At 42.7% G+C, this 72,089-nt stretch overlaps 1 protein-coding gene across 1 annotated transcript; it reads left to right on the plus strand.

The window, feature by feature from the left end:
* Positions 1-19,781: 19,781 nt before the first annotated feature.
* On the plus strand, positions 19,782-53,101 carry LOC117521613 (gastrula zinc finger protein XlCGF57.1-like). The gene is made up of 3 exons (XM_034182944.1): positions 19,782-19,910; positions 38,447-38,551; positions 50,117-53,101. Exons 1-3 carry the CDS (start codon positions 19,893-19,895, stop codon positions 51,953-51,955), a joined length of 1,962 nt encoding a protein of 653 aa, XP_034038835.1. The 5' UTR covers positions 19,782-19,892; the 3' UTR covers positions 51,956-53,101.
* Positions 53,102-72,089: the final 18,988 nt, after the last annotated feature.

Genomic DNA, 72,089 nt, shown 5'->3' on the forward strand with positions numbered 1-72,089 from the left:
TACTGAATAACCTTACCTCTGTTCCTCCTTCGCAGAGTACAGTCTTGGGAAAAGCCACCTGGGGGGGTGTCGGCGGAGCTCCTGAGTCCAGAACGTTCGAGCTCCGATCCGTTGAGGCGCTGGGAGAGCGCGCCACCTCTTCACCCCACCAGACTTATTTATTTTGTATTGCACAGTGGGAAAAAAATAAATTTGTTTCTTTTGGAACTGCTTCTGGTTATTTAGCGCTGGGTTCAGTCAGACGCTGGACCGCTCCTCAATCTGCGTCCAGAGCATAACAGAATTCTCCGGCCATTCCAGTATGGACCCAGCGGCAGAGGCAGTTCCTTTTCAGAAAAAATTCCAGAAACACCTGGAGATGAATTGGGAGGAAGTACAGCACCTATCGATTCAAATTAAGCAGACAGATGCCGCGGTTCAGCAATTGCTGGTCCTCCGACAGGGGCGACGAAGCGCAGCTGATTATTCTGTAGAAGTTCGAGTCTTTTCTGCGCAGACCGGGTGGAGTGTAGCCGCTGTGAGGGGAGTGTTCGTAGATGGGTTGAATCTTTCCCTGAAAGACGAGCTAGTCGTCCGGGACGAACCGAATGATGTAAAGGAGTTTATATCCTTGGTTGGTCGTCCAGACGATCGGATTAAGGAGCGTGGACGGAAGAGAGGGCGAGCGTCCGAGCGGGGTTTTGTGTCTCGAGGCGCTCCCCGACACAAGTCCGGACCGCCTCTTCTTCGCTCCACTGAGACTCCTCCGACGGGACCTCTAGCTCCTCTAGTGGACGAGCCAATTCAACTCGGAAGGGTTAGAACAGCCATATTGCTCCGGTCAAACAAGCATCAGGAGATGGGATAGTAACATGGCTCCAGGTGTTTTTGGGAAATATGTGGGATATATAGGGGTGGTTTTTGTAAACTTTTTTTTTTCGCACAGCACTTGAGGTAGTTCTGGTAGAGTGAACGGGTTGGCTGATCGGAGTTCGCTTGGACTCAGGTAAGCGTGAGTTTTTATTATTTATAGTTGTTTAATTTTTGTTAGTGGAGTGGGTCGTTTTGTTTTGTTTGTTTTTTTTTTATTTCCCTGTCCTCTAACCCCAACCTCACACACTTCTGTACCGTTCGTCTTTAGTGTTGTGGGGTGGTGCAGGTTGGTTACTGGGCATTCCCATGAGGACCTCTGCACCTGGGGGGGGGGGGGGGGGGGGTGTCCAGGGCTTTTTTTTTCCATTTAGTTAATTCCCAGTTCCACTCCAGCCTCGGTGAGCCTCTGACCGTTCGCCATTGGCGTCACTGAGGTGTAGGGCAGTGGGGATATACTCCAGTCGGAGCGGTGGGGCCGATCAGTGCCGTACGCCTTTTCTGCTGCCCACCCCTCCCGGTAGGCTGGAGTATAGTCGGGGGGTCGACACCGGCCATCTTGCCGGTTTTCCCCTGCCCTTGGGGGTGGAGCTGGGTTGCGTTTTTCCTGTTGTCTTCCCCGGCTCAGTGGTCCTGAGCCGATTGCCGCGACGTGTCTGCCGATGGACTCTGGGGGTGTTCCGGGGTCTTTCGGGGTGCTGGGGAGGTCAACGGGGCTTTCTGTTGATTTTGTTTGCTCCTGGGGTGGTTTTTGGGAATCCCTGGGGGTTTGGGGTTTTTGTTTCCTCCTGTTTCCCCCCGGGGTTTGATGGGACGGTCCTCTGGGGGGGAAGTTGGCTGTGGGGCCGACCGGACGTGTTAGGCTGGGGTGGGGTTCCTGGGTTGTGGGGATGTCTCCTGGGGTTTGATGGAACGGTCCTCTGGGGGACGTTAAGGATCCCGTGTATGCCTAGGGATTCCTGGATGGCTCCTGCCGTGGTTGTTGCTCCTGGGGTTGATGATGATGTCCCCTGGGGGAAGTCGGGCTCAACATGTAGTGGGAGGGCGTTGTTGTTTTTTTGTTTGACCTGTGTTCTGATGTGTTGGGGGGTTTTTGTTGGGGTTTTTGGGGGTTGTATGTTTTTCGTTTCTCCCCGGGGTTTGATGGGACGGTCCCCTGGGGAGGTGTTGGGGTGGGTGTTATGTTTTTCTTTTGTGTTTTTCCCCGGTGTGCTTCCCTGGGGTGTGTTAGTGGTTTTCTCTGGGGGGGATGCTGGGGGCTTTTTCTGTGTTTTTGTTTTTATGTATGGGTTGTGTTGGGACTCTTTTGGGGTTCTTTGGGGGTGTTTTTGTTTTGTTGCCGGCCGGCCTTCCAGCCGCATCTCCTGGCCCTGTTGCCTGCTGTGGACTCTCGAAGCATCGTCGCTGCCTGCCTCCTGTTTTTTGACCCCGATGAGAAGACCGGTTTTTGGGTCAGGTCTGTGTGGTCACCGGGAGGCTTCCCGTTGACGGGGGGGTACTGTTGTGTGTTGGGGGGCTTGGCTGGACACTGTTTTGTGGTTTTTGTGTTTGTTTTCCTTCTCAGGTGGTTTGGGGCTGATCTCTGGGGAGAATGTGCTGCAGAAGAGTCTCTCACCTCTGTCATGGTGATCTGCTGCACCTGTTGCACTCTCGTGCGATTCTCTAATCCTAAATGCCCTAATTTTAAAGTTGGAACTCCAAACAGACCCAGTTATGCCCTAGCTTAGCTACTGCTTTCAAAAAGGAAGAAAAAATGCTTCACATCCCACTATAGTTATGCAGATAAATTAAGTAAACATTTTTTATGGCTCACCAATTCCACTTGGCGCAGAAGACATGACGTAATATGATGAAACATTTTAGTTGCTAAAAATATTACTGGAAGCAAGACACGTGGCCAAGCAGTTAGTGCGCTTGATCTTGTGTGGAAGGTTCCTGGGTCAAACCCCACCCCCACCCATTCTTCATGTAGTCCATTTGATACAACGGATGGCAACCGCCATAAAACTTGTGACAAATAAACATGCTGTTCAGGCAGCCCTTCAGAGTGTGTTATTATTCTGTCTGGCTATATAGGAGCATGTCTAATGTTTTTGAACCTTGGAAATGCTTTAAAACTGTCCATTGGATGAAGCTGTTGAACTTTGTACACCAGCTTGTTTTAAATGCTGCCCATAAGGCTAATTTCAGTTTGAAGCTTCAAATACTCCAGAGTGCTTTGGCTGCAATCTTTTCTTCAAATTATGTGATATTGTGGGATGTTACTTTGATATCTAACGTTATCAATTGATAAATAAGTATAGCTCAGTTAGTTCAGAGTTAGCTTCTTGTTTTGAATTCAGGTGGTGTGAAACTTTGAGTCAAAGCTTTAAAGCTCACTTTAAGAATCCAAAGAGCGCTTCACACTGATTTTTTTTTTTTTTTTTTTTTAAATTGCAAATGCAAACACTTGGCAGCACCCTTGTGCCCTTTAGTGACCAGCCATCCCTAACAGGAAGACCCTGGCTGGAGGGAGCCAGCCAGCACTTGGTTTGAACAGATCATAAACACGTACAGTATCTCAAGTCTGCCAGCATGCTTAACTCTCACCAGGCAAGCTGGGCGTTACTTTTTACCCGATTTAATGTCTTCCTCTCATCTATGCTATCGTCCAGGTACCCAGAATAAGAAAGCTGATGCTCTTTCTCACCAGCTATAGTTATATAAAGCAAGTATATAAAACAAGGATTATTCATTGAAGAGGTCAGACATAGGTCAATGTACACAGAAAGAACAGTCTGTGGGGTGACAGTGTCAGTGCAGAAGAACCCGCCAGTCCAAAAACACAGGCAGAGAGTCCAAACATATGTGATTGTCATAACGGCAGTAAATTCAAAAGAACAGGCCAATTCAGTGAAACAACATAACAGCAGCTAAAGTCGGCAACATAGTGCAGCAGATAACAGAATATTTACAGAGGAAATGTGCAAATGGTGATACAATTCCAATAAAGTTATGACATTGTGTAAAATGTAAATAAAAACAAAATACAATGATTTGCAAATCCTCTTCAACCTATATTCAATTGAATAAACGACAGACAGTATATTTAATGTTCAAACTGATAAACTTTATTGTTTTTGCGCAAATATTTGCTCAATTTGAAATGGATGTCTGCAACAGAGTGTAAAAGTGTGCTGTGGTCCGATGAGTCCACATTTCAAATTGTTTTTGGAAATCATGGACATTGTGTCCTCTGGACAAAAGAGGAAAAAGACCATCCAGATTGTTACCAGCGCAATGTTAAAAAGCCAGTATCTGTGATGGCATGGGGGCATGTTAGTGCCCATGGCATGGGCAACTTACACATCTGTGATGACATTATTAATGCTGAAAGGTACATCCAGGTTTTGGAGCAACATATACTGCCATCCAAGCAACGTCTTTTTCAGCTTATTTCAGCAAGATGATGCCAAGCCAGATTCTGCATATGTTACAACAGCATGGCTTCGTAGTAAAAGAGTGCAGGTACTAGACTGGCCTGCCTGCAGTCCAGACGTGTCACCCATGGAGAATGTATGCCGCAAAATACAACAACGGAGACCACGGACTGTTGAACAACTAAAGTCATACATCAAGCAAGAATGGGAAAGAATTCCACCTACAAAGCTTCAACAATTAGTGTCCTCAGTTCCCAAATGCTTATTGAGTGTTGTTAGAAGGAAAGGTGATGTAACACAGTGGTAAACATACCACTGTCCCAGCTTTTTTGAAACATATTGCAGGCATCCATTTCAAAATGAGCAAACATTTGCACAAAAACAATAAAGTTTATTAGTTTGAACATTAAATATCTTGTCTTTGTGGTGTATTCAATTGAATATAGGTTAAAGAGGATTTGCAAATCATTGTATACCAAATGAGGTAACACCAAATTTTGGTGCCCTGGCTAATTATGTAAAACCAGCTGTCAAGAATTTGGGAGTGATATTTGACAGCTGTTTGAGGTTCGATCAACAGATAAACTCTGTTGTCAAAACAAGTTTTTTCCAGCGTCATCTTTTGGCTAAAATAAAGCACTTCCTTAGTTGACGTGATCTTGAGACGGCCATTCATGCTGTCATCAGCTCCAGACTTGATTATTGTAATGCACTTTATTCTGGCATTAATCAGTCTTCTCTTGCATGTTTCCAGTTGGTACAGAATGCTGCTGCTCATCTTTTAACAAACACTTGTAGACATGAGCATATTACACCCATCCTGTATTCACTCCACTGGCTTCCAGTTCGTTTTAAAATTGATTTTAAGATTTTAGTGTTTGTTCTTAAAACTATTTATAGCCTTGCACCGCCCTACTTGTCTGAAATTTTAACTTTGTGCACTTACAGTAGGACATTATGGGCATCTGGCCAGCTTTACTTAGATGTTCTGAGGTCAAGATACAAACGCTGGGGTGATCATGCTTTTGCGGTAGCGGGCCCCAGACTGTGGAACAAGCTACCGCTTGAATTATGTACTATTCCTGACCTAGCACTTTTTAAAGACTTATTTATTTAAACTGGCTTTTAACACCTGTTGGGTTTGCACCCTGTTTTTAAGAAATGAGAGGCACAGACACTGTAAAGAAACCAGTCAGAGAGAGACAAATATATATATTTTATACTCTGGGCAGAGGAGGAGAACAAGAAGCAGCTTGTAAGTGCTCAGCTCCAAAGCTCTCCTAAAATCCCCTCCTCTGGCCCAGCTTTTTATTTAGTTCATCAACATGAGAAAAAAACAAACAAGGACAGTCGGGGAGAGGTTACACATGAGTCATGTCTGCAAGAGGGAGATATCAAGGCAAGGTGATGGCTGGAACCTTCCATTCCTGCGACATGAGCCTTGTGGCTCGTCCAAAGCAGGATGAGGCACTTATGCAAAATGAAAAATAGTTTGCTCAATCATGAAGAATGCAGACAACAAGTCTTTCTTTTTAAAACCTCCTCTTCTCACAAAGAGGAAAAGTACACGTAGTCATATAAGGAAATAAATGATAATATAAGCATGAACTATATAAAATAAATGATAATATAAGCATGGACTATATAAAATAAATGATAATATAAGCATGAACTATATAAAATCATTGACATAATCCTCCCTGTTTATCGTTTATTTACATAAGTTTGTCATGTCCAAAACACACTTCAATAGAAAATTTGTCCACTTTAACCACTTGTCTTATTACATTTTCAGCTAAAGCTTCATAGGCTAAGAGTGTGTTAACTCATCACGTCAACAGTTCAAGCTTAAACTGGAGTTGTGGGCTTTTCAATATCATCATAATTCTCAATACAATCATTATAGTTTTCTCCACTAAGGTCTGACTGTTTCAATGCTTGATATTTTGGCATAGTTTGTTGGAAAGCCAGATTACACTGTACAAATGTATTTGAGACCATTTTGCCAACCATTGTTTTGATACAAGGGATCACACAACACATGCAAAGTCCAATCAGAATTAGGACTACAATAACTGGTGTCATTATTTTCAACAGTAACTGCCACCATGGTCCTGAAGTCAACCAGGACCAGGGATCCCACTGGCTCACGGCTAGGGTGTCTTTATGCATTGCATCACAAAGTTTATTCAGCTCTTCCAATGCATCCTGCACATCCACTGAATGAATGGAGTCTGGGATGAAAGTACAGCATGTTGTGTTCAGCAGAACACAAACTCCTCCTTGTGAACCAGTAAGCAAGTCTAAAACCATGCGATTTTGCATCACCATGGTACGTAAAGCATCTATTTCAGTATTTTGAGCTGCTACTATTTTCTCAGTTACATTCATGAACAGACCCAATCGATAATTCAGAGTTTCAATCATTAATGAATTTTTTACCACGCTTATCCAGGGGAACAGTGAATGTGCTATTTTATCTCCTACAGACCACAACTTTTGGTCCTCCGGTACATCCGAGCCCCACATGTGATCATGTGGTAACACATCTGGGTATATCGATCTCCTCCGTCTGGTGCTGCCATTCTTCTCTGTGGAGGTCCTTGGCACTACCACATATGTATGGTCAGTCGCCTGGGTAGGTGCACACACATGACCCCAATTTGGTGGGAGACTCATGTACAGCCTAGAACCACAAAGCCAATAGATGTCATCATACACCGGAGTACCATTTATAGGTGGTAGCAAAAACTTACTAACATAAGCACACGATTCATCCGTTCCCCATGGACAGGAGCCTGTATAATTACATCCATGTCCAATGTGATGAAGATAAGTACCATCCACATAATATGTTTTGGTTAGGCTTAAATTATTTGATAAAACATAAGTTTGGGTACACAGACATTTCCTAATTTTACCTACAGTTTTATTCCCTGTCCCGTAAAAGCAAATCGGGAATGGCCGTTGTGATGACAATTTAACGTGATGATATTTTTGCATTTCCCTTCAGTCTAGTCAATGGAGCAGCACTTGGGCACGCTTGTACATCTTCTGTTGAAGTCCCTATCATAAAAGTGGTTGCACTGAGACAAGTGGTATTACATCTTATCAGATTTGATGAGAACTGTTGTCCCCGAAATACAGTTTGATTATGCATCCGTATGATAAGACATTCTGTCACCTTAGCAGGGTACGGTTTAGCCGTCAGAGCTGGGTGTGTTGAGGATATAGGCATTTGCAAACAAACATAACAATTAGTAACATGTAATTCCATAGCCAATAAATGAACATATCTGTACCACAAATTAGTATGGTATATATGAGGGTGTCCATCTGTCTCATTCACATTATGAATAAACCTCTTCTGACGTTGCTTCCGTTGTTCTCTGGCTCGGTCCACAGTGAGCTTCAATTCTTGGGTCAACCACCAGGCCAGGAATCCGAGGAGCACGAAACACACTAAGGTCACAGCGCAACCGGCTGCCCTACCAACAGTCCGGCAACGGCGGCGCTGAGCACGCCGCTCCGGGGTCTGCTGTAGTTCAGTCATGATTGCTAGGATACAGTGCTGTTGACCAACCTCACCTGATAGTGCAAGGATCTCTCTGCTTCACTGGCGTTGAGACAATCTATTGCTAATTAAATAGACTCCCTTTGTAGCCAGACTTCCCCTTACACTGTGGAAGCAGCCAACACACGCTGTATCTTACAGTGACTTAGATGTATCCACGTTGATCTCTCCGCTATCTTTACTGCAGTTGGTGTTGTTAACAGCACTTGGTATGGACCTTCCCAACGAGGACTGGACCAGTTCTTCCTCTTAATCACTCTGATGAACACCCAGTCTCCTGGTTGGACTACTGGAAAGCCGTCCTGTGGAAGATCAGAATTATTCAGCAATAAATGTGTTTGAGTTATCTCTTTCTGTGTTAATGTCTTTTTCATAAAATCTGCTAATGTTTGTTCCTCATCTGCTGTTTTAGTATCCATGTCAAAAATTGGTAGACGATATGGTCGTCCATAAAGTATCTCAAATGGTGTTAAACCTGATGGTGTTGGTGTTATTCTCATATACAATTTTACTAGGTCCAAACATTCAATCCAGGTTCGTTTTGTCTCTTCCATACATTTCCTTAATCTTGTTTTTATTGTGCCATTTGTCCTTTCCACTAATCCTGCACTTTGTGGGTGGTAAGCACAATGATGTTTTAACTTAATTTTCTTGTGTTCTGCTACTCTTTGTACAACTTCATTTACAAAATGTGTTCCATTATCACTGTACAATGTCTCTGGTATTCCATAATACGGAATAATTGTCTTACACAGTGCTTTTGCTACTGTTAAAGCATCTGCTTTTTGTGATGGAACAATTTCTACCCATTTTGAAAAAGCATCAATTAATACTAGACAGTATTGATAAGGTCCACATCGATTTAGTTCAATAAAGTCCATATGAACAATTTGAAAAGGATACTGTGGTTTTGGGAATTGCCCTCTCCGGGGTCTTATATTTCCCTGTGGGTTGTGTTTCAATCAGGTAACACAGGCTTTACAAAAATTTTTTGAATATAAATTAAATCCATAGGTAGTAAAATGTTGGTCTACCATATATACCATCCCCCCTGTCGACACATGCGTTAACCCATGTGTCGCAATTGCAGCTGCTTTGAATAAGCTTTTGGGTAGGATGGGTTTGTTATGTACACAATAAAGTCCTTTGGGGTTTGGGGTTGCCCCATTTTTCAACCACAGATTTCGTTCCTGTGTTGGTGCTTGTTTTTGCATATCCAGTAAAAGGTCAGAATCTATTAATGGTTCATTGTCTGTCTGAGCTGTGTAAATAGAAGAAGTGCCATATCGACCAGCTGCTGCTTCTTTCGCTATTTTGTCTGCAAGACGGTTTCCTCTGGAGACAAAATCTGTGCCTCTGGTGTGGGCTGGGCATTTACATAATGCCAGGTGTGATGGTAATGTCACTGCTTCTAGCAAATTTATGAGTAAGCCTGCATGTGTCACTGGTTTCCCTGTAGAGGTTATCATACCTCTTTGTTGCCATTGTTTTGCAAAGAACCAAATTGTTGAAAATGCATATTGACTATCTGTATACACTGTCAGTTTCTGTCCTTTAGCCAAGATACAAGCTCTGGTTAATGCAATGAGTTCTGCAGCTTGGGCTGATTTAAAATGATCAATCTGTTTTGCTTCAATAACAGTATTTGGTAATTGAACAACAGCATAACCTGTTAATGTCTGTCCTTTCTGATCTTTGAAACATGAGCCATCCACAAAGTAATGTAGTCCATCTGTAAATGGTTCGTCTGTTAAGTCTGGTCGAGGTAATTGTTGTTTCTCTGTGTCTGCCAAACAATCATGCGGTTCACCATCTGTCTCAGTAGGTAGGAGCGTGGCGGGATTCAAGGTGTTGCATCTTTCAATGGTAATGTGTGGCTGAGACAATAGCATTGCTGTATATGCTATTTGTCTAGCAGGAGCCAACTGGTTTATTTTTATTACCATGTTGTTGTAGCAATACTGCACACATGAATCCCTGTTTTGTGTCCACCATGAGAGTGAATGGCTTAGCGTAATTGGGCAGAGATAATACTGTGGAACTCACAAGTTCTTGTTTAAGAACTGTAAACTGTTCTTCAGCTTCTTTATTCCACTGTATTTTGTCAGTCATAGCCATTGGTATAGAATGTATTAAATCCTGCAATTTCTGCACCTTCTCTGCATAACATGAAATCCAGGCTCTGCAATAATTACAGATACCTAAGAAAGTCATCATTTCCTTTTTTGTTGACGGTTTACGCACTTTGAGAATAGTGTGCTTTCGATCGTCTTGTATTCGTTTCCCCTCAGCTGATAGGACGTGGCCTAAATAAGTCACTTGTGGTTGCACGAACTGCAACTTTTGCTTTTTAATTTTACTTCCTGTTTCTGCCAAATGTTGCAAAAGCATCATGGTACATTTTGTACAGCTGTCTTTTGTCTTTCCTGCCACCAAAATGTCATCTACATACACCAAGATTTGTGAATCTTCTGGTGGAGTAAATGAAGATAAGCAACAATTTATTGCTTGCGTAAAAAAATGGTCGGACCGTCAGCAAAACCTTAAGGGAGTCTTGTATATGTGTATCTTTTCCCTTTGAATGTAAAAGCAAACCAAAATTGAGAATCTGGATGAACAGGTACTGAGAAAAATGCATTACTGATGTCTATGACAGAGAAGTACATGTTTCCAGGACTTAATCTATTTAGCAGCGTATGTGGGTCTGGGACCGGAGGGGCGCTAGTTTCTACTGCAGCATTTACTGCACGTAGGTCTTGTACCATTCGCCAATTCTGATTGTCTGCTTTTTTCACAGGATATATTGGAGTGTTACAGGATGCATCTAAACATTCCCTGATGACTCCTGCTTCCAATAATTCTGCAATAACCGGTTCAATTCCTTTTTCTGCTTCAGGTTTTAACGGATATTGTTTGATCTGTGGTCTCCAATCAGATCGTGGCTTAATTTTGAGTGGCGGAATATTTTTCAACAGTCCTACATCTGTGGGTGCATTCACCCAGAGATGAGGAGGCAGTTTGGCCAATAAAGTCTCATCTTCCTGTGTCAACAACACAGATGTTGTTAAATTTCAATCGTCCAGATCTACTTCATGTATCACCGGTGTCGTCCAAGCACTTACAAACATGTATTTCCGATACAAGCCTGTGGATGGACTGAAATCCCACACCGACATTGCATCTGCTTCGTGCCAATCGGTCGCTGCCTCACCTATTTTAGCAATTCCTCCAAGGTCCTTCCAGGACTGAGTGTCTGCCCTTGTCAGTGAAATATGCGGCACAGCCTCAGGTTTTCCTCTGTACCATTTGTCTGCACTTTGGGTCAGCACTACACTACACACAGAGGTGGTTTTTCTGTCTGTGTATAGGTGTGCTACTGTCTGTAATTCTGATGGAATTTGCAGAAATCCTGCTCCATACCTTTCATCCTTTTGTGGAGTGAATAGCATAGTTATGCGTAGATCTATTGGTGACATCATTACTACTGTTATGTGTCGGACGCAGCTCGGAGAACCGACCAGCGTTTGAAGGACCCAGTATGAAATAAGCAGAGCACGGTTCAAAGGCTAACTGAATTTAATACATAACAGTGATAATATAATAACAAAAAGGTGCGGTCTGGCGTGGTGCGCTCCCAGCAGCGCTAACGGTCCGGAGCCAGAAGCTGTTTCGGACCCAAGGACCCCGCCGACACCCCCCAGGTGGCCGCAACAACCGAGTCTGTGAAAGAAGGAACCATTATGTGAGTCCACACTCTACACACAGAACACTTAAAGGTGTACAAACAGCAAACACTTCCTGGCTTGATTACTGATCAGCTTCCCAACCTGCAGGCATGGAACATCCAGTTCACAAAACTCCACTGCAGTGGAAGCTGATACATGACTAACAAACAGCTCAATACAATAAAGTGTGAGGGTCACCACATTTACTGACTGTATAACTGTTAGTCACAAAATCTAACGTACCTCAGGAAGTGTGCTGACGAGCGTGAGACCTCACCCCCTCCTCTTTCACAGACTGTGCATCAAACCTGGACGTTCTCAGCATCCGCTGTTGATGAGATGGCTCCCGAGACAACGATCTCACCCGTCTGGTCACAAGGTCGAGTCCCCGGCAAATACACACTGTGCACTCCAGTCCCAAATGCCAACATGTTCCAATCCATCCAGATGCACCACAGCTGTGAGTCCTGACGAGTCGCAGGTGATCAGGGTGAGGTCCTGACAGCCACAGCAACACAGCCACTCAGTCCCAAACGCAAGCCACCTGGGAGGAAACCAAAAGACAAACAAACCGGCAGCCAGGCCCCCCAGCCATATAACAACTACGTGTTCTCTGTTTTCACAGGTTGTCAGACCTTCCTCCAATAATTGTTCAGTTTATCTCAACTCCGACAGATCCAAAGAGTACTGCCAGGCCTGGGCCAAATTTGTATATACAGTAGCGGGTTGTCTCACAGCTCTCATACCACCTACTGTTGATGTGACTCCTATAAATAAGGCAGTCATCAAATCTCGTCCCAGTAAATTTACTGGACAATGGGGCGAATAAACCACAGAGACACAAGCAGTTTGGTCCATTTCACGATCTTCAAAATTGACAAACTTCAATATTTTCTCTGATTTCACCTGTCCTACATGCTCCTGTGTCACAGAGAAAATCCATGTCCTGTCCATTTACCTATAGAGTCACCACAGGTTTTTCTTCCTTTTTATGGCCTCTACTCTCATCTGTGCTTCACTGAGCCATACTTTTGCACACTCTATTTCTCCTTCTTTTCTTGCTTTCCTGTTACCCTTTTTATTTGCTGCTGCTGCCATAAGTTTTAATACCAAACCTTCACAATCTGGCACAACCAATTTACCTGAAAAGCCATATTTCTTTTTCCATTTAGTTATGTACTTCAGATTTTCCAGATTGCGTTTATGCATGTATTTTTCGTCGCCCTGAAATAGGGGCTTATTTTCTGTGCATGTGTTTCCCATGTTGTTCACGTATTCCCCTTCACTCTGCAAAGTTCAGGTCAAGCTTCTACCCCGTGGGGCGGACCTTCCTTGCAATCCCCATCTTTGCAGACTCGTCGGGAATATGTGTGGTGCGTATGGACTTAAAATGACCTACTTTGCAGACGACAGTGTTGTGTGGGCTGCTGAAGAGAAGGTACTGCTGGCCCACCACCACCAGTCGGCGCCCTGCTTGGAGTGCAGGCTTCAAGCATGGGAGGGCGCCGAGACAGAGAGTGACAGCTGTCACTCGTTTACACCAGCTGTCACCAATCACCTGCAGCTCTACAAAAGCCGGATCATTACTCCACCTCCTCGCCGAGAAATCAACTACCTTTGAAGGTAATCTTCTCTGCTGTGATTATTGTTGTCTAACATTGTTCTGTGTGCAGCCGCATTCCTGTAGATTGAGTCTGAAGCTGGATTGGCGGATAGTGGGAGTGCGACGTTCTTCGCCTCTTACTCCATCCAGGGAGGAGACTAGCAGGAGCTGCACGGGTGAAATTGTGTCTGGAGGTGGAGGTTTTCCTCCTTGAAGACCTGCAGAAAAAGGATTACTGGGTGTGTGGATACACACTCACCATAACTGTTTTGTCATCTTCTGCCAGCAGTACCAGGGTCTGCAACCGAAGACGGTGACCACCTGGGGACTCAGGACTTGGCGGCTCCGGTGTTCTTCAGGCCGTTGGTGGTGGAAGCTGTGTGGGTCCCGGCTCTCCGATCGCCAGAGATCTCCTATCTTCGAGCCTGTCCGCACGTCACCTTGTGTACAATTGGCATTATCTGTGTCTGTATTTAGTTGTGCGATTCACAACATTAAATTGTTACTCTTTGTCTTATCCATTGTCCGTTCATTTGCACCCCCTGTTGCGGGTCCGTGTTACGACCCTCTCCCAACAGACAGCTTCACTTTTGTCACCTGATAAAATGGGATATCAAGCTGTCCGTGCTTCAGTCACTCACAGTCCCATTCTCTCACATTCATACCACAAACACACTTAGTTTCACTTTTGGAATATTCAATTAATTTGCGTCTCTCTAGCTGCTTCTCCTGAAATTTATTTTTACTACTCCTGTATTTCTTAGCCGGATGGGGACTCGAACCCCTCCGCCAAATGTGCCGGCAGGACCGGAGACTCTAACTCCTTCCCCCACACTTTATTACCCAGGTTAACGTATTTTATCCTCACAGGCAGGCAGTAGTTACTTACGTTAATTTGTTGTGCCTCTCATTTGGTTCGGAGGCGTCGTCAATCTACTGCGGCAAGCGGAGGCTGACAGCTATGGTCACCGGCCCGATGGAGAATTCACTCCTCAGGACTTTCTTCAGTGCGCGCTGTCAGCGGTGCATCTCCCTCCGTTCGCTCGAGAAGATCTGTCGACGCCCCACGTTGGGCGCCAGGAAAAAACTGTTGGGTTTGCACCCTGTTTTTAAGAAATGAGAGGCACAGACACTGTAAAGAAACCAGTCAGAGAGAGACAAATATATATATTTTATACTCTGCGCAGAGGAGGAGAACAAGAAGCAGCTTGTAAGTGCTCAGCTCCAAAGCTCTCCTAAAATCCCCTCCTCTGGCCCAGCTTTTTATTTAGTTCATCAACACCCTGCTTATTTCAGCAAGATGATGCCAAGCCAGATTCTGCATATGTTACAACAGCATGGCTTCGTAGTAAAAGAGTGCAGGTACTAGACTGGCCTGCCTGCAGTCCAGACGTGTCACCCATGGAGAATGTATGCCGCATTATGAAGTGCAAAATACAACAACGGAGACCACGGACTGTCGAACAACTAAAGTCATACATCAAGCAAGAATGGGAAAGAATTCCACCTACAAAGCTTCAACAATTAGTGTCCTCAGTTCCCAAATGCTTATTGAGTGTTGTTAGAAGGAAAGGTGATGTAACACAGTGGTAAACATACCACTGTCCCAGCTTTTTTGAAACATATTGCAGGCATCCATTTCAAAATGAGCAAACATTTGCACAAAACAATAAAGTTTATTAGTTTGAACATTAAATATCTTGTCTTTGTGGTGTATTCAATTGAATATAGGTTAAAGAGGATTTGCAAATCATTGTATACCAAATGAGGTAACACCAAATTTTGGTGCCCTGGCTAATTATGTAAAACCAGCTGTCAAGAATTTGGGAGTGATATTTGACAGCTGTTTGAGGTTCGATCAACAGATAAACTCTGTTGTCAAAACAAGTTTTTTCCAGCGTCATCTTTTGGCTAAAATAAAGCACTTCCTTAGTTGACGTGATCTTGAGACGGCCATTCATGCTTTCATCAGCTCCAGACTTGATTATTGTAATGCACTTTATTCTGGCATTAATCAGTCTTCTCTTGCATGTCTCCAGTTGGTACAGAATGCTGCTGCTCATCTTTTAACAAACTCTTGTAGACATGAGCATATTACACCCATCCTGTATTCACTCCACTGGCTTCCAGTTCGTTTTAGAATTGATTTTAAGATTTTAGTGTTTGTTCTTAAAGCTATTTATAGCCTTGCACCGACCTACTTGTCTGAAATTTTAACTTTGCGCACTTACAGTAGTAGTAGGACATTATGGGCATCTGGCCAGCTTTACTTAGATGTTCCGAGGTCAAGATACAAACGCTGGGGTGATCATGCTTTTGCGGTAGCGGGCCCCAGACTGTGGAACAAGCTACCTCTTGAATTATGTACTATTCCTGACCTAGCACTTTTTAAAGACTTATTTATTTAAACTGGCTTTTAACACCTAGTGAGGAGGTGACATGTTCTGTTTTTACGTGCTGCTTTAAAATTTTATTATCTATTGTATATGTGTTTTATTTTTGTGAATTTGTGTTTTTAATGTTAAGTGCTTTGGACACCAGTTGGTGCTGTAAAGCGCTCTATAAATAAATGTTGATTGATTGGTATTCTGTTTTTATTTACATTTTACACAATGTCCCAACTTCATTGGAATCGGGGTTGTACATAATGTTTATGATGCCAACTTAATATTGAATCTTTTTCATTGTGGTTGATTTTGGTTGTGTGTAATCCCACTAACTGTCCTTCATATTATTCCCTTTTTACCCAAGGCCAAAATATGGCCATTAGTATTGCGAACACATTATGACTGTCCATCCTGTCTGTGCTCAGCATAAGTCCATTCCTGTTACTACCAGGGTCTGAGCCCCATTTAGCGCCGGGCTGACTTCTCTTGTATCTAGGATGAGTACTGAAACTCAACTTTAAACAGTCGGTGCTAATTTACTGAGGACCAGAGCTCCGCCCCTTACTCCTTCCAATACTGGAGAAATTAAGGAATCAAATTTAGAGCTCTGTTTCTCCTTTCGAGCCTTGTGTGCAGAGCTGAAGGCAGCTCACTCACTCATGCTCTTTCTATCTTTCTGTTGCACACACCCACACAGAACTGATGATGGCGGAGAGAATTAAACACTCAAACGTGTGCTTGTACTTGACTATTTGTTAAAAGGGTAAGAGAAAATAAAGCATTGTTAATTTAATTCCTAATTTGATTCTTTTACACAACGTCCCAACTTCATTGGAATTGGGGTTGTAGAAGCACCATATTCATCACAAATACTCCATAGACATCACTCTTTTGAAAAAGGCAATTGGCCATTTGAATTTTCAGTAGGCAGCCAGGTAGGGGTCAACTGAAGAATTACACAGGGTTCCAAATTAAAAGAGGCTCCAATCATATTAAAAACTACACCATATTATTTGTCTGATCACAAAGATTCCAAGAAAGTATAGTTTGGACAATCTGTGACTGAATGTTATGGAGTTACTCAAACAAGCCTGCCAAAATGAAGGCATACGAGGTCTTTTAGAAAACTATCCTACCTTTTTATTTTTTTAAAAAACTACATGGCTTTGAATGACATGCGATTACACCAATCATGCTTGAACCCTTGTGCGCATGCGTGAGTTTTTTCACGCGTCGGTGATGTCATTTCCCTGTGGGCAGGCCTTGAATGAGATGTGGTCCAGCCCTCTCAGCTGAATTCCTTTGTTTCACACGCTGCTCGAGACGGCGCGCGTTGCTTTATCAAAATTTTTTCTGGACCTGTGAGGAATATCTGAGTGGACACTATTCGAGAAATTAAGCTGGTTTTCGGTGAAAAGTTTAACGGCTGATGAGAGATTATGGGATGTTTCTGTCGGTGTAAGGACTTCCCACGCAGCGGGACGTCGTGCAGCGCTTCCAGGCGCCGTCGTCAGCCTGTTTCAACCTGAAAACATCCTAATTTAAGGCTTAATTCACCCAGGACATCGTTAGAGAACAGAGAAGATTCAGAAGAGGCCGGCATGAGCACTTGATGCGGACATTCCACTGTTTAAGGACATTTTTTAATGAAAGACGTGCGGGCAAATTAGCAGAGTCGTTTCCGTGACGACTAGGCAAATCTGTGTGCGCCGTGACAGGAAAAACACCTCCGTGTTGAAAACCATTTGTAAAATACAAGCGGCTTTTGATGGCTTTCAACAAGTGAGTAACTGAGAAATTGTTTAACAGCTTGGGCATGTTCCAACTTGCCCGTTAAGTTGTCCAACGGAGGTGTTTTTCCTGTCGCGACCCCCCGTGGTCGGGTCTGGCCCAACATGCGACTCTGCCCGCACGTTCTTTCATTACAAAATGTCTGTTAACAATGGAATGTCCGAATAAACTCCTCATGCTGACTTCTTCTGAAAGTTCTCTGTTCTCTGACGAGTTACTGGATCAACAGAGCCTGAAATGTGGAAGTTTTCAACTTGAAACGGTGAGACGCTGCCGCCTCGAAGCACAGATCGCCGTCAGGCGCCGTTGGCCGTCCTTATGGCGACACTACCAGACCAAAATCTCTCATCAGCCGTTAAAATTTTTACCGAAAACCAGCTGAATTTATCGAATGGTGTCCACTCAGTTGTGCCTTACAGTTTTGAAAAAAGTTTGATCAAACAAAGCAGCAGTCTCTGAGCCATTCCTAAACAATGAAAAAATCGACGAGAGGGTGGGCGACTCCTCACTCAAAGACTGCCCACAGGCGAATGATGTAACCGACAGGCATGAAAAAAACTCTCGCATGCCCACGAGGGTTCAAACATGTCTGATGTAATCACACGTGATTCAAATCCATATGGTTTTTGAAAAAAATAATAAGGTCGGATACTTTTCTAATAGACCTCGTATATCCTCCTCAATCTTGCAGGAGCAGGGGCCATTGAACGGGAGCATTCATTCCTTTACGCAGCAGAAGTATGAGCACCAGGTGACAACAGAGCTGTCCTCAGTCTGGCTGAGTCCAGAAAGGGCCCGGAGTGCTTAAAACGTAAATTCTGTGAAATATGCAACCCTCAAAACAACAAAACTGTGGAGAGACACAAATTCCACTCATGAAACCAGAAGCAAGGTGAGACAATAGAATCTTTCATCAGTGACCTGAAGATTAAGGCAAAGACTTGTCATTTTGGAGACCTGAGAGATGAACTGGTTTGTGACAGCATAGCATGTGGGATCAGGCATGACAGTATAAGAAAGGCTCTGCTACGAGACAATGACTTAACCTTAGCTAAAGCTGTATCAATCTGCCGAATATATGAGATGACTGAGGAGAATACCAAGGCCCTAACCAAGCATCAGACCACTGTCACTACTGTTGATGCAGTACAACCAGGCTCCTATGGGGAATATAACAAGACAATACACAGACCCCAAGCAAGTAAATAAAATGCCAAGACTATTGGGAATTGCAGCAATTGTGAAAATAGCCATGTCACACAGAGAGATAAATGTCCTCCATTTATCCAGCAATGCCATAACTAAACAACAAATAGAATCATTGCAGGAAATGCTGCAAATCCACCCCACATGGTCAAGCTCATGAATTGAATAGATATGTAAAGAGGAACCAATACGTACAAGCAATCAGTGCACCAGTTCGAGGTAGCAGAGCCAGAATATAGTGCAGCTGTTGACACTTTCTATGTAGACGGCGTGGAGTCAATCCTCGGGTGGAGGAACGAGATGAAGGATTTGTTACATTGCTACTACACAACAAGCCAGTTAAGATGAAAGTAGACACAGGAGCAAAATGCAATGTAATATCAAAAGACACTTTCAAACAACTCTCAAAGGGGAAAATAGTGAAATGCAGCAAAACCACCAACCTACACTCAGAAATATTTAACCCTAACCTTTAAGATTTATGTAATTTTATTTATTACATGACAGATTCCCATTTACTTTTTTTTTTTAGATAATTTTAATACAAACCGACCACATGAACCTTACATGATGCATATTCATTACTGTAATAAATCCTATTCATTTGAAATGCATAATCCTCAGCTTTATGTATTTAGTATTAATAAAATGTAATTACTCTAAATCATGATTGGATTCACCTGTGTAAGGAGGTCAAGGGTCAATGAGCTTACCAAACCAATTTTGTGTTCCAGTAATTAGTGCTAAATGTATTCAAATGAATAAAATGACAAGGGTGCCAAAATTTATACACCTGCCTAATTTTGTTTAAATAATTATTACACACTTTCTGTAAATACTCAAAACTTCATTTCACTTCTCAAATATCAGTGTGTTTGTCTGGTATATGATATGTTTAACTGAAATTTCTGATCCAGACAACCAATGATTTATAAAGGAAAATCATGAAAAATGATCAAGGGTGCCAAAACCTTTGTATACAACTGTATATCAGAATTCAGTAATACGCCACTCCTAACCAGTTGATGGCGGTAACGCACCGTGTTGATTTGTAAACCGCCACCAAAATCCGAGGAAGAAGAAGCAGAAGAAGAAGCAGAAGAAGAAGAAGAAGAAGAAGAAGAAGAAGAAGAAGAAGAAGAAGAAAAAGAAAAGGAGGGGTGGGGGAATCCCGCTGCCTGTGGGTTTTACAGAATGACTCTGAATGCATCACAGGACATCTCGTGATATCAAACGAGAGCTAAAAACGGTGTTCACATGGTTCACGTAAGTAGCAGGTTAGCTTTTTGTTTGTTTTGCTAACAGACGGTTTTTGGAATTCCGGCTGAAAGAGAGCTGATGAGATTCAAGTTCAAGGTGAGACTATTACTGAAAGAACATTTGCACATCAACATTGTTGGCAGCTTATCTTATGTTACGTTAAAGTTCAGTATTTCAAAGAAAGAAGCTTAGCAGAACTTGGCTAGCTACAGTTTTACGCTAATAATCATGATGATTTTGTGGACGTTATCAGACGTTCAATCAGAACAGCGATCGTAGTTTTTAATGTTCACCACACTAGTTACACCTTTTGTTGTTAAATACCAAAATCGGGCTTAATAACGTCACTGTCAAAGAAAAAGTAGGAGTATCTGAATCGACTTGATGTTTACACTGCACATTTGATTTTTGCTGCAAACTACAGCGACAGAGACGCTGTGAACAAGAGAAAAGTAGCTTCCTACATGATGAAGTGGTATAGAGCAGTGGTGTCCAAAGTGTTCCAGAAAGGGCCAAGAGGGTGCAGGTTTTCTTTGCACCTACTGACTCCAGCGGGTGATTTTTACTGATGAACTCATCCCACCTGCTCAAAGTGATGTTAATCAGTGAAATCACCTGCTGAAGTCAGTGGCTTGCAAGGAAAACCTGCACCCTCTCGACCATTTCTGGAATAGTTTGGACACCACTGGTATAGAGGGTTTTCATGTGACGTATCGGTCACGTCATTTTGTGTCCAGCGGCCATTCTGGGTGGCCGCTGTGATACGCTACGTGAATTTGGCGAACAATTACAGAAGCTTCAACGTCTGTGTGAAGAAGCCTCACGGCACCGTGGCACTGAGAGAGATCCGCCACTATCAGAAATCCACTGCTACCAGAATTTTATTTTATTTTATTCGGCAGTAAAATTATATAAGAATACAGAAAAATACTGCCAAGGATAACACAAGAATGCTTCCTATACGAATGCTTATTTACATTGTGGTCCTCGAGCACTGAGCTGCTGATCCGCAAGCTGCCCTTCCAGCGCCTGGTGAGAGAAATCGTTCAGGACTTCAAGACGACCTCCTCTTTCAGAGCTCCGCTGTGATGCTCTGCAGGAGGCTGGCGAGGCTGACCTGGTCGGCAGCTTCCTAGTTCACAATATCGCAGTGTGACACTGTCGGCCAGTTTGTTACATCGCCATTAAATTCACTATCTGGTATAAGATACGGATCCACTGAACCAACTGCTACACATCTATCACGATAGATAGCTTTATCTCGAGGATTTAAAGCATCGTAATAACCGTACATTTGCTCCATTTTTCTATCACGCGCCAAGCTCCTTGTAATCCAGAATGGAGACGGCACCTGTCCTACAGCAAATTGGTCACGTGATTGAAAACCCTCTATAGAGGAGGATTTTCATACCAACACTTTATTGTGATTAAAAAAAGTTTGTACAAATGGTACATGAAAGCACAGATCAAAATTAAAATCTAAAATAATAATAATTAAATAGCAATACTAATGACACAATTAATACATAAAACATCCATCCAAAGTTGAAATAATAGAGACTCTGAAGATGTAACTTTTTCATTGCAACGTTGGTCTCTTTTTTTTGTGTTTTGTACCTTTTAATAAACTTTTTGCACAGACTTCGGTGTTGTACCGGCTGTTCTCCTTTTCTTGAAATAATAATAGTTTAAAAAAAAAACATAAAATGCAATTGATAAAAGCACACCACCTAATAAAAGACTTGAAACTTCAGCTACAATTTGCTAGAAGGTACGTCCGAGATGCAAGCTGAGATTTGATCTGTTTTGTTGAAAGAAACTCATTCTCTGTGCCACTCCGCTGTGAAGCTGAGTGTGATGATGCAAAATGCAAAACTTTCCACAATCACAGCCACAGAAGCCTATAACTTCTTCTGGGTTGTCTGGGTGTCTTGATGGCTTTCCTCACTCGTTTCCTTCTTGTACACTCACTCATTTTTTGAAAACTGCCTCCTCCGCACAGATTTCTCATACAGTACTATACTGTTTGTATTTCTTAGACATTACTCTTTTGAAAAAAAACTGATTGGCCACTTGAGTTTTCAGTAGGCAGCCAGGTAGGGGTCAGTTGAGGAATTACACAGGGATCAAAATTAAAGTTGCTCCACTCATATTAAAACTATACCATATTATTTGTGTGATCGTAAATCTTCCAAAAAGGTGTACTTTGGATGATCTATGACTGAATGTTATGGGGTTAAAACTGCAAGAATGGTGACAAAGTCCAATTTCAGTTTGTAAAGGGTTCAAAAGTTAAAAATGCTCCAATTTTGATGGAAAAGTGCTGCAAATTATTGGTTGAGCTCATAGGATTAATAAATGTAATAGTTTTGACTTTTGAATGCCTGGTCTGCAAAGTAAAGGTCAAATAATGTCAACGTCTATTGGATTCTATGATGTAACATATAACATATGTTATGACATGGTCATGTGTATTAGTTTGCATGTTCTTCCCGTGGGTTTCCTCCAGGTACTCTGGTTTCCTCCCACATTTACAGACATGCAGGTTAGGTGAATTGGAATCTTTATAATTGTCCAGGTCTCCCTTGCAAAAGAGATCTTGATTTCAATGGGACTAACCTGGTTAAATGAAATTTGTTAACATGATAACTAAGCATGACACATGGTGCAAACTATTCCTTTTTAATAACTGTATTAACTCATCCAATAATTTGCATTACCTTTTACCAAAATTAGAACCACTCTTGCTGTTTTTACCCCATAACTCCATAACATTCTGTCACAGATAGTCCAAACTATACCTTTTTGGAATCTCTGTGATCATACAAATGATGTGGTATAGTTTTAAAAATGACTGTGGAGTATCATCTATTTTTGACCCCTGTGTAATTCTTTATTGTCCCCTATCTGGCTGCTTATTGAAAATTCAAGTGGCCAATCATTGTTTTGTTTTTTCAAAAGACTGTCTTAATAAGTATGTGTACCAATTTTGGTGCTTGTTTCCAGAAATGAACAACTGTTACAGTGTTCTGTTCCACTAAGAGGCCTCCCCCCAGCACCAGTCAGTAACAGTGCTGTGTTGGCAGAGGAACTGAACAACTTTTTTGCCTGCTTTGGAGTAAAATACCACACAACCTTGCTGCCCTGTAATGCCAGCACCAACATGTTCTTCCTTCAGGAACATGAAGTGAGGTGGGTACTGAGGTCTGCGAACCCCAGGAAAACTGCTGGACCTGACAGTATCCCAGGGAGGGTACTGAAAGCATATGCTGACCAGTTGTCAGGAATCCTCATCACAGTTTTCAGCCTCTCCCTGGCGCACTCCTCCATACCACAGTGCCTGAAGGCTGCCACCATCATCCCCATCCCTAAAAAGACAAAAAAAAAAAAATAGACAGCCTAAATGACTACAGACCTATAGCCCTCACATCTCCAGTAATGAAGGACTGGGAGATGCTCGTCTCACAGCACATACTGCCTACCTGTGATCTTCGACACCCCCCCCAAAACAGATTGCCTACAGAGCAAACCGATCCACAGATAACACCATCACCATTGCACTCCACACAGTGCTGAACCATCTGGAATATGGAAAGTGTTACGTGAGGATGTTTTTTTTTTTTTTTTTGTCAACTACAGCTCAGCTTTCAATAGGGCTGGGCGATATGACTTAAAATTCAGATTGGGATATAAATTGAATCCCTTCACAGTAACAGTATATATCGCAATATAAACTTAAGTGTAAAAATTAGAATGGACGTGTTTCTGAATGGGTCATATAGCCTCTAAGCAAAGCTAAATGGATTAAAATAAACAAATAAAAAACAATAAACAAAAACTGCTATAATTGATTTTGAGCGCCTGACTCTCTGACTTGTTAGACATGTAATTTTGGGCATTGGAATGATCTCATTTTGTCATTCCTGCTTCTGTCCACCAGGGGCAGTGTCAGTTTGTCTGCTCTTGGTGTCATTTTGTCCAGAAAGTCCTCAGAGACCACCCCATGAGTTGATCCTGATTGGCTTAGGTCCACCAATGGAAAAAGGGGAAGGTGTGTTTTGTTCTCTCTCTCTGTCTCTCTCTCTTTACTGTGGCTTTCAGCAAATACGTGGACCAGATATGACAAGCATTATCGTGATTAGTCAGTGGAGTCTAAATCTCTACCATCGGCAAATTTATGTCATGAAGTGGTTAAACCAGATATATCGTCCAGCCCTAGTCTGCACTTACCTCCAGCCTGAGTATGTCTTACAAAGACTGCACAGCTAAAGACAAACAGGCACTACAGAGGGTAATAGGCACAGCATAAAAATGATTGGCTGCTCTCTGCCCTCCTTGGACAATATCTTCAGGTCCCGCTACCTTAGCATGGCCAAGTCCATAACTTTGGACCCCCTCACACCCAGCCAACCAATTGTTAGACCTGTTGCCCTCTAGACATTCTTATAGGTCGATCAAGTCCCACACTACCAGATTACCAGTGGTGGGCACAGATAACCAAAAAATTAACTTCGATAACAGATAATCAGATAACTGAAAAGTTATCTTTGATAAAGATAAACCGATGAACCACCCAAAAATGTATCGGAAGTTACAGATAACCGATAAATTCCAGTATTGTCTCTGGTACATTTGCAACTGTTAACAAGCTGAATATGAGTTTAAACACCACGATCGCTTTGGGAAGCATAAAAAGCAACGACAGACTCAAACGAGTCAGCACTTCTATGCTTGAACATGCTGCCCCCTTCTGGATGCTCCACGGCTACAGCACTGACATGCCCTGAAAGCAGCCACAAAGCCAGGTCTTCTACCAATCACAATGCTCCGGTCAGGCGGGGGTCTTGAAAAATAAAGGCATCCTGATTTATGGTTTTGTGTGAATACTGAGTAGAGTGGTTTCTCCTGAAACTAGCTCACTTCTGTTTGCAGAGGGTAGAAATACGCATCTCTTATGAAACTTACAACAGGTAGGTCTCAACTGATTTTAAATTTTAAAAATGTTTGCTGCTGTTCAGCTCTGTTTACTACGTTATCGGTCTAAAAGTTATCGGACAACAATTCATCGGAAGATAATTAGTCTGATAATGGTTTTTAAAGTTGTCAAAAAAGATAATCCGATAATGAAAATATTATCAATCAATCAATCAATCAACTTTTTTCTTATATAGCGCCAAATCACAACAAACAGTTGCCCCAAGGCGCTCCACATTGCAAGGCAAGGCCATACAATAATTATGAAAACCCCAACGGTCAAAACGACCCCCTATGAGCAAGCACTTGGCCACAGTGGGAAGGAAAAACTCCCTTTTAACAGGAAGAAACCTCCAGCAGAACCAGGCTCAGGGAGGGGCAGTCTTCTGCTGAGACTGGTTGGGGCTGAGGGAAAGAACCAGGAAAAAGAGATCGATCACTAATGATTAAATGCAGAGTGATGCATACGGAGCAAAAAGAGAAAGAAACAGTGCATCATGGGAACCCCCCCACAGTCTACGTCTAAAGCAACATAACCAAGGGATGGTCCAGGGTCACCCGATCCAGCCCTAACTATAAGCCTTAGCGAAAAGGAAAGTTTTAAGCCTAATCTTAAAAGTAGAGAGGGTATCTGTCTCCCTGATCTGAATTGGGAGCTGGTTCCACAGGAGAGGAGCCTGAAAGCTGAAGGCTCTGCCTCCCATTCTACTCTTACAAACCCTAGGAACTACAAGTAAGCCCGCAGTCTGAGAGCGAAGCGCTCTAATGGGGTAATATGGTACTACGAGGTCCCTAAGATAAGATGGGACCTGATTATTCAAACCTTATAAGTAAGAAGAAGAATTTTAAATTCTATTCTAGCATTAACAGGAAGCCAATGAAGGGAGGCCAACACGGGTGAGATATACTCTCTCCTGCTAGTCCCCGTCAGTACTCTAGCTGCAGCATTCTGAACCAACTGAAGGCTTTTTAGGGAACTTTTAGGACAACCTGATAATAATGAATTACAATAGTCCAGCCTAGAGGAAATAAATGCATGAATTAGTTTTTCAGCATCACTCTGAGACAAGACCTTTCTGATTTTAGAGATATTGCGTAAATGCAAAAAGGCAGTCCTACATATTTGTTTAATATGCGCTTTGAATGACATATCCTGATCAAAAATAACTCCAAGATTTCTCACAGTATTACTAGAGATCAGGGAAATGCCATCCAGAGTAACGATCTGGTTAGACACCATGCTTCTAAGATTTGTGGGGCCAAGTACAATAACTTCAGTTTTATCTGAGTTTAAAAGCAGGAAATTAGAGGTCATCCATGTCTTATGTCTGTAAGACAATCCTGCAGTTTAGCTAATTGGTGTGTATCCTCTGGCTTCATGGATAGATAAAGCTGGGTATCATCTGCGTAACAATGAAAATTTAAGCAATACCGTCTAATAATACTGCCCAAGGGAAGCATGTATAAAGTGAATAAAATTGGTCCTAGCACAGAACCTTGTGGAACTCCATAATTAACTTTAGTCTGTGAAGAAGATTCCCCATTTACATGAACAAACTGTAATCTATTAGACAAATATGATTCAAACCACCGCAGCGCAATGCCTTTAATACCTATGACATGCTCTAATCTCTGTAATAAAATTTTATGGTCAACAGTATCAAAAGCAGCACTGAGGTCCAACAGAACAAGCACAGAGATAAGTCCACTGTCCGAAGCCATAAGAAGATCATTTGTAACCTTCACTAATGCTGTTTCTGTACTATGATGAATTCTAAAACCTGACTGAAACTCTTCAAATAGACCATTCCTCTGCAGGTGATCAGTTAGCTGTTTTACAACTACCCTCTCAAGAATCTTTGAGAGAAAAGGAAGGTTGGAGATTGGCCTATAATTAGCTAAGATAGCTGGGTCAAGTGATGGCTTTTTAAGTAATGGTTTAATTACTGCCACCTTAAAGGCCTGTGGTACATAACCAACTAACAAAGATAGATTGATCATATTTAAGATTGAAGCATTAAATAATGGTAGGACTTCCTTGAGCAGCCTGGCAGGAATGGGGTCTAATAAGCATGTTGATGGTTTGGATGAAGTAACTAATGAAAATAACTCAGACAGAACAATCGGAGAGAAAGAGTCTAACCAAATACCGGCATCACTGAAAGCAGCCAAAGATAACGATACATCTTTGGGATGGTTATGAGTAATTGTTTCTCTAATAGTCAAAATTTTGTTAGCAAAGAAAGTCATGAAGTCATTACTAGTTAAACTTAATGGAATACTCAGCTCAATAGAGCTCTGACTCTTTGTCAGCCTGGCTACAGTGCTGAAAAGAAACCTGGGGTTGTTCTTATTTTCTTCAATTAGTGATGAGTAGAAAGATGTCCTAGCTTCACGAAGGGCTTTCTTATAGAGCAACAAACTCTTTTTCCAGGCTAAGTGAAGATCTTCTAAATTAGTGAGACGCCATTTCCTCTCCAACTTACTGGTTATCTGCTTTAAGCTATGAGTTTGTGAGTTATACCACGGAGTCAGACACTTCTGATTTAAAGCTCTCTTTTTCAGAGGAGCTACAGCATCCAAAGTTGTCTTCAATGAGGATGTAAAACTATTGACAAGATACTCTAACTCCCTTACAGAGTTTAGGTAGCTACTCTGCTCTGTGTTGGTATATGACATTAGAGAACATAAAGAAGGAATCATATCCTTAAACCTAGTTACAGCGCTTTCTGAAAGACTTCTAGTGTAATGAAACTTATTCCCCACTGCAGGGTAGTCCATCAGGGTAAATGTAAATGTTATTAAAAAATGATCAGACAAAAGGGAGTTTTCAGGGAATACTGTTAAGTCTTCTATTTCCATACCATAAGTCAGAACAAGATCTAAAATATGATTAAAGTGGTGGGTGGACTCATTTACTTTTTGAGCAAAGCCGATAGAGTCTAATAATAGATTAAATGCAGTGTTGAGGCTGTCATTCTCAGCATCTGTGTGGATGTTAAAATCGCCCACTATAATTATCTTATCTGAGCTAAGCACTAAGTCAGACAAAAGGTCTGAAAATTCACAGAGAAACTCACAGTAACGACCAGGTGGACGATAGATAATCACAAATAAAACTGTTTTTTGGGACTTCCAATTTGGATGGACAAGACTAAGAGACAAGCTTTCAAATGAATTAAAGCTCTGTCTAGGTTTTTGATTAATTAATAAGCTGGAATGGAAGATTGCTGCTAATCCTCCGCCCCGGCCCGTGCTACGAGCATTCTGACAGTTAGTGTGACTCGGGGGTGTTGACTCATTTAAACTAACATATTCATCCTGCTGTAACCAAGTTTCTGTTAGGCAGAATAAATCAATACGTTGATCAATTATTATATCATTTACCAACAGGGACTTAGAAGAAAGAGACCTAATGTTTAATAGACCACATTTAACTGTTTTAGTCTGTGGTGCAATTGAAGGTGCTATATTATTTTTTCTTTTTGAATTTTTATGCTTAAATAGATTTTTGCTAGTTATTGGTGGTCTGGGAGCAGGCACCGTCTCTACGGGGATGGGGTAATAAGGGGATGGCAGGGGGAGAGAAGCTGCAGAGAGGTGTATAAGACCACAGCTCTGCCTCCTGGTCCCAACGCTAGACAGTCACAGTTTGGAGGATCCCAAAAAATTGGCCAGATTTCTAGAAATGAGAGCTGCTCCCTCTAAAGTGGGATGGATGCCGTCTCTCCTAACAAGACCAGGTTTTCCCCAGAAGCTTTGCCAATTATCAATGAAGCCCACCTCATTTTTTGGACACCACTCAGACAGCCAGCAATTCAAGGAGAACATGCGGCTAAACATGTCACTCCCGGTCTGATTGGGGAGGGGCCCAGAGAAAACAACAGAGTCCGACATTGTTTTTGCAAAGTTACACACCGATTCAATGTTAATTTTAGTGACCTCCGATTGGCGTAACTGAGTGTCATTACTGCCGACGTGAATTACAATCTTACCAAATTTACGCTTAGCCTTAGCCAGCAATTTCAAATGTCCTTCGATGTCGCCTGCTCTGGCCCCCGGAAGACAATTGACAATGGTTGCTGGTGTCGCTAACTTCACATTTCTCAAAACAGAGTCGCCAATAACCAGAGTTTGATCCTCGGCGAGTGTATCGTCGAGTGGGGAAAAACGGTTAGAGATGTGAACGGGTTGATGGTGTACACGGGGCTTCTGTTTAGGGCTACGCTTCCTCCTCACAGTCACCCAGTCAGCCTGCCTTCCCGACTGCACGGGGTCTGCCAGGGGGGAACTAACGGCGGCTAAGCTACCTTGGTCCGCACCGACTACAGGGGCCTGGCTAGCTGTAGAATTTTCCACGGTGCGGAGCCGAGCCTCCAATTCACCCAGCCTGGCCTCCAAAGCTACGAATAAGCTGCACTTATTACAAGTACCGTTACTGCTAAAGAGGCCGAGGAATAACTAAACATTTCACACCCAGAGCAGAAAAGTACGGGAGAGACAGGAGAAGCCGCCATGCTAAAACGGCTAAGAGCTAGTAGCTACGCCAAGCTAGCGGATTCCCAAACAGGGAATCCGACACTAGACAGGCTGTGGAGCAGCACAGGTAACGCACGACAACAGTGCTAAAATAAAATAAAAATCCACTAGACAGGCTGTGGAGCAGCACAGGCAACGCACGACAACAGTGCTAAATAAAAATCCACTGGACAGGCTGTGGAGCAGCACAGGTAACGCACGACAACAGTGCTAAAAAAAATAAAATAAAAATAAAAATCCACTGGACAGGCTGTGGAGCAGCACAGGTAACGCACGACAACGGTGCCAAAACAAAACAAAAAACCACTAGACAGGCTGTGGAGCAGCACAGATAACACACGACAACAGTGCTAAAAAATAAAATAAAAATCCACTGGACAGGCTGTGGAGCAGCACAGGTAACACACGACAACAGTGGTAAAAAATAAAATAAAAATCCACTGGACAGGCTGTGGAACAGCACAGGTAACACACGACAACAGTGCTAAAAAAAATAAAATCAAAATCAAAATCCACTGGACAGGCTGTGGAGCAGCACAGGTAAAAATCCACTGAACAGGCTGTGGAGCAGCACAGGTAACACACGACAACAGTGCTAAAAAATAAAAATCCACTGGACAGGCTGTGGAGCAGCACAGGTAACACACGACAACAGTGCCAAAAAACAAAACAAAAATTATCTATTATCGGAAGTGTGCCCACCACTGCAGATTACAAACAACGTCTTCCTCTGGGCCATACGAACTCTGAGCATTTACAGTTCCAACCCTTGACCCCCTGATCACATACGTGTGTATGTGCATTGACTTATCACAGGCTCTAAGACTGCCCCCTTCTACCTCAGTATATGTAGCCTATGTGCACTTTAAGTTCACTGTGCAATTTTAATTTCACTGTACACATTAAATACTGCTACTTCACCATTACACTGCATTGGAAGACTTTTTTTTATCTTTTTCATTTAAATCTTCATACATATTCTCTTATGAGCACATCTGAATCAGTTTTTTCTTTTGTAACATCTTTTTTTTTAACAGTTTTTGAACACAGTTTTTAGTCTGTCTTGTACTTTTTTTTTTTTTTTATAGGACTGAGCACCTAAATTTCATTGTACCTCACTGTGCAATGAAAATAAAGCCTGGTTCTGAGTAATTTTGCAATGGCAAAATTACTGCTTAATTATTTCACTAACATGATTGAAAACCACCTTTCTTATTTATCGGACCGGGAGTGACATGTTTAGCCGCATGTTCTCCTTGAATTGCTGGCTGTCTGAGTGGTGTCCAAAAAATGAGGTGGGCTTCATAGATAATTGGCAAAGTTTCTGGGGAAAACCTGGTCTTGTTAGGAGAGACGGCATCCATCCCACTTTGGATGGAGCAGCTCTCATTTCTAGAAATCTGGCCAATTTTCTTAAATCCTCCAAACCGTGACTATCCAGGGTTGGGATCAGGAAGCAGAGTTGTAGTCTTACACACCTCTCTGCAGCTTCTCTCCCCCTGCCATCCCCTCATTACCCCATCCCCGTAGAGACGGTGTCTGCTCCCAGACCACCAATAACCAGCAAAAATCTATTTAAGCATAAAAATTCAAAAAGAAAAAATAATATAGCACCTTCAACTGCACCACAGACTAAAACAGTTAAATGTGGTCTATTAAACATTAGGTCTCTCTCTTCTAAGTCCCTGTTGGTAAATGATATAATAATTGATCAACATATTGATTTATTCTGCCTTACAGAAACCTGGTTACAGCAGGATGAATATGTTAGTTTAAATGAGTCAACACCCCCAAGTCACACTAACTGTCAGAATGCTCGTAGCACGGGCCGAGGCGGAGGATTAGCAGCAATCTTCCATTCCAGCTTATTAATTAATTAAAAACCCAGACAGAGCTTTAATTCATTTGAAAGCTTGACTCTTAGTCTTGTCCATCCAAATTGGAAGTCCCAAAAACCAGTTTTATTTGTTATTATCTATCGTCCACCTGGTCGTTACTGTGAGTTTCTCTGTGAATTTTCAGACCTTTTGTCTGACTTAGTGCTTAGCTCAGATAAGATAATTATAGTGGGCGATTTTAACATCCACACAGATGCTGAGAATGACAGCCTCAACACTGCATTTAATCTATTATTAGACTCTATTGGCTTTGCTCAAAATGTAAATGAGTCCACCCACCGCTTTAATCATATCTTAGATCTTGTTCTGACTTATGGTATGGAAATAGAAGACTTAACAGTATTCCCTGAAAACTCCCTTCTGTCTGATCATTTCTTAATAACATTTACATTTACTCTGATGGACTACCCAGCAGTGGGGAATAAGTTTCATTACACTAGAAGTCTTTCAGAAAGCGCTGTAACAAGGTTTAAGGATATGATTCCTTCTTTATGTTCTCTAATGCCATATACCAACACAGTGCAGAGTAGCTACCTAAACTCTGTAAGTGAGATAGAGTATCTCGTCAATAGTTTTACATCCTCATTGAAGACAACTTTGGATGCTGTAGCTCCTCTGAAAAAGAGAGCTTTAAATCAGAAGTGCCTGACTCCGTGGTATAACTCACAAACTCGTAGCTTAAAGCACATAACCCGTAAGTTGGAGAGGAAATGGCGTCTCACTAATTTAGAAGATCTTCACTTAGCCTGGAAAAAGTCTGTTGCTCTATAGAAAAGCCCTCCGTAAAGCTAGGACATCTTTCTACTCATCACTAATTGAAGAAAATAAGAACAACCCCAGGTTTCTTTTCAGCACTGTAGCCAGGCTGACAAAGAGTCAGAGCTCTATTGAACTTTAACTAGTAATGACTTCATGACTTTCTTTGCTAACAAAATTTTAACTATTAGAGAAAAAATTACTCATAACCATCCCAAAGACGTATCGTTATCTTTGGCTGCTTTCAGTGATGCTGGTATTTGGTTAGACTCTTTCTCTCCGATTGTCCTGTCTGAGTTATTTTCATTAGTTACTTCATCCAAACCATCAACATGTTTATTAGACCCCATTCCTACCAGGCTGCTCAAGGAAGCCCTACCATTATTTAATGCTTCGATCTTAAATATGATCAATCTATCTTTGTTAGTTGGCTATGTACCACAGGCTTTTAAGGTGGCAGTAATTAAACCATTACTTAAAAAGCCATCACTTGACCCAGCTATCTTAGCTAATTATAGGCCAATCTCCAACCTTCCTTTTCTCTCAAAAATTCTTGAAAGGGTAGTTGTAAAACAGCTAACTGATCATCTGCAGAGGAATGGTCTATTTGAAGAGTTTGTCAGGTTTTAGAATTCATCATAGTACAGAAACAGCAATGGCCTCGGACAGTGGACTCATCTCTGTGCTTGTTCTGTTAGACCTCAGTGCTGCTTTTGATACTGTTGACAATAAAATTTTATTATAGAGATTAGAGCATGCCATAGGTATTAAAGGCACTGCGCTGCGGTGGTTTGAATCATATTTGTCTAATAGATTACAATTTGTTCATGTAAATGGGGAATCTTCTTCACAGACTAAAGTTAATTATGGAGTTCCACAAGGTTCTGTGCTAGGACCAATTTTATTCACTTTATACATGCTTCCCTTAGGCAGTATTATTAGACGGTATTGCTTAAATTTTCATTGTTACGCAGATGATACCCAGCTTTATCTATCCATGAAGCCAGAGGACACACACCAATTAGCTAAACTGCAGGATTGTCTTACAGACATAGACATGGATGACCTCTAATTTCCTGCTTTTAAACTCAGATAAAACTGAAGTTATTGTACTTGGCCCCACAAATCTTAGAAACATGGTGTCTAACCAGATCCTTACTCTGGATGGCATTACCCTGACCTCTAGTAATACTGTGAGAAATCTTGGAGTCATTTTTGATCAGGATATGTCATTCAAAGCGCATATTAAACAAATATGTAGGACTGCTTTTTTGCATTTACGCAATATCTCTAAAATTAGAAAGGTCTTGTCTCAGAGTGATGCTGAAAAACTAATTCATGCATTTATTTCCTCTAGGCTGGACTATTGTAATTCATTATTATCAGGTTGTCCTAAAAGTTCCCTAAAAAGCCTTCAGTTAATTCAAAATGCTGCAGCTAGAGTACTAACGGGGACTAGGAGGAGAGAGCATATCTCACCCATATTGGCCTCTCTTCATTGGCTTCCTGTTAATTCTAGAATAGAATTTAAAATTCTTCTTCTTACTTATAAGGTTTTGAATAATCAGGTCCCATCTTATCTTAGGGACCTCGTAGTACCATATCACCCCAATAGAGCGCTTCGCTCTCAGACTGCAGGCTTACTTGTAGTTCCTAGGGTTTGTAAGAGTAGAATGGGAGGCAGAGCCTTCAGCTTTCAGGCTCCTCTCCTGTGGAACCAGCTCCCAATTCAGATCAGGGAGACAGACACCCTCTCTACTTCTAAGATTAGGCTTAAAACTTTCCTTTTGCTAAAGCTTATAGTTAGGGCTGGATCAGGTGACCCTGAACCATCCCTTAGTTATGCTGCTATAGACGTAGACTGCTGGGGGGTTCCCATGATGCACTGTTTCTTTCTCTTTTTGCTCTGTATGCACCACTCTGCATTTAATCATTAGTGATCGATCTCTGCTCCCTTCCACAGCATGTCTTTTTCCTGGTTCTCTCCCTCAGCCCCAACCAGTCCCAGCAGAAGACTGCCCCTCCCTGAGCCTGGTTCTGCTGGAGGTTTCTTCCTGTTAAAAGGGAGTTTTTCCTTCCCACTGTAGCCAAGTGCTTGCTCACAGGGGGTCGTTTTGACCGTTGGGGTTTTACATAATTATTGTATGGCCTTGCCTTACAATATAGAGCGCCTTGGGGCAACTGTTTGTTGTGATTTGGCACTATATAAAAAAAAATTGATTGATTGATTTATGTGGTCAAAGTGAAATTCTCAGTTGTGAGTTTTAAATTGTGAAATTCAATTCTAAAATCTTTGTTTCTGATATAAACATATTTTACCTCACCAATCTTTAAAATCTATGTTCAGGTTGTTCTACTTCAGTAAAGTCCATTCAGAAAAAAATCCAAGTAGTTCACAAAGTTTGCTGCACAAATTACTTTGTCAAATTGTGATGATTTACATATGTAAAGTTTTTGGCATCTTTTAAAATAGATACATTTATTGTCATTGCAACAAGGGCAAGGAAATTTCTTCCCACACAATCAGCTCAGACAAAAATACAATTAATCCAGAATTATTACAAGTTGAACGTAATAATGGCACACATCAGAATTAGAACACCTATACATATACGTTTCATTGTTTATGTACGCTAAACTTTAAGACAGTTTGTCATCTGAATTGAGGCAATGGGGGGGGTAGCAGGTGGCCGCGAGCTTGAGGGGAGCGGCAGGGCGGAGGCAAGGGGCGAGTGGTACAGTTGGGGGGGGGAGATGGGGTGTGCGTCATGAGTACAGACGAGATGAGTTCATACCAGTCAGATACTCATCCTGACTGACTAGTACTCATATTCAGTCAGATACTAAAACAGTAGGCGGATTTTTGATTTATCGTCTGTGTAAGTTGTTTGATGTGCATACTCTGCACTTTGCTTGCTTTCATTGTTCAGATTTGAACATAAAAGATGGGTGTAGTGTGAAGTTGTAAACCATAAAATAAATCACACTCATCACACTCAGTCATCTCCAACCGCTTTTCCAGGTTCAGGTCACGGGGGCAACAGTTGCAGCAGGGGACCCCAGACTTCCCTTTCCCGTGCCACATTGACTACCTCTGACTGGGGGATCCTGAGGTGTTCCAGTGTGGAGATATAATCTCTCCGCCTAGTCCTGGGTCTTCCCCGTTGTCTCCTCCCAGGTGGACGTGCCTGCAACACCTCCCTAGGGAGGCACCCAGGAGGCATCCTTACCAGATGCCCAAACCACCTCAGCTGGCTCCTTTCAATGCGGAGGGGCAGTGACTCTACTCCGCACTCCCCACGGATGACCGAACTTCTCACCCTATCTCTAAGGGAGACACCAGCCACCCTCCAGAGGAAGCCCGTTTCGGCCGCTTGTACCTGCGATCTAGTTCTTTCGGTCATGACCCAACCATAAGTGAAAGTAGGACTGAAGATTGACCAGTAGATCGAGATCTTTGCCTTTTGGCTCAGCTCCCTTTTCATCACAACAGCACGGTAGAGTGAATGCAATACCGCCCCTGCTGCACCAATTCTCTGGCCAATCTCATGCTTCATTGTCCCCTCACTCGCGAACAAGACCCCTGAGGTACTTGAACTCCTTCACTTGGGGCAAGGCTGTATTCCCTACCCGGAGTAGGCAATCCATCAGTTTCCTGCTGAGAACCATGGCCTCAGATTTAGAGGTGCTGATCCTCATCCCAGCCGCTTCACACTTGGCTGTGAACCGATCCAGTGAGTGTTGGAGGTCACCGGCTGATGAAGCAAACAGGACCACATCATCTGCAAAAAGCAGTGATGAGACCCTGAGCCCACCAAACCGGAAACCCTCCTCCCCCTGACTACTCCTTGATATCCTGTCCATGAATATCACAAACAGGATTGGTGACAAGGCGCAGCCCTGGTGGAGTTGTTTGACTACCTCAGTGACTTCCACCAGGGAACTTGATGAAAATCCTCCATCAGCTTCCAGCTCTGCCCCTACTATAGCGGGTACTCCGGTCTGATGCAGGAGTTCCTCAAAGTGTTCCTTTCAGCCACAGATTACATCCTCAATTGAGGTCAACAGAGTCCCATGCTTACTGTAGACAGCTTGGATGGTTCCCTGTTTTTCCCCTCCTGAGGTATCTCACGGTCTGCCAGAAGCACCTTGGTGCCGACCGAAAGTCCTTCTCCATGGTTGCGCCGAACTCCTCCCACACCCACTGCTTTGCCTCCCCCACAGCAGAAGCTACTGCCCTTCGGGCCTGTCTGTACCTTGTGACTGCCTCTGGAGTTGTCCAAGATAATATATCCCCAAAGGACTCCTTCAGTTGGACGGCTTCCTGACCACCGGTGTCCACCACGGTGTTCGAGAGTTGCAACCCCTTGAGGCACCTAAGACCTTCAGGCTGCAGCTTCAGCAATGGAAGCTTTGAACATTGCCTATTCTGGTTCAATGCCCCCAACCTCCACAGGGATGCTAGAGAAACTCTGCCGGAGGTGTGAGTTGAAGATCTGTTGAACAGTGGGCTCCTCCAGACGTTCCCAGTTCACCTGCACAATCTGTTTGCACTTACCAGGTCTGTCCAAAGTCCTCCCCCACCCTCTGATCCAACTCACCACCAGATGGTGATCATTGACAGCTCTGCCCCTGTCTTCACCCGAGTGTCCAGAACATGCGGCCTTAAGTCAGATGATATGATCACAAAATCGGGCAGTTCCAGAGAAGAATAAGGTCCAACCCCTATCAAGGAGGGTGGTTCCTGAGCTGAGGCTGTGCGTGGATTCGAGGCCCACCAGATCTAACTGGTATCGCTCCACCTCCCGCACAAGCTCCGGCTCCTTTCCCACAGAGAGGTGACGTTCCACACCCCCAGAGCCAGCCCCTGTCACCCGGGCCTGGTCCGTCAAGGCCCTGGACTTTCATTGCCACCCATGGGACAGTGCACTCGACACCAGCGGTTCCCCCTGCGGGTGGTGAGCCCACAGGATGGAGATGGAAGGTTCATGTTTGCCTTTTCAAGCTGTGCCCGACTGGGCTCCGTGGCAAGCCCAGCCATCAGGTGCTTGCTGACAGGTCCTACATCCATGCCTGGCTCCAGATGAAGGCCCCGGGCTTCCTCCGGGCCGGGTCACATTTCCTCTGCCTCATTCTGTCAAGGTGTCTTGTGAACCATTCTTAGTCTGGCCTCTCACCTGACACCAATTTGCCGTGGGAGACCCTACCAGGAACACAAAGGCTCCAGACAGCACAGCTGTCAGGTTCATAGTGGCACACAATCCTCTCCACTACAATAAGGTGATTGTTCCCAGAGAGGAACCATAAGCTAAATATAGACTGGAAATAAACTTGAAGCTGAGTAAGCGATCAACATTATTATTATTATTATTATTATTATTATTATTGTTCTGCCCTCCCTGAACGTAAGTGTTTAGTTTGGCAGACAGGTAAACACTTCTCCAAATGAGAGACGAAGTCTTCCAGGTTCAGCCTGTTTAATTCTTGCCTCACAGTTGAAGGTACTGTAAAACTAAAATACACAAAAAGAAATGTATTAAAATAAAATATTTTTAGTTGCACAGGTGTGTTCAGTCATGTATACAGATATAACACAGTGCTTAAAATGCTCCTAAATGTGGCTAGCATTATTGCTGCAAACACTTAAATATTAATAGCACATCTTCTTAACTTGATGCTAACACATACTGGGAAATGCCATAGACGGGTTAACAGAAATTAGAATTGCGACCAAAATAATTTTATCTTTATAAAATGACCTTTAACTAAACATATTTGGCATAAAACAACACATGTAGTCATACTCACAGACATATATTTCCAAAACTCTGTGGAAACAAGGTAAAGCTGCTGTGCTACTTTAGTCTGCTGCTCTGCTGCTTCAGCTCTCAAGTCTAACCAACTACAGAAGCCCAGTGCTGGCAAACTTCAAACTCAAATTCAGAATAACTTTAACAATAGTGCCACCTCTTGGCAAAAACGTGCATGTCAGCCATAAGCGAGGCTGCACAATTATTATTATTAGCTGTCAAAGCTTACTGTGGCAAAGAGGGGCAAATGGATGCAAATTGGGAGCTTTCACTGATCTTAATAAAATTCTGTTTGTTGAAACCTTGAATAAAAATTCAGGTGTTTTTGTTTTTAAATCCATCCATCTAACAGTGCAGCAGTTCAGTACATGAACCTCGCAATCAGTTAATTTTCCATGGTCAAACTAGAAATCAACTTTCTTAATAAATTCTGAGTGTCGTTATGGTTCATGGTTCGTTACCTTTGTTTTTACTTGATTGGGAGTAATGTGAGACTTTTACTGACTGATTTAATCAAGCTGTTGTCATTTAAAATGTGTTCACCTAAATCCAGGCTAGTGATAAGACTATATACTCTGCCAGAAATGTTTTTCATCTTTACTAGCAGAGATTTCTTATTGGCTGTTTTCTTTTGTTCTCTTTTTATATTTTCCAGAGTCTAAAGCTGATTTTGAAGTTTTGTCTGAAGATAAGAAACCACAGACAGAGTCAGCTGCAAAATCACTCAGATCAGCTTTTGAAAATAGTCTTCCGCACCCTGGTGAGTTGCCTCTGGAACCTTCTGTCCTGTCGGTATGAACTACACACTGTGGACCATCTACTCGTTATGTATGATGATAGGAAAACAGCTGGTGTGACATCACTAGGACGATGTGCTTCTCAAAAGTACAACATGATTTTCATGTTGGGGTGGTCTGCTACTTAGTCTTTTGCATCATAAACTAAAAATGATGCACTTGAAAGTGTTTGAGTTCTATAAATCTCAAAATCCATATTGGATCTGCATGTTGATTTGGCACTTGTGTTTTTTTGTTTGTTTTTTTTAACACAGTGCTCTTCCTGATGCAATTCTGCATTATGTGAGGAATGAGCAGGGGTGGTCTTGAACTGGTGGTAGCACAAGCAAGTCGCACCTCTGTCATCCCCTGCAGCTGACCCTAACGCCCTTGCTTTACCCACACCTGGTCTTTCCTTCTTAGCCAAAGCCAGAAGCTTCCTGCTCAGCCTCCTTACCCAGATCTTTTGGGGCCTTTGACCCCCATGCTCTTCAGGGTGGATGCTCCCACGAACACCCTGCAGCCGACTTCCACTGGGCAGCTGACAACTGACCACTCAGCCTCTCTGCACTCGGCTATGAAGTCAAGGTAGTGGTCTTTTTTCCTCTCAAAGGCTGCCTCCATTACTTCCTCCCATGGGACAGTTAGCTCTGCCAAGATCATTACCCCAGCTGTGGCAAACCAAAGAATAATGTCCGGTCGAAGGTTGGTTGTGGTGATCTCTATTAGAAACTTGAACTGCCAGTGGAGGTTCACTCTCAGGCTCCAGTTACGTCTACCTGACAGTGCTGTTCTCCACAGATTGATGTTGAAGGCCCCTCCTCCCTCTCTGAAGTGGATTGGTTGCCTTGATGTCAGTGGTAGTTGCTCCCTGGCTGTTTTGACCCTGCGAACCTCCATGATCTCCCCCACCTTCCGTAGGGCTCTGTTTTGGCACCACTTGTAATGGCCCTGCGTCAGTGCTGTTTTGCAGCTTGACAGGATGTGCTGCAGGCTCAGATTTCGGGTATTGCAGAGTTGGCTGCTCTGCTGTGTGCAACACCACAAAGGTTGCTGGGGCTTGGCAGGGTGCCGTAGGTGGACCTTATGAGGAAACTCAGTCTAGTTTCGGGGATCTTCCATATGTCTGCCCATGCTGCCCTCTTTTAAATTACTCCCCTCACAGGTCGTCCAGCATCCTTGATGCCGTTAGCTAAGGAATTTGATCCGATAAGAGCTCCTCCTCTGTCCTGACCACCTCAGAGCACTAGGTTTTTCGGTTCCTTTCTTGTGGCTTCAGACCACCTCTTCGGAGCAGTCGCCCACCCCAGGCCAGTTCTCCCCGACTGCACCCTGTCAGTAATTTCTTGGTGTTTCAGCCTGCTGATGGCCTGATTGACTGCCAGTTCTGCTCTCCACTTGCGAGCTATTCAGCCTTGGGCTTTGATGTTCTGCACAGATGGGTCCGACAAGACCCTCAACCGTAGGACGAGCCTTGCATTCTCATGTCTGTAGTCCAATGGGATATATGTCAGTGGCAGTTGAAGTGCATTCCTCCATGGTAAGCCCATCCACTTCCTAATGTAGCTGATGGCTTTTGAGTCAATCTTCTGCACAGTGAAGGTGGTGATCTCGCACATCTTGAGAGGCTATACAGGCATAAGGTGAATTGGTAACACCAGATCTTAAATTTTCTTGTCGATCTGCGTCTGACCATAGGTAAGTTGTGTCATTACTGTATTAGCCATGTCCTTATCTGACAACTCAGCTGTATACAGTTTCCCAAGGCTCCGGACAGGATGTTATGCCAGTGTTGGGATCTTCTCACCATTCACTGTGAAGAAGATGTGATCAGTTCTGACTCCTTTGCATATGGATGTACTTACTGCTTGGCCACCACGCTGAAGTTAGCCTGAAAAAAATATGAGCTAGACCTGCACTCAGAGCATATACAGTGAGGAAAATAAGTATTTGAACACCCTGTGATTTGCAAGTTCTCCCACTTAGAAATCATGGAGGGGTCTGAAATTTTCATCTTAGGTACATGTCCACTGTGAGAGACATAATCTAAAAAAAAAATCCGGAAATCACAATGTATGTTACTGCTGCAAATATGTATTTGACCCCCTACCAACCAGCAAGAATTCTGGCTCACAGACCTGTTAATTTTTCTTTAAAGTGTATATGACACATAAAGACAACATTCTTATTACATGTAACAAAGGTTATATAATTCAGTCAACCTAAGCGTTTTGGGAAAATGGGCGCGGTTCTCCCGTTATATATAACATTTGAACGTCCCACCACTGAAAAATGTGCACGCCCCGTTACCAGCTTCCCGCTGAGCACCAAGCCTGAAATGCGTCACTACGTGTAGACTGTATCGGCTTGCGCGCTATCGGCCGTTGTTTACACTTTTTTTTAGCGGCAGAAACTTTGATTAAACACAGCTCTCAGGGACTTGTTTGTCGATATGCCGGACCAGTGTGTCGCAGCATATTGCACAAACACAAGGGCGAAAGGTTTTAGCCTTTTCAAGTCCAGGCAGATTGATCAAAAGCCGTGGTGTTGTGCGATGCATGAAATGTCCAGCTGCCGCTCACTCCACTCGCGCACACGCATTTGCTTCCGACAGCAGACACTTTCCTCTGCCGTCTCCATGTTCTCACCGCTCACAGGAACACCTAAAATGTCAACCCCAAATAATATGTTCACAATAATCTTGAAATGGTCAAGAAACTTGTAAAAATATCAGTGCAGTACGTAGTAAACACGGCGGCGGCATGTTCACTGTTGTTTTCGGCGAGCTTTGTCGAAACCTCCGCCGTTTATTTCCTATTATTTCATGAAAATAACGTAACTGAACATGGATGAATGCAATGCCAGGCACTCAAACGGCAAAAATCCAAAAGTAAAGACAGTGGGCCGCAAGTAAGAGCTACAAACAAAGGCAGGAAACAGATGCTAGAATCGAAAATGCTATACAGTGGTCCCTCGCTGTAACGTGGTTCACCTTTCACGGCCTCGCAGTTTCGCGGATTTTTTTCTTTTTTTTTAGTGCAATTTTGCATGCTTTTTTTTTTTTTTTTTTTTTTTTTTTAACAGCACATTGTGTTCTGCGTCCTTATCAGGCGAGCCAGTCGCGGCGCCGGTCGGCGCACCGGTCGGCATCACTGTGATTGCTCTCACTGCCTCCGATGCGCTTACTGAGTCTGCGGGCTCGGTAAACGCAGCAGCAGGCCACTCACACCGCCCTCTTGTCTGCTGTGTGGAGCTGCGCCAAATCTGGCGTATAAAGTGTGTAGTGAGGGGTTTTACAACCTTAAAACATCTATAATATTTGCAAAAAATAGCGCTGACTACTTCGCAGATTTCGCTTATCGCGGGTTATTTTTAGAATGTAACTCCTGCGATAAACGAGGGACCACTGTAATCAGAGTGTTATAAACAGCAGCAACAAAAATCAAAGCCTCCTTTACCATTCCATATTCTGCAGCCTTTCAAAATCCATCGGAATTGGCACGTCTCTTGCCTCTGCTTCGGCTCTGCCATGAACACCGTCGGCATTATTTTCGCTGCCAGAATGCTCCTGGTTTGAATGTTCGTCCGAAAGATACGGCTCCAATCTGTAGGGTCTAATCACTGCTGCGACATCCTCAGGATCCGAGTCAGAAATAATGCACACTTGAAGAGGAGTCAGAAAACTTCTTGATCTTGTCACTGTCCCTGCTGAGGTCTATCTGTTCCTGTTGTTAATCGAACAGACAGATGGGACTCTACACGTTGACGTCACGGCATCACGTGACCGCTGATGGAACACTGCCAGCGCGCTTTCCAAGAAATACACTTTTGAGAAACTGTACAAACTTTATTTCTCAGCGATAATAATTAAAACCACTTTCAACTTATACTGTATGTATATTTTGATATTTATATCAGTTTTACCTAATTTTTTAGGTGTCATATCCACTTTAAGAAGTCGTCTTATTCCGCACTCTTTACCTGTATTAATTCCACCTGTTTGAACTTGTTACCTGTATAAAAAAAAAAAAAATCCGGAAATCACAATGTATGATTTTTTTTAATAATTTATTTTTATGTTACTGCTGCAAATAAGTATTTGAACACCTACCAACCACCAAGAATTCTGGCTCACACAGACCTGTTAATTTTTCTTTAAGAAGCCCTCTTATTCTGCACACTTTACCTGCATTAATTGCACTGTTTGAACTTGTTACCTTTATAAAAGACACCTGTTCACACACTCAATCAATCACACTCCAACCTGTCCACCATAGCCAAGACCAAAGAGCTGTCTAAGGACACCAGGGACAAAACTGTAGACCTGCACAAGGCTGGGATGGACTACAGGACAACAGGCAAGCAGCTTGGTAGAAGACAACAACTATTATGATTATTTATTAGAAAGTGGAAGAAACACAAGATGACTGTCAATCTCCCTTGGTCTGGGATTCCATGCAAGATCTCACTTTGTGGGGTAAGGATTATTCTGAGAAAGCTCAGAACTACACAGGAGGACCTGGTCAATGACCTGAAGAGAGCTGGGACCACAGTCACAAAGATTACATTAGTAACACATGATGCTGTCATGGTTTAAAATCCTGCAGGGCAGCAAGGTCCCCCTGCTCAAGCCAGCACATGTCCAGGCCTGTTTGAAATTCACCAGTGACCATCTGGATGATCCCGATGTGGCATGGGAGAAGGTCATGTGGTCAGATGAGACCAGAATAGAGTTTTTTGGAATCAACTCCACTTACCATGTTTAGAGGATGAGAACAACCCCAAGAAAACCATCCCAACCGTGAAGCATGGGGGTGGAAACATCATACTCTGGGGGTGCTATTCTGAAAAGGGGACAGGACGACTGCACCGTATTGAAGGGAGGATGGATGGGGTCATGTATTGCGAGATTTTGGCAAACAACCTCCTTCCTTCAGTAAGAGCATTGAAGATGGGTCACGGCTGGGCTTTCTATGGCTGGGAAACAAGGCAGAGTCATAGAAAATATATGAATCAAATGCAGTTGGCAGGGAGTGAGGGGTCTCCTGTGATGGCCTTGGTTTTCCAAAGGCAGCGGGATGTGGCAATGTTTTCCAGGCTGGGCAGAGGGCAGCGGATCTTTAGGGCTGTGTTAATGATGCTGTGCACCACCTTCCTGTCCTCTGCTGTGGAGCCTGTGTACCACACACGCTAATTGTACTCTCTACCGAGGAGTGATGGAAGGCTAGCAGCAGCTTTGTGTTCAGGTTGTTCTTCCTGAGGACATGCAGGAAGTGTAGCTGCTGCTGAGCCTTCTTAACCAGAGCCCTGATGTTAGATGTCCACAAGGGGTCTGTAGAGATGTGGGCGTCCAGAAAACTGAAGGTGGTGGCAGTTTCCACCTGTTCTTTGTTTATGAGGAGGGGGAGGTGATCCTGTCTGTTCTTCCTGAAGTCATGATGGATTCTTTTGTCTTATGAACATTCAGGATCAGGTTGTTCTCTGACCACCAGAGCAACAGTTCCTCCACCTTGGCCCTGTACGCTGTCTCATACTCATCGCAGATGAGTCCAACTACTGTGGCATCATCCGCATATTTTATGATGCGTTTGGTTGGGTGGGTTGGAGAGCAGTCGTAGGTGTACAGGGTATACAGTAGAGGGCTTAGAACGCAGCCTTGAGGGGAACTAATGCTGATTGTGTGGAGGAGTGGCGGGGGCTGAGTCTCATGGACTGTTGGCAGCTCATTAGAAAGTTTTTAATCCAGTTACAGGTGAGGAGGGGGATCTGTAACTTCAGTAGTTTGGTGATGAGAATGTGCGGTATGATGATGTTAAACTCTGGGCTGTAGTCCACGAAGAGCATCCTCACAGCCCTTCTTGTTCACCAGGTGGCTCAGCGCTGTGTGGAGAATGAGGGCGATGGCATTCTCCGTAGATCAGTTTGCCATGTAAGCAAACTAGTGGGGGTTGAGGGACAGAGGCAATCTTTGATGTGTTGGGAGACTCATCGCTCCAGGCACTTAATGATTACAAATGTCAGGGCAATGGGTCTATAATCAATCAGGCTGTCTATGGCAGGGTTTTAGGTGGAGGTCTTGAGGCATGTGAGGACAGTGGCATGTGTCAGGGAGAGGTTAAATAGTTCGGTAAGGATCCCTGCCAGTTGGTCTGCACATGCTTTAGTCGCTGTCCCTGGGATACCATCAGGGCCAGCAGCAATCCTGGGGTTGACTGCTTTTTTTTTTTTGTTGTTGTTTTTTTTTTTGGGGTTTTTTTCCCCCTCACCTCATGCTCCTGGAGAGAGAGAGGTGATGTGCTGGAACCAAGGGGAGGCAGTGACTGCAGGTGTGCTGTGGTGCTCTTGAACTGTGAAGCTGTTTTCCTATACGAGTCCTTAGCCTGTTTGATGCCCCAGCTCAGGTCAGCTTTGGCGGTGCTGTAAGAGAGCTCTGTCTCCCGTCCTGAAGGCCAAGTTACGAGCTCTGATCAGGGTCTGGACTTGCTTTGTCATCCAGGGCTTCCTTTTTGCAAAGACCCGGATGTGTCTGTCCTCTGTCCATTTACACTTTTCTCACAGTGCAAAAGTGGCTGACGCTGCTCTCTCCTGCTTATAGTTTAAAGCTACTGTGTAAACGTGATGAATTTTCAAAAACCAAACTCTTACTGATCACTAAGAGGATTATAGGATTTTTAAAGAATTTATTTGTAAATTATGGTGGAAAATAAGTATTTGGTCACTCACAAACAAGCAAGATTTCTGGCTCTCACAGACCTGTAATTTCTTTTTAAGAAGTTCTTCTGTCCTCCACCTGTTACCTGTACTCGTTATCTGTATAAAAGGCACCTGTCCACAGCCTCAAACAGTCAGACTCCAAACTCAACCATGGCCAAGACCAAAGAGCTGTCGAAGGACACCAGAAGAAAATTGTAGATGTGCAATAGGCTGGGAAGAGTGAATCTACAGTAGTCAAGCAGGTTGGTGTGAATAAATAAACTGTGGGAGCAATAAGCGAAGTGCGCATCTCAGGCCGCGCGGTGCATTATGGGTAGGATAAATAGTTCGGCTATGGCAGCGGAAAGCAGTGAGGAGTACTGTGTTTTGGATCATTTCAACCTCTGGAAAGTTGACGATTTAAAGTGTTTTTGTAAGCTCCGTGGATTGCCTGTTACCACCAGGACTACGTACGACAGTGGACATAAGCGGAAAGAAGGGCTGGCTGTGCTTGCATGTGCTGCATTGTTACAGAAACTACTATTAGTGCCGAAGAGAGAGCCGTTGTTGTAAATGACCGGTCCTTGTTGATAGTTGGAGACAAACAAATTTCTGACCCCTTGAAGGCAACTGACGGATGGTTAGACGAAGTCCAGAGACTGAAACTGTGGATACTGCAGAATATTTGCTAGGCAGGGATGAGAAATCGGTACTCCTCCGGCTTTATAATGACGACAGTGATGGTGAGTCTCACATATAACCTCTTTGGTGTCACGTTTCTTTTGATAAGTTGACAGACATACAATGATATGTGCATGCATGCAGTTTGTTTATAGAACATGTCAATTTTACAATATTACGCACCACGTAATTCATGGCTTGACATTACAGTCATAAGCTGATGCACGAAAACGGCGGCACAGTTTCAGGATATTGACAAAATAAATGTGTGCAAGAAACATACAATTTTAGTCCATCTTTTATGTCCATCTGGATCTTTCTTTTCTGTGGCGACATTGTGTAGATTGAACGGAGGTTTACGACCACATTTCTTATTCTTTCCGTCTTTGTGTGGACTCGGCGGAGCTTTGCAATCGTGTGTTTTCAGCCAACTTTCAAGCCTATAAATTCCGTTCGAGCTCTGTTGAATTAATTGAAAACTAAAGAAAAGCTGTCCCCTTAAAATGTGTGTATCCTGGTCTATTTAAATAATGTGCAAGTTAAAGCCTAGAAATGAGCAGCAATGGTTAGTGAGTGAAATATAATCTTCTATAATCTGTTTTCTTAGCTGTCACCACCTTGTTTTACCTTTTAAATTCTAGGATGCAGTCACAAAATGGTTTCTATGAAAGGGTAGCTGTTGAACAGCTTATGATTTGGCTGTAAAAACAACAAAAAAGAAAACGAGCTAAGAATGGCAAATGAGGTGCTTCGACTAAAAGCAGACTGGTAATGGCATTTTGTATGAAGCTGATTGAATTCTGGTCTTTAAAAATGGTTAGTTTTGGGGAATTTTGATAGAATAAATTTCATAATGTTGGTGTGTTTACTGAGCCTACTTAATTTTTTTTTTTTTTTTTTTTTTGCATCGTCATTGTCGCAACTTGTCAAAACAATACAATTTACTGCTTTTTATAGAGATAAATTAATATGGAACAGAATAGAGTTCAGTATATTGGTCCGGCCTGCCACAATATTTTCTGTTACTCATGTGACCCCTTGGAAAAACTAATTGCCCACCTCTGCTGTACACGATCCCCGACACTTGGTTGTGCCTCCCAGAGTATGCCGTCCCAGCTTACATCTTGCTATGTCTGATGTGTGGATCTGGTACTTGGGGTTTGTTCTTGTGAAGACTGAATGGAAGACTCCATTAAATTTTGGAGGTGATCCGGATTCTGGATCAAGGATTACATCAATACTACTTCATGGATTCTCACCAAATTTGCACCACAGATGGATATTAGAGCATGGAAGACGCCGTTAAATTTTGGAGGTGATCCAGATTCTGGATCAAGTTTCACTTTATAAAGGCTTTGAAGGATTACGTCAAAACTACTTCACGGATTCTCACCAACTTTTCACCACAGATAGATATCAGGGCATGAAAGCAGTGGTGGGCACAGTTCCGATAATCCGTTAACAGATAATTATCGAAGATAATGTTTTCATTATCGGATTATCTTTTTAGATAACTTTAAAAACCATTATCGGACTAATTATCTTCCGATGAATTTTTGTCCGATAACTTTTAGACCGATACCGTAGTAAACAAAGCTGAACAGCAGCAAACATTTCTAAAATTGAAAATCAGTTGAGCACCTACCTGATAAGTTTCCTAACAGATGTATGGTTCCACCCTCTGCAAACAGAAAACAGCTGCTTCTATGAAGAACTACACTATCCTCTGCAGGCAAAGGAAAAACTGTTTAAAAAAAAAAACATCATTTCCTTTAACACCATACTGATACACTGGCAATATCACCCAAGTCATCCAGAGGCATACATTTTTAACTTATGGTTCAAATTTTAACCAAACTAATTTTGGACAAGTTATTTAAAATTACTGTCATGTCTGAAGTTTTATAAAGTGAAAATAACAGATATATGTTTTAGTTTTAAAGTAATGTGCTAATTTTTAAGGTTTTAGTGTGGACATGCTGTGCCGATCAGTGCATTATGGGTAGGATTATGTCATCTCAGTAAGTTCACGACAGGACAAATGCATTTCAGCCACTCTGTTCTGGCTCCACGGACAACAGCATTAAACTCTAGTGCCTAAAACTCTCGTGAATATATTCTCTGGGTTTATAGACGTTATTGTATTTGCGTTTGTTAAATTCCACGCATCTTAAATGTCACAGCAAATATGGATTATCTGGAATTTTGTTTTGGAAAGATTTCAAGGCCTCTACTGCCATCTACTGGCCAGTAGTGTTCATGGCAGTATTCGTCCTGAAGATGAGCAGACACTGTGATATTTTTTATCACAAGTTGTTTTTTCAAACTTAATTTACAAAAACTCTCGATGGGAGACATCAAAATTTAAAAACAAAACGACCCAAAAAAAAACATTACAAGACAGCTCTGCGGTGTTTGCACATGCAGTGTGAGCGGTAGGACGCTTGTTGCCCCTCACTCAGCAGCAGGAAACCCTCACGACGGCCGACCAGAATAATATCAAACAGGTTTGATTTTCATTCGACCATACGATCAGGAGGTGGTCGTGAGATGTTAAACGCAGCTTGTTACTCCATGTACACTACACGATGCAGGACGCGCGATTAACCTGAAACTCTGTCCAAAAAATTCTCACATGAATGAAAAATCATCTGAACATTCTCACATTCTCTCCACATGCAAAACATGTTGTGATGACATTTCCAGGGCTCCGTAAAAATGCCTGTTTTTACAAATAAAAAATGGAATATTTTACAAAAGCACATCTGTAAACACATGACATGTCACATTAACGTGTTGGTTTACATAGTGAATGACTGAACCAATCAGTGTTTAGCAGAGGTACATTTTACCCAGAATCCTTTGCGATCTGTCTGTTACAAAACCTCAGAATTAGTGCATTATTCAACATTAAAAGATGTTATATTTTAACTTTGTACAAATGACAGAATTGACATTAATGGAGTTATTATATCAGTATTCATTTTATTTATACACCAAACCATAAGTCAGTATGACTTTATTTTCCAAGACCTCCGCCTGACCGGACCGTAGTGATTGGTAGAGAGTTGGGCTTGGTGACGGCTCTCAGCTTGCCTCTGCACTGTAAACCGTGTAGTAAATAAGAACTTACAGCAGGAGGCAGGATGTTCAAACATAGAAGTGTGGGCTCATTGTTTGGGTCTGCTGTCACTTTGATGTTTCCAGAAGCGATCGTGGTGTTAAAACTCAAATTCAGTTTATTAGTAGTTGTAAATATACTAGAAACAGTACTGGAATTTATCGGTTATCTGTAACTTTCGATACATTTTTGGGTGGTTTATCTTTATCAAAGATAACTTTTCAGTTATCTGATTATCTGTTATCGAAGTTAATTTTTTGGTTATCTGTGCCCACCACTGCATGGAAGACTCCACTGAAGTTTGGAGGTGATCCACATACGGATTGGCGTACATCAGAATTCTCTGATTGCTCTTTTTGTTTCATGCGATCGACTGGAACTCAGCCTGACTGGTTCAGCATGCCAGCTCTAGAGGGAGAAATATGGAAATTCCTTCCAACCATTCTATGAGAAACATTGTCTTTTAAACACTTAAATAATTTGCTCACATATTTGTTGATAAACTGGAGAGCCAATGCCCATCTCTGCTCCTTAAAGAGTCTGGCTTTTGTGTTATGCTACTTTTATGCCAAATCGCAATTAGTCACCTGTTGACATCAACCATTTGAAATTACATCGTTTGATTATTTATTTTGTTAGGTTTTTTTAAAACCCATTACAAGCCTTACATTATACAATCTCAGGTTTTTTTGGGAATGTCTTGCAGGCATCAAAAGCATTTGGTTTTATGTGGTTCATATAAATACATTATGCTCCATGTAGAGACCGCTGTCTCTCATATGGCACTTGAGAGATGTAGTCTCTACATTGTGCATCTAGTTTGGGAGCATAATGGCTTTATAAGTTTTTCAAAATGATACATGAGGTATATTTCAGAAAGAAGCCTTGTGATGAACTGGTGTAGAGGAGGATCTTCTTAAAATGCCAAATTCATACCGTCTGCAGTGAAATGGAAGTCAAAGTAAATGTAAGAATCTCTGCCATAGATGGGTCTTATTTTTCCATTTTCCTTGTAGCAGTAATTTTCTTGATTTGGGGTTTTATTTCTTGGCAGATGTTGAGTAAAGAAGAAATGCTCACTGAACAGCTGGAGTTGAATCAAATGGTTGACCAGAAGGACATTAAAGAGGAACAAGAGGAATACTGGACCCATCAGGAAGAACAGCGGCTTCACCAACTGGAGGAGGCTGACCTCACAAAATTACCTTTTACTGTTGTCTTTGTTAAGAGTGAAACCATCGAACATAGACTACAGTCACCACAGATTAATCAGAGCCGAACTGATGAGAACACAAAGACAGAGCCTCTAACCAACACCTCAACTGCACATAGAACACTGACAGTAAAAGTTGATGGCGAGGAATGTGGAGGATCACACCTTGGCAATAACTCCAGTCCATATAGGTGTTTACAGCCAGGTACAAAGGGCAGCTGTTCAGACAGTTCTGAAACTAACAGTAATTGTGAAGGGAAAGGCATCAAAGAACACTGTTTAGTTTTTAACTGCCTGAAAAACAGTGGTACTTCTGTTGGTATGAGCAGGGGTAATTCCTCTGAATGTGGAAAAGCAATGGATTACATGAACTTTTCAATTCAACATGGAATTCAAGTGAATGAGAAACATGTTGCCTGTCTTGAGTGGGATAAAATGGGGACACAAAATGGTTACCGTACTACAAGTCTTACAGGAACAAAAATGTTGAACTGTTTTGAATGTGGTAAAGGATGCAAAGATAATAGAGAACTTAACAGGCACATGAGAAGTCATACAAGAGAGAAACCATTTGATTGTTCTGATTGTGGAAAACAATTTAGAGGCAAGAACAGTCTGAACATACACATGAGGATTCATACAGGGGAGAAACCATTTGGCTGCTGTGAGTGTGGCAAAAGATTTAGGGCAAAAAGCAATTTGAATGACCACATGGGAATGCACACAGGAGAGAAACCATTTAGCTGTTTTGAATGTGGTAAACACTTTAAAAATAAGCACAATCTGAGCAAACACACAAGGATTCATTTAGGGGAGAAACCATATGGATGTTGTGAGTGTGGCAAAAGATTTCAAGAAAAAAAGTATCTGAATATTCACATGAGAGTTCATGCAGGAGATAAACCATTCGTCTGTTCTGAGTGTAGTAAAAGATTTAGAGAAAAAGCCCATTTGAACAACCACATGAGCATTCATACAGGGGAGAAACCATTTGTCTGTTCTGAGTGCGGTTTAAAATTTCGAATAAAAGCTGGTCTGAACAGACACTTGAGAGTTCATACAGGAGAGAAGCCATTTGGCTGTTCTGAGTGTGGTAAAACATTTCGAGAAAAAGTTGGTTTGAAGAGACATGCGATGATTCATACAGGAGAGAAACTATTTGGCTGTTCTGAGTGTGGTAAAAGGTTTGGAAGTAAAGGTGAAGTGAAAATACATATGAGAATTCATACAGGAGTTCAACCGTTTAGCTGTTTTGTGTGTGATAAAAAATTTCGTCACAAATGTAATCTGGACTGCCACATGCGAATTCATAAAGGAGAGAAACCATTTGCGTGTTCTGTGTGTGATAAAAGATTTAGAGGAAAAGGTGATGTGGACCGACACATGAGAGTGCATGCAGATAATCCACCATTTGGTTGTTTTGTGTGTGATAAAAGATTTACTCAAAAATGCCATCTGGACATCCACATGAGAATTCATAAAGGAGAGAAATCATTTGGCTGTGCTGTGTGTGCGAAAAGATTTCGAAGAAAAGGGGATGTGAACAGACACGTGAGAATTCATACAGGTGAGAAACCATTTGTCTGTTCTGTATGTGACAAACGATTTGGAGATAAAAATGGGCTGAACAGACACATGAAAATACATGCAGAAGACAAACCATTTGGCTTTAGGATGTGAAAGTGCAACTCAACCACTCATGTCCTTTTTGAGGAGGCAAAAAAGGAAGACTTCTGAAAGAAAGTGGTGCAACTGTGCATATATATTGAATACTCTGAATATTAATTTAATGTTCACAGAAATATACTTTTAAGTAGCCATGATAGACATGAGTTGTAACTGCACAAATTGAAGGTTCACAAAGTCACAGTTTGCATTCATTTTGTGCTTTTCTGTTAGTGCCTTATTGGCATCCATTGTATTTCTCATATGCATTTGTTTCGGTGATCAAATATACGCAGTGGTTTTAATTATATTTCATTCTCACTCGGGTTCTAAAAATCTGAATTCATTCTTTAAAGTGCAAGAGGTATGAAGTGCATTTTCCTCAAAAAAAAAAAAAATGTTGTGAAACAGCCCTCTGTCTAGTCTTAAGCTGTTGGTCCAGATTGTGCACTGGCTGTCATGGCAGAGGTACTGCACCCTTGAAGAATATGAATAATTGAAAACTGGCTATAAAAGTGGTGCTTTAACAATGATAACAACCACAACCTCTAGTTTCTGAAGATAGAGGGCCTCGATATAAAAAAAACGCTGTAATTATTAATGTTAAACCCTTTCCATTATGATAGAAAAAAGCACATCTTGTTTCATGTCAAAATATAGGTGTACAGATGTAAAACTGCAAAGTCTGAATGCTTTAAGACCTTAGTGTGTGTTTGAAATCACTCATTGACAATAGTCAATTCTTATGACTATTGTCAGATAAGCACTACTTTTCCATGGAACACTGAATGAAGAATGTCAAATTAAGTAATGTGACAGTCACATTGTGGCTGTAAATTGGAGTGTAATGTTACATTGTTATTATAGGAGTGACAATGAAATAAATGTTTTCTGTGAAACATCTAATAAAAAGCCGGTTTACTGAAGAAAGTAGTACAGAAATGATCAGTACCAATGTTCAGTCATGTTCCACCTTTGTCCAGCAAAGGAATTATTTTTATTAGTCTGATCAATGTTACTATCATATTTCATGCTGTCCCTATTTATATATAAAAGTAAAATGAGTCCAGTAGAAAAATGTACAAAATTCAACATGTAGCCAGCTACTCATCAATTATGTTGCCAAGATATTTGACAATAAAACGTCTGTTGACTTTCGCAGTGTTATCATTTTTGCAGTCTAACACAGCACATCCAGAGAGGACCATGGGTGTCTGCTTTGTTACAGTTTGTCACAGCTAATATTTAATGTTTTTCTGACAATACAAAGCTGCATGAGCTGGACTCATTCTTTTGCAGTTTTCACATCAATGAACATGCTATTTGCTCAACAAGCACTTTTTTTTTTTTTTTTTGCACACTTTCAAAATAAGATATTTTTGACAAGTTTGGTTTTAAAATGTGCACAATTCAGTCTTCATCTGTGGATACAGGATAGAAGCAGTTCCCAAACTCATTCACCTCTTTTGAAGGTGCAAAAAAGTCCACCTAATGCAAGAATAATAATTTATTATAATTATTATTAATAATAATAATAAGATATGTGTCTTAGACAACATCTGATACCGTTTGCTAATTTGAAAAAAGTCTGCGTTATTGATCATGTCCTAATATGATCTAATGTGGTCTGAATGGATTTTATGAAAATTGTAACTACGGAGTAAATGTCGCTACAGTATGCGAATATGTTGATTATTTGGTACAAACTCATGAGGAACACATTTTTACATCAACATTTAATCAAAAATATTCTGTAAGCCCTTCGTTTAACCTTTTCTCATGTCAGTTTTGGGACTGAATCAGATTTTTTATTTTATTTATTTTTTTGGAGTGCAGCAAAACTGTTTGATGCAGCTAATAAAAGGAAGTGCCAGTTTTATTAGTGATGTAACCATGCTGCATGTGTGGGTTGAATGTTAGCATGATTCTTACTGGCTGTCCAGTCAGGCTGCAGCTGGTTGTTGTGGTTTCTCTCAGTCAGCGATATAACTTTATATTTTCCTACATCAGGCAACATCATCCATGGACAGATGACGCTATCAGCATATACACACAACTTCCCATTAATGCACCAGTGTTGCTGTGTGTGTATATGCACATATTTGTGCGTATGCACACAGCAAAACCATGTTAAAGTTGACCATGTTAAAGTTAACACTAGAATAGTGTCTGTGTCCACTATTCAGTGTTAACACCTTTAAATGTGTTAATTGTTTTAACACCTAGAGTTATTTCAACACTGAGTAGTGTTAGTAATATCTTTCAGTTTCTACCTTTTTGCTCAGGGTCAACACACCAGATATGAAATGGATGTGGATGTTGATTTGACAGAAGTTTCGCACCAGATGCCCCTCCTGACACAACTCAGCATTACATGGAGAATGAGCATGGGTGATCTTGAATGAGGAACTGTCTGTTTGGGCAGCAAGTGCACTATCCACTGTGCCTGTGGGCACAGATAGGTACTTTGTCTTAAAAAAATAAGACTAGGTTTTAATTCAGAAATTTTGTTTCATTGGTGCAACTATGCTGAGCATAAAGCAGATGCATAGGGCAACTAATGATGGTATTTTATTAAGAACAGACCAGAACCTCAGCCCATATGCATTAAGGGGATCAGCATGGAGAGGGTCTCAGGCTTCCAAGTTTCTATGTCTATACCTGGGGGATGACCTGACATGGAAAGCGAGCACCACTGCGCTTATAAAGAAGGCACAGCTGTGGCTCCACTTCTTGAGGATCCTTAAGAACAGCAACATTGTAGAGAGGCTGCTGGTGTCCTTCAACCAGTACGCCATAGACAATGTACTGTCATAATGCATCTCTATTAGTGCACCAGATAACTGAAACAATCCTTCAATTTGTGATACAAGCACCAAATTTGGCACAAATACACCTTAGACATTGCTCTTTTGAAAAAACCGACTGGCCACTTGAATTTTTAATAGGCAGCCAGGTAGGGATTACACACAAATTACTCAAAATTTAAAAATACTCCAATCGAATTGAAAGCACCAGAGGGCGTAGTCGCCTCACAGGAGCCCCAGGAGCCTGGAGCTGACAGCTGTCAGAAATCAGTCATCATTACCACATCCCATAAAAGCCTGGAAGAAACACCACAACTCTGCTGAGTTATCAGCTTACCAGACAGGTAAACCGACTCAGCCATTTTGTGCCGTATGCACACATCTTTGCAGCAGAGCTTTTTTGCAGTTGTAACCTTTTTGTACACTTGCAGCTTGTAGCTGAGTTTGTGGAAGTTGGAAGGAGTTGGCGTACCCACTCCTCACTCCAGACTTGTTAAGTGTTACATAAGGCACTGCACGTACTCTGTGTTCCTGTGTTTGGAGGTGGAGGTTTTTCCCTCAGGAAGGAACTGTATTTTTGCTGACTGTTTTGCTGGGTGTACACACACCCACCGTAACCTGTTTGTTTTTCCTGCCAGCAGTACCAGATCTGACAGCTGGGAGCAGTGGCCACCTGGGGACTCGGGATTCGGCGGCTCCGTTGTGTTGCAGGTCTCCGTTGGCGGTGGAACCTTGTGGGTCCCGGCTCTTCTCTGGATAAGGCGTCTCCTATCCTCGGGCCTGCCACACGTCATCTTCTTGTAGAACTTTAATTGACAGACTAAAGCAGTATTTTGACCTGTTGTGCACATTTTGCAATATTAAATTGTATTTATTGGCATCTCTATTGTCCGTTCATTTACGCCCCCTGTGTGGGTCCGTGTCTTACACTTTCCCAACAAAGAATGGGGACAAAGGTCAATTTCAGTTTCAAATGTTAAAGTTGCTCCAGTTTTGGTAAAAAGTGATGCAAATTATTGGTTGAGCTAATAGGATTAATAAATGGAATAGTTTTGACTGTTGATGGCTTGGTCTCCAAAGTAAAGGTCAAACAAGGTCAACGTGCATCTATATGTTACCCCGTAATGTTATAGCATCAATCAATCAATCAGTTTTATTTATATAGCGCCAAATCACAACAAACAGTTGCCCCAAGGCGCTTTATATTGTAAGGCAAGGCCATACAATAATTACGTAAAAACCCCAACGGTCAAAACGACCAAGGGGTTCGTTTTGACCTTTGGGGGTCGGTCAAAATGGCATGCATGCCATACATGGACCATGGCATGGACCATGTATCATGCTATCATGTAATAGCATGATACATGGTCCATACTATTCCTTTTTAAAACCCTGTTTAGAGTGGCCTTATATTTTGGCCAGTGTAAGGCACATCTGTTCAGTCATCATGCTGTCTAATCAGCATCTTGATATGTCACTTCTGTGAGATGGGATAGATCATCTCGGCAAAAGAGAGTGCTCACTAACACAGGTTTGTGAGCAATATTTGAGAGAACTAGGTCTTTGTGTATAAAATGTTTTAGAACTTTGAGTTCATCTCATGAAAAATGGGAGCAAAAACAGTGTTGCATTTATATTTTTGTTCAGTGTAAATGACAAGAACATCTGTGAAAACACTCTTGGAATTTTAAGACTTCGGAGATGTTGAACACTGAGTATCAAACACATGAAAATGTAAACAGAAGATAAAAAGTAATTTGGCAGAGTATGACTCCTGTTATAATTATGTTCTTGGATCCAACATATTTCATTTTCAAATCTTCTCATTGAACATTTAAATCTGGTGAAAAACAGCATGAATGAAGCATTATTTTATTTTATTTATTTATTTTATTCTCTTTTAAACCTGTAGGAGCTCTGTATGTCTGTTTTTAAATTAACGATCGTGAAAGCCAAACCAGTGTTTCAGCACAAAACCTCGTGTACCATTTGAGGCATATTCATGGCAGTTATTCAAGCAAGTTACTTTTGTAAGAAACGTAAGAGGTCTTTCACTTATGTGTATGTTTTTGTGACACGTAGCGCCAGACTGCTTTCAATATTTTGCCCATTTTATGTTTGTGTTTCGCACAAATGACGGCATCTCATTAAACCTCACTCTGTATGGATTTGGAAACATTGTACACAGTGTTGCTTTTCAGTGCCCATCTCATCCATGAAATTTTATGCTAATTTTTATAAATTGGTGGTGCAGTCTGATCTTAACATAGGCTCCAGCCCCCTGTGACCCTTAATTGGAGTAAGTGGTTGACAATGAGTGAGTAAGTCTGATCTTATCTGAGGACAGTGATTCAACAGCAAATGTGGGATTGTATGCTTTTGTTTTTAGATTCATATTTTGGAAGAAAAAGATCATTTAAATGATCTTTTTCTTCCAAAATATGAACCTAAAATTCCAATTCCATTTATGGTTCCAAAATTTCTGATAGGAATAATCCGGTCTCTCCCTTCAACTGCCTGGCTTGCTTTGTTCAACTCAGACACAGACAGCAGGATGAAACCACGCAACCTTCTGCACTGAGGCATAAAACCACACCTTCTGCACAGTGCACGAAACTACAATCTGTGGAAATAAGGTGAAATGTCAGTGACCTGTGAAAACAAATATGCATGTGTGTATAATTATACTGTGTACAGTCATATTGTGTATTCTGCATACAGTCTGTGCACCGAACCATCGCATGTGTATTATACGGTTCAATACAAAAACACGTATTGTGACACCATAATAAATATGTGAATGTTTATGTTTATATATATATATATATATATATATATATATATATATATATATATATATATATATATACGAGGTCTGTTAGAAAACTATCCGACCTTTTTATTTTTTTAAAAAACTATATGGATTTGAATCGTGCGCTTGCATCAGCCAAGCTTCAACCTTCGTGCGCATGCGTGAGTTTTTTCACGCCTGTCGGTTGCATCATTCGCCTGTGGGCAGGCTTTGAGTGAGCACTGGTCCACCCCCCTCGTCGGATTTTCATTGTCAGGGAAATGGCTGAGCGATTGGAGCAGCGCTGAATCAAATTTTTCCAGAAACTGTGAGAGACAGCCAGGTGGAAACCATTCGGAAGATTCAGATGGCTTTTGGTGAGGATACTCTGGGCGTCACACAAATTAAGGAGCATTACAACCGGATTAAAGATGGCCCACAGCGGCGGAGGGTGCGCCGCACTCCGAGCGGCCATCGACAGGCTGAAACGACCAGATCATTTCCAAAGTGAACGCTGTGTTGATCATGGACGTCGTCTGACTTCCAGAGAAATTGTGGAAGAGGTGGACATCAGCACTTTTGCAGCACATTCCACTGTTACAGGAGATTTTGTAATGAAAGACATGCGGAGGAATTCACGCATCGGGACGGAGCTGCAATGGAGCACAACAAAAAGCACGTCTGTGTTGGAAGTCTCACAGGACAAGTTGTGACATGCCCAGCTGTTACACAATTTCTCGGATACTCACTCGACTGAAAAGCCACCGAAAGCCGTCTGAATCTTCCGAATGGTTTCCATGCGGTTCCAATGGTTTACAGGCGAATGACGCAATCGACAGGCGTGAAAAAACTCATGCATGCGCACGAAGGTTCAAGCTTGGCTGATGCAAGCGCACATGATTCAAATCCATATAGTTTTTAAAAAAAAATAAAAAGTCGGATAGTTTTCTAACAGACCTCGTATATATATATATATATATATATATATATATATATATATATATATATATATATATATATATATACCCACCCTTGATTCAAGTAAATGAGTATGAATGAAATACTTTGCAAAGTAGGGGTTGACCGATTTTTAAAGGCTGATACCGATTATTGACAAGGTTTGGAGGCCAATACCAATATTTGAGGCTGATATTTACCTACATTAAAAGGCAGGGATGGTGACTAAGTGGTTGGTGCACTTGGTTTCATTGCGGAAGGTTCCCGGTTCAAACCCCACCCCTGTAACATTTATGCATGTAATGTGGAGTTGCGTCAGGAAAGGCATCTGTTGTAAAACTTGTGCCAATTCAACATGCAGATCCACCATGGATTTGCTGTGGTGACCTTGAGTGCAAACAAGGGAGCAGCCGAAGGGACCTACTTATTTACCTGCAGTAAAAAGTATCAAAAAAGTGTTCAAGTTTAGTATAACACACTCTGAAGATAAAACTTTCTTTAAATGTTTTTCAGCATATGTTTAATTCACAGAACCTTTCAGCATGATCTTCACACCAAAAGTGCAAGGAGCTACAAATAACGTTATTATGAAGTTGAACAAATAAATACAGTGCATCCAGAAAGTATTCACAGTAATTTTTTTTATTAATTTACTTTTTTAATCTGATTATATTTTTCATGGTTGAGTTTTTTCCCATATACAGTGCATCTGGAAAGTAATTAACAGCGCCTTCACTTTTTCCATATTTTGTTATGTTACAGCCTTATTCCAAAATGGATCAAATTCATTTTTGTACTCAAAATTCTGCACACAATACCCCTTAATGATAATGTGAAAAAAGCTTCTTTTAGATTTATGCAAATTTATTAAAAATAAGAAAAAAAGATGAAGAAATCATAAGTACGTAAGTATTCACAGCCTTTGCCATGAAGCTCAAAATTGAGCTGAGGTGCATCCTGTTTCCACTGATCATCCTTGAGATGTTTCTACAGCTTAATTGGAGTCCACCTGGACATGATTTGGAAAAACACCTGTCTACATGTAAGGTCCCACAGCAGACAGTGCATGTCAGAGCACAAACTAAGCATGAAGTCACAGGAATTGTCTGTAAACCACCGAGACAGGATTTTCTTGATGCACAAATATAGGGATGGGCACAGAAACATTTGTGCCACTTTCAAGGTCCCAATGAGCACAGTGGCCTCCATCATCCGAAAATGGAAGAAGTTCAGGGCCTTAGTCAGGAAGGTGACCAAGAATCCGATGGTCATTCTGTCAGAGCTCCAGCATTCCTCTGTGGAGGAAAACCTTCCAGAAGGACAACCATCTCTGCAGCAATCCACCAATCAGGCCTGTATGGTACAACCTATTAGGGGTGCTGGGAAAAAAAAATCTATTCACGTCCGAATCGTGATTCTGTTTGATTAAGATTCTGAATCGATCCAAAATGTCCAAGAATTGATTTTTAAAAAGCTTTTTTTTTTTTTTTTTTTACATTTTCTTGCTTACTCGCTGCGTCTACTGTTTGTCAGGCAACGGCCTCAGTACTGCAGCGTCCCTGTGTGGGGAGGGTCCGGCGTGCTTCAAACATTCGTGAGCTGCAGCTTAGCATGGCGGACGAAGAGCTAATTCAGCCAGCACCGTCTTTGCTGAAGGCAAATGTTTGGGCGCATTTTGGATTTTATTATTTGCTGTGTAAGAAGGAGCTTGACATGACTTATGCAGTGTGCAAAATCTGCAAAATGAAAGTCAAGTACTTCGGAAAGACTTCAAATCTGCAAGCCCACATGCTACGCCATCACCCGGAGCTAAAAGAAGCGGAGCAGTGGTATCTGCCGACTACTGACCAGCGCTTCGCTAAACTAACAGCCAACTCTGAACGAGCAAAGCAGATAAGTAAATTTACATCTTTAGAATCACTTGATTAACTTTGTAAAGCTCCATTTTCTTAAACTTAAACATAAACATTTTTAAGTAATATAACGATTTCTCATAGCTCTTTCAATCGAAAATCGATTCTGACGTGAACCGTCACCCCAAGAATCGGAATCGAATTGAATCGTGAGTTGTAAGATTCACAGCCTATGGTGTCAGATCAGTGCTAAAACCAGCCTTGTGTAAAACATGCAATCAAGCATGTTATTTCACATGTGTAGACATTAACCGCGCGATCGCAAATTATCTCTGTGCGTGCGCTTTAAGAGGAAACTGCTCCTCAGGGAAGAAAAAAGGTACTGCGAGTAAGGACCAGCATGCCCCTGCCCTCTCGAAGTTGATTTCGGCTCGTGTGCAGTGGATTTCTGCTCGCTCGCTCAAAACTTGGGGGAGGGTTTTGGCACTATGGGGGAGGGAACAAGTGATTGGTACTAGCTCTTCTGTGATTGGTCATTTCTGAAAAGCGAGGTTTAATTGACAGCCCTCTGACAGAAGATGCCGTTGTCTCCTTTAGGGAGGTGGTGGCCTAATGGTTAGCACATGTGATGGTTAATAATGAGATTATTCCATTTGATCGGTTTGGTTGTTGAGTGCCAGACTCAGATGCGCCGGTGTCACTGACCAGATGGTCTCCCATAAAAACTGGTCCCCCCTGCCTTCACTGCGCATGCATCATTTCAGACCACAGCAGCACATGTGAGCCTGACTCTCTACACCCAGCGTGATCAAAGGGAATAATTATTAACCATCAGATGACAAAGTAAAACCTCTTAAATCATTCTAAAGTCAGTTTTAAGCAGAAAAAAAACGTGAAAATTGGTGAGTTCCTACTGATGCTCTGAAATGACGTAGGCGCCACAGTAGCGCACATCAGTCTCAGACGTGCTGCTGTGGCACTCTGATCACTTCCCCCATCTTTTATTATGAAATAACACTGAATTTATGTGGAACGGATTGTTGTACAAAAGTTTCAGATATCTGTTGCTGAGATAGATGATGACTGGAGTGCAGTTTTAAGCAGAAACGAGGTGATAATTGACGAATTGCTGCTGATGCTCTGAAATGACACATGCGCAGTGAAAGCTGGGTGGGCCAATTTTTAGGGGGGACCGTTCAGTCGGCGACACCGAGTTTCATTAATCTCTATCAGGTTTGACTGGCAAAGCAGGCTGGACACAAATGCAAGACACAGGAACACAGCTCTGTAGATTGGAGTCAGTACACAGAAAGGCAGTCCAAGACAAACAAAAGCACAAAAAACATCAGGCTTAAGCATGGTCGAGGTACACAGGCAGGTGATCAAAAAACACAATGAGGCAAAGAGAGCAAGGCAAAAACACGAACAGAGCTGGAAGGAAGGCACAAGGCACACTGATCTGGTGAGGGACAAGAGCAAACTGTGAGGCTTATATAGCACCCAGGTGATGCTGCAAATCAAGAACAGGTGTGAGGGGTGTGGCCAGACAGAGAGGAACACCCACCACCAAGCACCAAGAGAAACAAGAAAGAGCAGGACAAAGAAAACCCAAGCAGAAAGATAGAGCAAGAAAACAGACAGATAACAAATACCAAGGACTTGTCTTGGCAGGTTTCAGGTGACTCACATGGAATGTGTGATGGATCTTCATAGAGCTTGGAAGGTGGAGGCGGACAGAAACAGGATTAATAATTTTGGAAATGGGGAACGGGTCAACGAACCTGGGAGCCATTTTCCGTGGCATTCCTCGCAGTGACAGATGACGTGTAGACAACCAGTCCCGTTGCCCTGGGGAGTAGGATGGCGCCGTAGACCTCTTACAATCAGCTGCTTTCTTGTAACCTCTGAAGTTCTCAACAAAGTTCTCTGGGCCTGCTCCCAAGTTCGCCAACACCACATGAGTCCAAGTGCTGAGGGAACTGGTGAGCGTAGATCTGCAGGGGAGAATAGAGATAGTTGATGACCAAACACAACATGAAGCGAGGAGTAACCAGAAGCAGAAGTGGGGAGAATGTTGTGGGCGAGTTCTCATCATGGTAGTTGGGAAGATCAGGACGAGGGGAACTGGGAGGCTCAGATCCAGAATCCCTTTTCTAATTCTTGATTAAGGCATTCTGTTTGACCATAGGCCTGCAGATGATATCCTGAGGTAAGGCTGGACATGACCCAGAGGAGACAGCAGAACTCCCTCAAGAACTGAGAGACAAATTGAGGACCACTGTCCAAAACAATATCCTGTGGTAAACTGTGTAATCTAAAGACATGGGTAATTAAAACTACAGCGGTGTCTTTAGTGGAGGGAAGCTTAGGCAGAGGTACAAAATGAACCATTTTGGACAATCTATCGACAACAGTCATAACCACAGAGTTGCCCTTTGAGGGTGGCAATCCTGTTACAAAACTGACTGAGATATGTGACCATGGCTGTACAGGAACAAGGTAATAGAGCACCTGCAGGTGGGCATTGTAAGATATATGATGCTTTTATGTTAACTACGCTAATGTTAGTTGTTTATTTTCATATGATGTGTGTGCTTTTAGATGACTTGTGCATGGCGCAGATGGAACAAGCATTGACATATTCAGTTACATCTGCTAACATTTGTGGCCACCAGAGTCTTTGCTTAAGCACGTATATAGTTCTCCTAATATCAGGATGATATGAAAAGTGGCTATCATGACCCCAATGAATTATTTCACCCCTAAGTGAATCTGGCATGAACAATTTGCTCCCTGGGCATTCCGGGGGTTTTTGTTATGTGTCGACGCGGGTTGAGGAGCGGACCTGCATCTGACGGAACCCAGCGCTAAAACAACCAGAAAGCGGTTCCAATAACAAAACAATTTATTTTCCCCCCTTTGGTGCATAACAAAGTGTACAAACAAAAACTGCGTCGGTCTGGCGGAGTGAAGGATGGCACGCTCTCCAGCACCCAAAAGGATCGAAGCCCGGCGCTTCTGGACCCACGTTCACCGCCAAACACCCCCCAGGTGGACACGACAACCGACTCTGCGAAGGATAGAAAAGGTGAGGTAAGTCAGCAGCTACAACTAATATCCTTCAAAAGGCACACACTATCAGCAACACATTCAGGTCCGAATTCAAGCTTTATGTAAATGAGCAGCTTCTCACAACAGGTGGAGGATCATCAGTCCGCATGCCACGGCAGTGAGAAGCAAGCTGCACAACTCTCATCAAAGTTCAAATATACTGCGTAACAAAATACCAAGTTACTGTTAACAATTATTCAGATAATCAATCACCTCTGATGTGTGCTGACAGCATGTGTCCCTCACCCTTCCTCCTTCACAGGCACGATGTGTCAAACCTAGGCGCGGTCCTCAGCGTCTCACAAACGAACATCACAAGGTCGAGTTCCCAGCAATTCTGCTTGAATCACACATGACTTAAATGCAGAACGCCATCTCATTATCTGCTTCAGCTGAAAGTCTTTAAGGTTGCACGTGAGCACCATCCACAGGTGCTGCACATCATGTTGATGAGGGTGAAGGACTCTTCTGCTAGCACCTTCTCCACAGACAATAAATCAGTTTGCATACCACCTGGAGAGCAAAGAAAAGAAAAGAACACCAAAAAGCCCAGCCAAACCCCCCCAACACACAACAGTTTTGGGGTATTTCCGACAACAGACTTAATTTTAGATTTGGTAGCCCAGGTTAGAGCAGACAGAAAACAAATTTCTGGAAGTATAGTTCCAGGAATGGGGACAGAGTCTGCAGAGTCCCCTTGACGAGACAGAGCGTCTGGTTTCCCGTTCTTAGATCCGGGTCTATATGATAGCACAAAATTAAAACTACTAAAGAAGATCGCCCACCGGGCCTGCCGCGGGTTGAGTCGCTTAGCTGTGCAGAGATACGTAAGATTCTTGTGATTGGACAAGAAATGGCACCTGTGCCCCCTCTAACCAATGGCGCCACTCCTCCAAGGCCATTTTTACTGCCAGCAGCTCGCGGTCTCTGATGCTGTAATTACATTCAGCAGCTGAAAGGTTTTTAGACAAAAAAAGCACAGGGATGTAATTTATTGTTGCTGTCCTTCATTTGGGAAAGAATGGCCTGACACCAGTGGTGGGCACAGTTCCGCTAATCTGCTAACTGCTAATTATCGACGCTAACATTTTCATTAGCGGATTAGCTTTCCATTTAACTTTGAAAACCATCAGCGGACCAATTAGCTTCTGATAAATTTAGTTCTGATAACTTTTAGACCACTAACATATTTTTGCGGGCATAGTGAATAAAGCTTAACAGTTAAAAACATTTGTAAAGTCTGAAATCAAAGATTTTACTACCTGTCTGTTACATGTTTTGTAGCAGACAGCCATAAATGGTAGAGCTCTATCCTCTACAGGCAGAGGAGCGCTGACTACCAGAAAGTAAAAGGAAGCGTGAGGGAAGGAAAAAAAAAGATAATTTCTCTTCACACCATACAGACCTGCTGGTCATTTCACTGGAGTCTTGCACAGGTAGACAGTTTTGACTTATGGTTATAACTTTAAACAAACTAATTCCAGACAAGTTAGTGAAATTAACATCACGTCTCTCCTTTTACGCAGATGTCTGTTGTTTTTTTAGGGCGGGGCGTTTATGTTACCTGTGCGACCTGAGAGTTTGTTCATTTATTTGTCTTTTAGTCATTGTTTGCTTGTGTGTTCTTTTATCTTTTCTGTTTTGGAGTTAATGTGTAAGTGCTCCTGACCATGAGGGGAGCTTACCTTACCTGAGTTTTTGTATCACTTTGGTCCTTTTTAGGATAATTCATCCTGGGACTTTATGATGGCGTTGGGGAGGTTGCTAACACAGTCTACTATGGCCACGAGTTCCTTCTCGCCCTTTGGCCACAAGCAGCAAGAGACTTTTGTTTGAATATTCCACATTAGAGAGAAAACTGACCCACCTTTCGTCAAAAAAGTGACAGCTGCCAATCAAAATTGACTACGTCACTAAGCCCCGCCCCCTCTATGATGTCACAGCCAATCAGAATTGATGATGTCACTATGTCCCGCCCCTAAGCCCCTCCCCTAGTCCCGCCTCCAAGCCCCGCCCCTTATGACGCCACAGCCAATCATAATCGATGATGTCACTATGCCCCGCCCCTAAGCCCCGCCCCTAGTCCCACCTCCGAGCCCCCGCCCCTTATGACGTCACATCCAATCAGAGTCGATGACGTCAGTATGTCCCGCCCCTAAGCCCCGCCCCCGGCTCCTCCCCTAGTTCCGCCCCTGGCTCCTCCCCTAGCCCCACCCCCAAGCTCCTCCCCTAACCCCGGCCAAGCACCGCCTCCAAGCCATACCTCCCCTCCCACCCAGGGCCTAATATTTTAATGTCATTTTATTTCATGAATTAAAGAACGATTAAAAATACCTAGATCTTTTTAATGTATTAAAGAATTAACTAATTCTGAAATAATTAAGCATAAATCAGTGTCTATTATTTAATGCCCCTTTAATATTTTTTAATTCTTAAATTATTACGTTTCCTTTTCTGTTTTTTAATTCGTAAATTAAAGAAGGGAAACAAATAGCCGTCTCTGGGCTGTAAGTCTTTGCAGCAAGACGGTCAAATACCCACGCATAGAGCCGCTCGCGGAAACATGACCCCACGGATGTAAAACCTGTTGCAGACGCTGTGTCTGTGTGAGTGCGTGTGTGTGTGGGTGTGTGTGTGTGTGCGTGTGTGCGTGTGTGTGTGTGTGTGTGTGTGTGGCGGGACACCCGCTGAGCGGAGATGCTGCCCCGAGGTGATGAACCCGAAGAACAATAAACAATGCTCCTTATCACTCACGCCAGATGATGTTTTCTTTTAAGATATTAGCCGATCGATCATGGTGCTCGGGACACCCGCTGAGCGGAGATGCTGCCCCGAGCCCGAACAATCAACAATGCTCCTTATCACTTACGTCCCTGGGAATGAGTCAGCGAGCATTTCCACTACGGCCGGTGAAGAGTGAAGATGCCTGGACCCCCAGCTATGGGTATAAAATAGAATAAATTTGCGGAAAAAATCCTGGAAAACCATGTTGTTTAATTAAGTTTTCTTGTCTTCGAGCAGAGTGCGAAAACCGCATCAGCTTTCAGGGTAAGTGATTTAAGTAATCTGTTTTGATAGAAATGAGTGTTTTTTAAATGATGCACTCCGTCTGAAACTGTCTTTTTTGTTTTTTTTTGTTGTTGTTTTTTTTAGACAAAACCACGCGGACGGTCCAGAGCGCGTTCGGACCCGTCCTCGGTAATATATTTGAAATAGTACAGAATATCCGCTTGCGAGGGTGATGCTTTGTATTCATTTATTTATGTTAATTCTAGAAATCAAGTCAGAGCCCCCTGAAGAAGTTCGAAGGCTGGAACCCCCGACTTCACCACGCAGATGTAAGTACAGCGATCGAGATTAAATCACGGTTAAAACTCTGGAATAACCCGATTTTTTCTGTCACAGCCCATGGAGAAGCGGGTCAGCGGGAGAGACCCGTAAAACGATCCGCGGATGTACACGGTAAGGAGTCGGAGTTTATGTATTTATTTATTTTAAATATTTAATAACTAACGATTTTCTCTTTTTTCAGCACGCGGTGGAGGGAGACCGTCTATTTTCCACCGACACGCAAGGCTCGAAGATATTCTGAGCTGGGATTAACCTCATCATGCAACTTTCTTGAAAATGTGTAGTCTGTTTTTATTTTTTTATTTTTTCTCTTATTCCGATGGAACGGGAGAATTCATTTGAAGAGGTATATTAACTGAATTTCTTGAGGTAGATTCTTCCTGCTACAGATTTTAAAAGATGGAAGGAGAGAATTCACATCGGGAAAATAACTTCGGACGTGTATTGGATTTAAACGCTTCAATAATCGACTCAGCAGGGAGCGCTCCTGGAGCAGATGGTCCATTACCCGAGGCGTTAAATTCGCCGCCTCGAAATAACATCGAGTCCGGAGAGAGACTTTTAAGCCGTGTTCGTTTAACACCGTTAAATGAGGCTCTTCAGTCTGATACTGAAGAGCCCCCTGACCCCCCGCACACCCCACCTCCAGACGAGTCCGGTCCCGCGGCGTTGAACCAGGTACGCCTGACTCCGTTAAATAACGCCGTAAACCTCCTCACGTGTGAAGTTAATCCTCACGTCCAATCCGCGGTGGATGAATTAAATCAAACGCCTAACGACGCTCGCGCTTTTTCACCTTTAAGAAGTCCCTCCCCGCGCAATGCGCACGGAGAAGAGATTTTAAACAGAGCTCATTTAACCCCGATAAACGCGGCGATCTCTGTTTTGATGGAAGACGGGGATGATGCACGACCGGGGTCCAGCCGGCACTCTCCCATGACGGGCGGTGGGGCTGCTAACGTCATCAGGAGACCTGCTTTTAACAATATCGAAATCAGGCTGCCTCTCAATTTCCAGCGCGCCGACGAAATTCCAGACTACGCGGAATTTTACCGTAACGTCGTAGGGGCTCTTCATAACTCGGTCGAAAAGGCTTTAACACACGCCAGGGCCGGGGACTTTATCCAAATGGAGATTCGTGGGGACTCAGTCTACAACGAGGCGCTTTGATCAGCTCATATAATGACGCTGGTGATGTGACGGGCTTCCACAATCTGTTAGAACGATTGATACAATCGAATTCCAACGTTTTATCCGACGAGTCTCTGGAATTAGTGGTTCAAGTCATCCGCAACCAGAACGGGGCGGGGAAGCGCAGAATAGATGACCTCCTCCATCACGAGGTTCTGAGGAAAAAATCCAAATGCCTTAATATCGTGTATAATCCTGACAACAGTTTATGTTTCGCGATAAACCTCGTTCAGTTATTGAATCCTCATCTGAGTACGCACGAGGCGAAGCAGCGCGGGCTGGCGTTACAAAATAGCCTTGGATTAACGGCTGCTACGCCGGTATCTTTAGAGCAGGTGGGAAAATTTGAAAACGCTCTGGGTTGTAAAATTGTGGTGTTTTTCAGAGCCGAAGGGGAGAGAAAGCTGACAAAATTCCAGACAGGAATACCGGCGCTGCAGAAAACTCTTTTCGTTTTTCTGTTTAATAATCATTTTTACGGAATCATCGATTTAAAGAGATTTTTGGGAGTGAAATATGTATGTAAGTTTTGCTTTGAGGGGTACAATAACCACGCCTCCCATAATTGTCCGTCATATTGTAAAATTTGTGAATCCACGCAGTGCTACGAGAAAAATAACCCTGTATTCTGCAGCGAATGTAACAAGGAGTGTCGCTCTCCCACCTGTTACAGCCTGCATAAACAGCCGAAGTATCGTCCTTCCGCCAGTAAGTTCGTTAATGTGTGTGATAACAGAAAAAAATGCTCTCGATGTAAACGCGAGTATTACATAGCGTTTTCTAAAAACAGCGCTCCGCACGTGTGTAAGCAGAAGAGGTGTCATATATGTGGCGAGGCTCTCCAGGAGCCGAGCGAGGGTCACCTCTGCTATATGACCCCGCTCAAAGCTGAAGAGACGCATTCAGAGAAATATGTTTTTTATGATTTTTGAAACGTATGTCGATAATAACGGGGAACACGTACCGTTTTACGTCAGCGCTGTAACAAAGACGGGTGATTTTTGGAGCGCATGGGGGACAGACTGCGTAGCCCGCTTCTTTAAACATTTTAGAACGAGAAAATTCAAAGAATACGTGTTCATCGCTCACAACTCAAAAGGTTTTGACGGCTATTTGCTTCTAAAGTATTTAGTCCAGCAGGGCGTAACCCCCGCTGTGATTATGACCGGGAGTAAACTATTACTCATGACAGACGCCGCCTTTAAACAGAAATATATAGATTCGTTATCTTTCCTTACAATGCGCTTATCTCAGATGCCTAAAGCCCTGGGAATCCGGCTGAAAGACGAAATTGTCCGCAAAGGTTACTTTCCGCACCTGTTCAGTTCAGAAAAAAATCTGAACTATGTCGGTCCGTACCCGGACTCAGCGGCTTACGGGGTCGCAAATATGTCAGAGGGAGAAAGAGAGGAATTTAACGCGTGGTACGTGCGGAAAAAAAATGCAATTTTCGATTTTAAAGCCGAGGCCGTTATGTATTGTGATAACGATACAAAAATCCTGGCTGCAGCCTGCTCCAAATTTATGTCTGAATTCATCGCTGAAACACTCGTGGATCCTTTTACCTGCGTTACAATCGCCTCGGCGTGTATGAAAGTCTTCCAAACTAACTTTCTTGCTCCAAAAACGCTGGCGATCCCCTCCGCCGACAATTATAGAACGAAGCATAAAAAATATTCGGACGTGGCCGTGCAATGGTTAGAATGGGTTGCTGAGACGCAAAACATTATCATCGATCATGCTCTAAACAGGGGCGAGAAAAAAATAGGAGGTTATTATGTTGATGGGTATGCCCGGATTGACGGCCGGATAAAAGTGTGGGAGTTTCTCGGGTGTTTTTACCGCGGGTGTGCAAGGTGTTTTACACAGCACGAAATAAACCCTCTCACAAACACCTCATTTGGAGAGCTCCACGCCGCGTGTCAGAAAAAAATAGCCTTTCTGCGGGCTATGCCGGGCGTCACCCTCAGCATAATTTGGGAGCATCAGTGGCTTGAAATGAGGCTGAGGGATGAGAGCGTTCGGTGTTTCCTCGCCCGCAGGGGGTTACCGCCGGCCCTCGAACCTCGCAACGCTTTATACGGCGGTCGGACTTGCGCGGCCCGTCTGAGGTACACCGCTAAGCAAGATGAGACGGTCTATTACGTCGACGTGACCTCGCTGTATCCTTACGTTAACGTAAATTTCACATATCCCACGGGGCATCCGGAAATTATCGAGAGAAATTTCCGAGACCCCAGGACTTATTTCGGGCTCATCAAAGCCATCGTGTACCCGCCCCGGGGGCTAAAATTCCCCGTCCTCCCACACAGAACTCCTCACGGTAAACTGGTGTTTACTCTGTGTCGCACCTGCGCTGATGAAAATAATCAAGCTGCAGCGTGCACACACAGTCAGCAGCAGAGAGCTCTGTCTGGGACTTGGACGACCCCAGAATTCCACAAAGCTCTGGATACAGGCTACGTTGTAGCTAAGATTTTTGAAGTCTGGCATTTTGAGGAAAAAAGTGATAAAATCTTTGAGGGGTACATAAACACCTTCTTAAAACACAAGCAGGAAGCCTCTGGTTTCCCTCCCGAATTTGATAAAGACCCCGAGAGCAGAGAAAAATATATCACGGACTACTGGCTGAATCAGAAGATTCGTTTAGACCCAGAAAAAATCAGTCACAATCCGGCAAAACGACAGATGGCTAAGATCTGCCTCAACTCCTTCTGGGGGAAATTCGCCCAGAGGGCAAATCTGACGCAGACCGCGCTCGTTAAAAACGCTGACGATCTGTTCAGGTATCTGTTTTCTGAAGAGTACGAGGTCACATATCTAACATTCCTCAGCAGTCAGGCGGCTATGGTTCAATGGAGGTACGGCCCGCGGCACGTCAGCCGACCGGGTAAAACCGTCAATATTTTCATCGCGGCGTTTACAACGGCGTACGCGCGTTTGACCTTGTACGGTTTTATGGAGGCTGTGGCAAATCCTGACAGGATTCTGTATTATGATACCGATAGCCTGATTTACGTTTGTAGGTGGGGTGAAACCCCGCTGCCTACCGGTAATTATCTGGGGCAGCTCACCGACGAGTTGAACGGCGACGTCATCACAGAGTTTGCAGCGGCGGGACCTAAAAGTTACGCATATAAAACCGCACGAGGTAAAACGGTCATGCGTGTGAAGGGGATCACTCAAACCCACGAAAGCTGTCAGAAAATAAACTTTGACAGCGTCAAAGATCTGGTCGAGGGTTATATAAAAGATCCCGCCCTCGCTGCATCTATCATAACGCCGCAGCAGGGAATTAAACGTCATAAAAGCAGTTTCAGTTTGACAAACGTGTCATTTCAAAAATCCTTCAGGGTGGTGTATGACAAGCGGCGTCTTTTAAAGGATGGGGAAACCGAACCGTTCGGATTTTGAAACATGTCTCACTCTGGAAATACGGTGGAGATTGACCCCAGACTTCAGCTCCCATTCTCCTGTCTCATCGTTGGACCGAGTGGTTCGGGAAAGACTGTGTTTGTGAAAACATTGCTGGAAAATTGTAGCCACGCTATGAGATATGTGCCTGACAACATTGTATGGCTGTATACGTCTGAACAACCTCTGTATTCTGAACTGAAGAATAAAAATATTAAATTTGTAAGAGGACTCCCTGACTCATTTCTGGACGACAGCCTTTTCCCTGAAGGTCAGAGCCATCTGGTTATTTTGGACGATCTCATCTTTCAAGCAACGGATCATCCTGAAGTTGTAAGAATTTTCACCCAGTACAGACATCACCGGAATATGAGCGTCATCATGATCACACAGAACGTGTTTCATAAAGGGAAATACAGTCGAACCATCAGTTTGAATTGTAATTATATGGTGCTGTTTAAAAATCCCAGAGACAAGTTACAGATGAACATTCTGGCTCAGCAAATGTTTCCCGGCAGAAAACAATTTTTTTGGAGGCACTTGATGATGCTACGAGCGTACCTTACGGGTATTTATTACTGGATTGCACGCAGGAGTGTCCAGATCAGTTCAGACTGAGATCGGGATTACTCCCGCACGAGTGGCCCACAGTTTATTTACAGAAAGATAAACGG

The sequence above is a fragment of the Thalassophryne amazonica genome, chromosome 12, assembly GCF_902500255.1.
Source record: "Thalassophryne amazonica chromosome 12, fThaAma1.1, whole genome shotgun sequence".
Classification (NCBI taxonomy): Eukaryota; Metazoa; Chordata; class Actinopteri; order Batrachoidiformes; family Batrachoididae; genus Thalassophryne; species Thalassophryne amazonica.

Bases quoted from the DNA above. Each gene is read 5' to 3' on its own strand.
- LOC117521613 (XM_034182944.1), top strand. The intron at 38,552-50,116 runs GTGAGTTGCCTC...ATTTCTTGGCAG, and splicing joins AAATAGTCTTCCGCACCCTG to ATGTTGAGTAAAGAAGAAAT.